Here is a 72,089-nt window from a genome sequence, read left to right on the forward strand (position 1 = left end):
TAAAGGGTGTTCGTGTAAACACTTCCAGTGCTTTGACTTTGACAACTTCGTTGAAATAAATTGTAAGAGGCCATCCTGGCGCTGCCCACATTGTAATCAGTATGTCTGTTATACAGACATTCGTCTTGACAGAAACATGATTGAGATACTCGAAAAAGTTGGTGACAACATTAAGGAAGTCATTGTCCATGCTGATGGATCATTGAAGGAGGAAGTCTTGATGGAAAGTGGTCATAAAGCCCACAATTATGAAAAGGAACAAGATGAATATTCTACTTACTCCCCTGATAATGTCGTAGACACTTGTGAAACTGAAGATAGAAAGCCTTTTCAGGTTTCTTTTCCTACCAAAGCCGATTTCAGGGCTGGTGTCAACATTCCTGTTCTAGCTGATCCTGCATTTTTAAATCTTAAAGCTGAGGGGCATAACCAGTTTCTGGCACCGAAACATATTCATAGGACTCCGGCAGTTATTCAGGCTCTCCCGGACAACTCAGTAACTAATTTTGATTCCTTGATAACCACTTCTGCAGCCTCTGTATATCCTCACAATGCCATACTGAGTGATGCAGAAAGACAACAACTATTTTCTCGATTACCACTGAATATTCCTCGGGTCTCAGCAGTAGCAACACAGGTTCTCTTTATTAATTAGTAATGTTCTATTGTTACTCCTTGTATTTTTGGTGATGAATGCATAATCTGCTGTTCAAATTTGCATCTAAAGTGGCAACTTTATATCTTTTTTTCATTAAAAGAAAACATGAAAACCACTCGTATAATAAAAAAATTGATGATATTATTTATGGTTTCAATTGCATTTGCTTTAGAATTTAAAATTGAATACCACTTAAATATGTTCTGCTGTTTCTATTTTGGCAGGTGGACACTAAATCCTAATATGCTATGTTTGGAACTGGAAGCAAAATCTTATGCTAAGCTTAGAAGTACTAACTGTTAAAAGTCAGTGTGTTTTTACTATTTCTTAACTTTACATCATCCTAGGTTATTTGTTAGTACTTCTAGACCTAGTCATTAGAACTTCCTAGACATTTAATGTAATTATTGCAGCATCACTATAAATAGATGGTGTGTGATCTTCTAGACACACAGAGTTTTACATATTTTAAATTAACAAGAATCTATATTAGAAATATGATATGCTTGAAGGGAATGCTTGTCAAGGGGAGAATTTGTGAATTTTAAAGAGATATGTTCTGTTATCAGCTTTTCAAAGTGAACTTGAAAGAAAACTTGTATTCTTTCTGTCATGAATAATAATGTTTTGTAGTTTTTATCAGTGTGTATATTATTGATTGTCTTTTCTGGGACTTATTGAAGTGATGTTCTAAGGCATAAAAATACATTTTATGACAAAATGAAAAGAATTCACTATGTGGAATCGAACTCGAATCTTACAATTTAGTATAAGACCATTTCATTACAACTCAATAGAGACTTTATATATACTGCAATTGAGAGGTCATGTTACACTTATGTTTCTCCAGTTTGGGAAGATTCTAAAAAATGGTTACAATTTTTATATATGCGTTTCAGTCTTTCAGATTCTAAGATGAATATGAAGATGATAGAACAAATAAGTCTAAAGTATTTGCCACTTCATATTCTTCCAAACTTAAGAGATTTTAATGATTGATAGTTGCAATAACTTGAAATTGTCGATGGACAATGACAACCATATCCCCGAATTAAGGTTACTGTCACTATTTTTTGAAAGTTTACCACAATTGGTGACTTTTCCTTGATGGTTGCAAGGATGTGCGACCACATTAAAGTCCTCGATCACATTTGTAGATTGTGAAAATCTTGACGAGCTTCCTAAGTGGCTATCAACTCTAATTTGTCTCAAAACAATTCAAATAGAAAATTGTCCGAAGTTGCTTTCACTCCCCGATGACATGCATCGCCTCAAAAACCATGAATATTGTGGGCAGAAATTTTTATGAGTAAATATCATGTGTAGATCACATTAACTTCTTTTCTGATGTAATTATATATATGTTGCTGATGTTATTACAAAGACAAAAATAAAGGTTGTAACTTGTCATTGCTGATGTAATTATATATACTGTATGTTGCTTAGATAATAGATTCACATTAACATCTTTGATAATTTTGATGATACTTTTAGTTAACAAAATACTGATAAGATTCTTAAGTAATTTTACTTATTAAAGGTAATCTATGAATTCCATACCATATGTAAGATATGTCTCATTCTTACACAAAGTAATCTAACAAATTTATATTTGTCAAAAATAGAAAATCTAACTAATTTCCACCTCACACCTAATTTTGAATTCATTTTTCAAAAGTGCTTTTCCATCTTCATTAGTATTCCACATTCTTCATAGTGATTTGCAACCTAAGTATAGAACCTTATTGCTTTTTCTTTAGGTTATTCCTTTTTCTAGTTCACAAGTATTCAACAATTTCAACATTGATTATCCAATTTCTATTTGATTTCACCCCTATGGTGTAGGATAGTGTATACTACAGCGTTGAAGGTTGAGTTTATTCTCTTAATGAATCTATAGCTCATGAATGAGTGGCGTGTTTGACTATGGTGTACACTTGATAGATTCACCTATATGAGTGTTGAGATGGGGCCGCCTTTATGAAAGCTTGGGCAGACTTTCTAGAGGCACTCATGAAATTCAGGTATAGGTGCAAGGCCAAAATGCACCAAACCGTGTTGAACAACTTTGGACGAAAGATCAATGTGAGTGATGAAGTCACTGTTTCACATACGGAATGAGGTTCATAGAGGTTATAATCTCACCGACATTCTAGTGGATCAAATTTCATTTGCTCTATGTGCTAGTTCATAGTCCAAAAGACACTAGTGCTTATGCGTTGATTTTTCACGCTCTTGGGAACACCTAAAACTTAAAATCTAAAACTTTAAAATAAATTGTGGGGGATTGTAGGATATTTTATATGTAATTTATTTTTAAGTTTAAGAATCATTATTTTTTAATTATTAATAATAATGCACGTTTCATAATTGGTTATTCAAGTTAGCCGTTTCTATTTAATTGGTTGTATTACTCATTAATCCATATTAATAAGATTTATTGGTTGGCAAGTGAATGCAAGAGGTATCCTAGAAATTCTTATTATATAAGGGACACGATGGTTGAAATGATATAGGAGTAGAAAGAATAAGGTAGACAACAAGAGTTATATTAGAAAAATATAATAATAATACTACAAGTTCCCTTGAGTATCCAAAAAGTAGTTCTATGAGATCTTGCTAATTCAGGTGCAGTGCTAGCAAGATGTGACTGTTGTATTCTAGAGGGTATTAGCTATGAGACCAACTGCACCGGGTAATTTACCTGTGGTGGCGAAATACTCTTAAGCCCAGTGCATTGCACACCTCAGTCAATAATGCGATAAGTTCTTCTTGTTTTATAATTTTTATTTTATTATGTATCTTTCCAGTCCCATTGGAAAACCATTTCATGGCCGAATCACTCCTGTTCAGTCTCGCTGAGTCATTTATCGGTAAAGTTGCTTCTCATGCTGTTGAAGAAACATCTCTTGCCCTTGGCGTCTACGACCATCTGCGAGATATCAAAAACACTGCATCACTCATCAAAGTTGTGCTCTTGGATGCCGAACAAAAGCAGCGGCAGAATCATCAGCTCTGTACTAATGTTACTGTGTTATGGGATGCACTTGGTTATCTTCCATCACCAAAAGAGGGTAAAACAACAGAGATGACGTTGGTTATCAACTTTTGCATGATTTACTGTCAAGATTTTTTCTTCAAGATTTTATTGACTTTGGTAATGCTTGCTTCTTTACATTGCATGATTTGGTGCATGATCTTGCACTATATGTCGCAAGAGATGAGTTTCAATTGGTGAAATTTCATAATGAAAAAAATATTTGAGAATGTTCTTCATTTGTCATTTATTAAAAATGATCTTGTTGGCCAAACACCAGTTCCTACTGGATTGAGAACCGTGTTTTTTCCTATAGGAGCCAACAACGAAGCTTTCTTGTATACTTTGGTGACAAGGTGTAAGTTATTGAGGATTTTGCAAATAAATAAGTCTACATATGAGAGTTTGCCCCACTCCATTGGTAAATTAAAACATTTGAGATGTCTCAATCTTCAAGATAATGAAGAATTGAAGAGCCCTCCCTGATTCAGTATGCAAACTTCAAAATCTCCGCACTTTGAATCTCAATGGATGTACAAATCTTCAAACATTGCCTAATGGAATAGGAAACTTGATCAGCCTCTGACAATTAGCAATAACCACAAAGCAACGTGTTTTACTAGACAAAGAGATTGCGAAATTAACTTCTTTAGAAATTTTATCTATCTTTTATTGTGACAATTTAGAAGTATTGTTTGGAGAAATACAACTTCCTAATCTCAAATGGTTGGATATTGGTTGCTGTAGGAATCTAAAGTCTTTGCCATTTCATGTTTATTCCCTACTTAGAGACTTTGATTATTACTAATTGCCATATGTTGAAATTGTCATTGGATCAAGACAATGACATCTCAAATTTAAAACTGAAGGTGCTGTCTCTTGCATTTTTGCCTCAACTTGTGAGTTTTCCTCCATGGTTGCAAGGATGTGCGACCACATTACAAACATTGGCACTTAGACGATGTGATAATCTTGATGCGCTTCCTGAGTGGCTGTCAACTCTAACCAAACACTTTTAATTCGTGATTGTCCAAAATTGCTTTCACTCCCTGAAGACCTGCATCGACTCAAAAATCTCAAATATTTGCACATTGACCGTTGTGCTGAATTATGCAAAAGATATCATCCAAAAGTTGGAAAAGATTGGCCCAAGATTTCACATATCAAAGAAGTCATTGTTTACTCACCAGAACTAGATGATTAAGAGGGATTCATAGATATCACAGTCAAAATAGGAAGGTATATCTCTCTTATTTGTTTATAAAGCTCTCTTTTCTATCGGAGGAAGGTATATTTTCTTCATTACATTGTTGACTTGTATTGGATGTAATAATGTGTTTTTGTGTTATGGTGTGTGCTTTAAGTGAGGGTGTTCTCCATGATAATCAAATTGAGATTAAAATGGGGTAAATTTATCAAGTATATGATTCTTTCTACTGTAAAAAAATAAACTATATGATTCTAGACTTGTACAGATGATGTATAGCATTTGAGATAAAGGACAATGTATCTGATTAATTGACATTAAGAAACCCTTGTTCATAATTTAATTTAAGAAAATCTTCCTTTAACTAATCAATTGCCCTCTTATTTAAATCGTTGTTTTGCAATGAATTAAGTTATGGTTCAGAGCACTTTATGAACAAGGGTGTGTACAGAAGAAGATAAACTGATAAAGGTTGTGGACATATAGACATAACTCAGAGCACTTTAAATTCCATAGAGAGGCACAATATATCTAGTGCAGCTCTAAGGATACATTGAAAAATCTAAACAAAACATATCAACAAATTTTTTGAAGGGTATATTTAGTTTCCTAAACAATCAAATAAAAAGTTATGATAATTCAATGTTAATTGATCCTCAACGGATCATATTAACTAAATGAAAATATAAATTACAAAGAGAGATTATGTAAGCCTTTAAGTTTCAATCGGTTTCATGAGTGGTTTGTTGGTCTAAAGTATATACGTGAACCTTACTCACTCTAGGTTCGAAACCAGCGTACAAAGCAGCGACAACAAAACCTTGAAGTTTCAAGCTTTTTTTCATTAGCAGAAAAAAGAAGTACAATTATAATTCATTATACATGAAGCACAAAGGGTAAAGTACTAGAAACATTGAAACAATACAACTGAAATCTAAATTTAAAACAACCTAAAGCATCTTCTTAGATTAGCAAAATATTTGACATGAATCATTTTTATCCAAACCAGTTTGCTCAACATAGCAGTGTTTGCTTCTCTAGCAAGTCTCACTCCAAGATCTCCATCCATCCTTCTTCTTAGATTGAGTAAATACTCAGTGTTCCAACCAACTAAGTGAATCCATGATTCGCCAAATAAATTTCTTAGTCATCTGATCAATTTCAGAACACAACATGAGCAAATTTTCCAGGTTTGTTTTTCCAAGAGGCCAATCTTGAATTCAGCAATACCTAGTAAGATATGCGGAAAAAGATGTTATCAAAGACAGCGACAGTACTACCTTATTCGTTGAATGCTGGTTGGACCATAAAATCTATTAACTTATGAAAGTTCATTATTGTAATGGGGATATGGAATTATGCTATCTAATATAAGAAGATCAACAAATTTAATTTACATGTTACTTCCCTTACTGTAAAGATTTCCTAATAAAAACAATAAATTTTGTTATCATCCATTTATCAGAACTAGAAGATACTGATCAATTTAATACACTATCAGTCACCAATGAAAGCAAAAGAATACATTGGCTATTATACAGTTTTACTTTTTCTGCTATTTTATCCAAATACTATCATACTGTGAGAAACATCATAAGTTGATAACTCACCATAATTGACACCTTCTATGTGAGTGCATCTGATGAGTTTGTGTATGAATTATGGAATCAAACAGTGAAACATATAGTAATGAAATAGGAAAATAGAGTTTGTATTAATGGTAATCTGCAATTACAAAGAGAAAATAGCATAACAAACTATCAGCAAGATGCTAATAGCCCCAAAAGCAACAAAGTGCTCCCTAAGTCACAAAGTGACCCCACAAAATAACCAATTCTGAATCCATATTATTCCCTCACTGACACCACCTTTATAGCACCCACTCTCATGCACATCATCACTTGTCCACCTCATCATTCCTAATTCCCTTTCCTTTCTTTGGTTTGGGCCCATCTTTTGATCCATGTTTCTATCAATACCACCCCCTTAAAAACAACCTTGTCCTCAAGGTTGGGAGAGGTTTCTATTACTCTTCTTGCTGCTAGGTGATCCGCCAATTCGCTTGAGAAATACATAGAGATTGAGCCATTGAAGATACTAAGGTTGAACCTGATTTGTACCCAAATGCTTGAAGACCAAAACTTTCCTCTATCATATACCAACATAATCAGCACCCAAATGCTTTTGAGCCAAACCTTTCCTCTGTCATATACTAAATTAAGCAAATCATAGATTGGAAGTGGAAGAGCACTTCTCAAGCAACATTGATAAGCATTTTTGGTCATAAGAGTATTGAACTTCCCTGGATCCCAAGATATTACCATTGTTGATGACTTTATTGTAGTTGCAATAAGAATCATGAGTTCTCCTGGATCCCATTGTATGAATGCATGGCTACCCATAACTCCCAAGGCAAACCCAACCTTCATTCCTTCCAAATTCCAAGATTGCATAAGCATTTCAATCAAAGTAGTTGGTAACAAATCATTTCTATCAACCAAAGTACTCCATAAACACACATTTATCTCATTCCCATTATTATATCTATCCACACTTGGCTGCATCATGTGATGAATTATAATAACTAACCTTGTATATTCCTCCACTTCCAAGACTGACATATACTCCCTCAATTTTTCCAAGGGATTCATGAAAAGAAATATTGCAAATTTGCTCCAACAGAGACATGAGAATCTATCTGATGCAGCTACTATCCTTATAATCAATGGTAGAACTCCGCCACTTCTAAAAGCATATGTGTGGATTCCGTAAACAAGATGATTCACTTCATGAATACCTATACCCATAAAGTACATACAATGATATCCATATAAATCAACAATTCTCTCCTTATTTGGACTAATGATATGCACCCCCTTTGCATCTGAAAGCCAGTAAGGATTCAACTCAAACATTAAACTGAACTGATAGCTTAATGGGACAGGTGAATCAAAAACTCCAGGATATTGAGGGGAAATATCAATGAAGGATGCAAGGATTGAGATATCAGTTAATGTGAAGAAGTTATTATGACATACACCATTTTCACTCGCTCGTACCTGAACATCAACGAATGAATTTGCTAACACAAATTCTTCCTTTAAGAAATTTGTTTTTGAAAGTATATCCCACTCAAAATTTACCCAAACTGCACTCTCTTTACAGTATTGGGCCTGGCCCATTAGGATAAAAGAGATAACCAACCCACCAATTAAAGGAAACACGTGGATTGCAATTATGTTAACATGATGTAGATCAAGTGGTAAATGGTGTTTATTGGGTGACATGTGGGAGAGGAGAGAGGATGTGTGCTGACCTGATGAAGACACTTGTACCACTCTATTGTTGTGCAAAATGAACGGTACAGATTTATGCATATTGCCCATTAAGTTTAAGGAAATATCCACTGCATATATTACCCATTTTACCCATAATGTTTCTAGATCCTTCCCAACCAACGGAGACATGAAACGCATCCACTCACCTGAGATCGAATTTGCCGCCGTCACAAGTATAATGGCCGTCATCATCTCCGGTTGTGGACGGGCCACCACACACTGAGTGTTGTCCAACTTTTCCAGCGGCTTGAATGGTGAAACTTGTTGTTGTAGTAACGTCGCAGGTTTACCGGCGTCCGGCGGTTTCGACGGAGGTCGCGGCATCCCATGGTGATGGTTGTTCAACTTTGGTAGTCTCGACGGTGGTTGTACACGCTGTGAAATCGCAATCAAAGGATTAATGGAGTTCGGCGGAGGTGGTGGAACCATCGTCGCGTCACAAGCCATTTGTTTCTCGTTCAACAGAGTTCGATCTTCCAACGTGAAGGTGGATCGTGACTCATTCATCTTTTGCTCCTTCTCAGTTGTTTCTAACCTTTCTGGGATCATAGTCACCATCGTTTCAGATTCACGATCAGTTTCTTTGATGCGAATTTCTTCTAGGTCATCAGTGAATGCCTCAATCATCTTCAACTTTGGCTCATCGTGTGTTTCTTCTGTCAAGTACTCTGCTCCAAATTGTCTAATCATAGCCATGGAAAATGTTTTCCAATCTGCATCTGGGTTCTCTTCACACCAATTATAAAACCACATCATCGCTTGTTTATCCTCCATGCTCATAAAAGCCCATTGAAGCTTATCACGAGAAGGAACTTCATTCTTTTCAAAGAACCTTTCGGCCGCAGCGATCCAGCCAACAGGATCGGTTCCCATAAAATCGGGTAATTGTTTCTTCATAATCCAAACGTCCTCCATCGGCTCTCCCTCTCCGTCGGATCCGGCAGGTCGGACCAATTGATGAGTTTGTGTATGAATTATGGAATCAAACAGTGAAACATATAGTAATGAAATAGGAAAATAGAGTTTGTATTAATGGTAATCTGCAATTACAAAGAGAAAATAGCATAACAAACTATCAGCAAGATGCTAATAGCCCCAAAAGCAACAAAGTGCTCCCTAAGTCACAAAGTGACCCCACAAAATAACCAATTCTGAATCCATATTATTCCCTCACTGACACCACCTTTATAGCACCCACTCTCATGCACATCATCACTTGTCCACCTCATCATTCCTAATTCCCTTTCCTTTCTTTGGTTTGGGCTCAGCTTCAAGGCCCATCTTTTGATCCATGTTTCTATCAGCATCGAACTTCATAAAGCATTCAAGAGACAATTCATATAGTTTCTTCTATCAAATATATTAAAAGACAAGAACATCAACAGACACATAAAGCTTAGACTTAAAAGTAAAAGAATGCACATGAAATTAACAATAACAATAAGTGAAACTAAAAGATAGATAATCATATAGATTGTAACACAAAAACATAATACAAATTGAACTATATTTTCATTGTCAAATCACAACAACTGGTCATTGAAAGTTCCAAACAATAACCGGTGATAACTGATCTTGAGGATTCTTCTTGTTCTGTTCCAATTTTAACAACGATCATGATGATGATGCAGTAGTAGTACCCCTTCTTGTAACCCTTTACATTGTGCCATCTCATGTGTCCGTTCAAACCTTTGTTTCATGAGAAAATCTTGTCGCATATATGACATGAAAAATCAGGTTTCTTCTTCTGCACCACAATCATCAAATTCAACATTGTTATTATTGTTGTCGTTACGAACAGAAGACATGAACAGGTGACCTTCAAGATACGGCGGCCCCGAAGAACAACATTGTTGTTTTTCTCATTTTTGCAGCATTGATCATGATTGTTTTTGTTGATAATGTTGTTTGGTTGATCATAGTTATTTTTAGGGTTTTTGTTCTCATTTTCAAGAACAGAGCGTTGTTGTTGATGATGAAAATGTGGTGAAGAAGAATTAATGGTACAGGGTTCGAACTTGATCGCTACAATAATTTGCAATGTCTGCCAATTGAGTTATCCTATCGGTTTTTTTTATTTTTTTATTTGAGTAAATAATTAAATTAGTACCTGACTTTTTATTTGGATGCTGTAAAACAGGTGACTTGACTTTATGAATATTTTAAAAAAATATCTAATTTTGATACAATTTATTCATGTTAGTCCTTCTTATGTTAGGCACTAAGTTAATACTAGTAAGTGGATAAAGTTATGACGTAATAGTTCATTAAAAAAAATTAATAGTAATATTAGATTATTAAAATATAATGACTTAAATAATTAGTAAAATCAAAGATATTTTTTGAGATATTCATAAAATCAACGACTTTTTTTGAAAGTGTCTTGCAAAGTCATGAACCAAATTGATGGTGGTTTACTACTTTCTACTTCTTTCATCAAATTTCACCTTTTTTTCCTCATAAAAATATAGATTTAATTACAGTTGCAGTTCCTTGAGTGAATTAATCCCTCATTTCAAAACTCCCTTATTCCTACCCATTTGAAAAAAAACTTATTTTTCTGAATAAATTATTTTGAAACAAAAGATTAAATGTGATAAAAGTTATTTGTTTGATAAATGTGATAAGAATTAGAATTTACAAAATAATAAAATGTTACAAGATTTTATTCAATTATTTGAAAAAAAAAACTCAGTTGTTTGATGGATAAATGTGATAAGAGTTAGAATTTATAATTTATTTTCTATTTGACTCTAAGAATTATTTAGTACATGAAGAATTAGGCGGAACAAATTTGTTTAAAATATACTCCCTCCGGTCCTTATTATAAGGAACACTTTGAAAAAATCACACAGACCAATGAAGCACATTTAACATAGTTATTTTCATTTAATACTCTTATAAATTTTAATTTATTCCATGTATACCCTTATTTAATTACTCTTTATTCAACTAACTTACTTATTTTTAAATTCTCTCTCATAATAAATAAGGGCATAAGTGAAATTGAACATTTAAAATATTTGAAAATTGGTCAAAGTTTCTTATAAAAAGGACCAAATTTTTTGCCCTAAGTGTTCCTTATAAAAAGGACCGGAGGGAGTATTAGTGGTAATATGCTTATAGTTGCTTGGTGGTGTTTTTGGTGATAGATATACATGACTCTTCCCAAAGTCATATTTAACATATATATAAAATGAGCAGATTGTGTATGATTTATTAATATTTAAAATTATAATTTTTTTATTCATTTTAAACTTCATATTATATTGGTGGTGTGATACATGTAGTTGGTTGATAGTGTTCATGATGATTAATATGCATGAATCCAAGAGTCATATTTAGTACATGAGAATGATTAACATTATTTGTGTATTATTTAATTAATATTCAAAATTTATTTATTTTTTAATTTAAAATTAATGATATATTATTTGTATTTTAATCATTTGTTTAATTTAAAATTGTTACACTTATATTTCTGAATTATAAGTAAAATTTTCAATCAAGAGTATTCAAGCTTGATCTATAACTTGTACAATATTTTAAGGAAAATGCTAACTAGTGCTCCAGGGGCACTAGTTAAGGAGCTAAATAAGGTATGAATGTTTTGAAAATTGTGTAATATACTTTTTATAAGTATAAAAAATGTTTTTTTCAATGAAAAAATTACTCCTTTTGGTATCCTTAACTAGTGCCCCAGGGGCACTGGTTAGCTTGACTCATATTTTAATACTTAACAAGAGTCACAAAAATGCACTACCAGCGTGTTTACCCAAATAATGACAATCAATGTTAGGTTTTCTAGGCCACACAATGTTTGGCCAATATGATACCTGTGTTGAGATCAAAACCGTCTAAAGTTTGTTTTAATGACAACAAACTTTATGGAATAAATGTTTTTTAAAGAAGCTAAGTTAGTCCACCCAAATTGGCACAAGGAGAATCGAACCTCAGACCTCAAAAGGAGCACAATCAGAGGTCCCAAGCCAATATCATTTATGGAATAAATGTTAAGTTTTATAAATGGTGATCTAATGATGTTTGCATTTTGTTTTAGTTGAAAGATAAAGAATGACATAAGTGGACAATCTAGAGGTCACTCATATCGGCAAATGCAATTTATATACTCAAAAGAATTGGAGTAACATCAGTTGATTGCAATTGTTATATTGGTCTTTTGCGTTAGTTTTTCTCAAAAAACGTTAAATTTATTTAGTTAACGGAAAAAATCAATATGACAAACATAATTAAAGTTAAGATATTAATTTGTAATGTTATAATTAAAGTCGAGGGTCCAATTTATAGAGCCGGGTATACGGACCAAGGTCCGCGGGCCGACCCGTTTAACCCGCAGCCCGCACGGACTTAAGACCAATTTTTTTTGGCCCGTTTACATTTTTGCCCGTGTGGGTTGGACCGTTAAAACCGCGGGTTATGCGGGTTAAATCCGCGGGTTCGCGGGTTAGCCCGTGGCCCGCCTTCTTTTTTATATATAATTAATTACAAAATTTATTAAATATAAATAACTTGATCCATGTCCAAATTCAACTTTTTTAACCACAAAAAAAAAAAACTTAGTCTAAACCCTAATTATAAAAAGCAACAACACACTCCAATTTTAATCAAGTAGACAACAACACAAAACATCATGATTCAGACATGTTCTTCTACTTATAATCTTTTGTTCTTTTTCACTATCTTTTACTTTGTCTTAGCTTTATATACATTTGCTAGTATTTAAAAAATGCATGTCCAAATGGGTAGTTATTTTTCTTGGGGGTATTTTCCGCTATTATGTTTTGAATAATTTGGTTACCTTGATGTGATTTAGTTAAGTTGAATCTGTTAATCTTTTTATGTTTTTTTGGGTACATGTAGAAAGTTTTTCTTACTAAAATGGACGGTACAAATATGACGATAAGAATCGGTTGAATTTGATTTTAGTTGCATTACTTACAAAGAGAAGATAGATAAACTCAACGATATCACAAACTTTATTTATTTTTATTTGTTAGTTACAATTTATATGTTATAACATATAAATATTTTACTAATATATTTATTAATAATATATTTTTAATATATTTTTTTAAGCTTTCATTATATCAATATTTTACTAATTTAGTTTATTTTTTGAAAAAAATGATTTTTTATTTTTTTTTGGTAATAGTCCGCGGGTTAACCGTTTAACCCGCGGGCTTATGCGGACCGGACTCGGACTTAATATTACTAGTATCCGGACCCGTGCCAAGCACGGGTTAAAAAGTGACTATAAAAATTAAGATTTTAATATTTTAAATTTCATAATTATCTAACACAAAAAATGATAAAATACCAAATTTTTTTGTCTTTAAAAATCTGTGTAATAAATTTTGCTACTTTAAAAATTAAAATGCCAATAATTAAATAATGACTAAAATTTTGGAAAAAAAAAAGCCCAAAAAATCTTTTTTTTAATAAGGGATCTAAATTTTACTTTTATGAAAATATGAAGACCAATATACATTTAAATTTATTTTTATTACAAAAACAATTTTACACAATTCAAATTTGTTGCGCACATAAAATAAAGTAGAATAGTTACATTCGAAGATCATTTTTTTATTTCTAAACTTTTGACTTTCTGCATTTTATTTAAAGTAAAATAGTTACACGCGAATATCATTTTTTTCTTACGGTTAGCCTGTCATAATTCGGTTCCTGCTTTATCCTTACTCAATCATCGAAAGTTGGACACTTCCTCTATTTTTACTCGATGTGACCTCCAAGAAACGACTTTCCTTCATTGTGTTTAGGACTATACATTCTCTAGAAACTTTTAGCACCACATTGAATTCAATGACTGAACTTTCTTCTTTTTAATTGACCCACATGATTGGCTCAAGGTTGGCTCCATGTGTCCCCAAACTAATTCCTTCTCGGCTGGTGTTTGGTGTATATGGAGATATCATAATTTAATTTATTTAAACAATGAATCTTGTCCTTAAATCAGCTATCCTTCAACATCCGGAGCTTGGTCGAGATTTTCACATCTTTTTTCTCCTCTAATCACGTTAGTACAGGTTCATCAAATGGAACAATGAAAACTTCTCATGTGTGGTCCTCAACGTTGACGGTAGTTGTTTAGGTTCCCCGATTAGAGCTAGTTATGAGGGTCTTATTAGATACAATTTATATTTTTACTTACCAGACTTTTCTGGATTCATTTGTGAGTTGTCTGACATGATGCTTGTGAAACTTTATGTTGTTTATAGAGGTCTTACATTGGCCAAAAACCTGGCTATTGAAGAACTTGTTTGCTACTCTTACTTATTACTCTACAACAAATATTGAATGTTACAAACAAAAGAGTGATTTATTCTAAGTTAATCATCTTATAGAAGAATAAAAACAAATTTTTATTTTCTAACAAAAGATTTATCTGCATTAATTTATCTATATTTTCTTCTAACATGTCTCAAAAGTCTTTCATCCATTTTAATCTCCTTGTTGTGATCATTCTTCACACGAGTCCGGATAATCACATTTGCCAATAGTATGACCCCCCTGTAAAAATATTAGGAATAAAAAGTGTTAGAAAAATATTATTAAATATAAGAGTATAACAATATACATATAAAAAAGTACGATAAAAATGTATAACAACAATGGGATGGTAAAAATGGTGGTTGTTGTAGAAAATTAATTGATTGATATACCTTTATATAGATAGATATATGAAATATGGTTTTAGAGATGCATCATAATATTAAATAAAATTTTGTGTAGTACAACCATGTGATCTGACATATTTAATTTTATTTATGAATGAGATGAGATGAGATTAAAATTGATTAGTAATTGATGCTAATTTTAAGGAATAAATATTTTAAATATTTTCATTTCATAAGTTTTCATTTAATTTCGTTTCTTCAACAATAGTGCATAAATTTTTTTTTTTCTTCTTGTAGTTGGATGTTAATTTGATGATATTTCATATTATTCTATATATTACACAATTTTTATTTGTTTTGTTCTCAGGTCATATTTTTTTTTTTGTTTTCTATAAAATAGATCCTAATATGTATAATAATAAAAATTAATTATTATATTTTTCATTATATATTTCTCTTCATATTTATGATTTTTTCACCATTTTTATTTATTGCCATGTATTTCTTATTATATTTAATTATTAATTTATTTATCTACGTATTTATTAAATTAAATAATTTTTATTTAGACAAAATATAAAAATAAATATAGAAGGGACCACTTATTATTAATGTATGAAACTCAAAAAGTGGTATTACCATTGGGGCAAAATATGTATGAGTTGCATAAATATGATACCCAAAGTGGTAACACGTTTTCTTTTAAATCTAAAAATTGGATTTGCTTTATTGTTTTAGGTAAGTAGTAATATGTTTTCTTTTAAATCTAAACAATATGTATGATGCTCTAAATAAAATAGAAGTCTCCGTGAAAAGGCAACTAATTGCAACAGGTAAATAGTAACACGTTTTCTTTTAAATCTAAAAATGAGATTTGCTTTATTTTTTTGGTTAATACTACCTTTATTGCTAAAAAATTATTGAAGGAATTATTTGGATTCTTTTCCTTAATATATTTTAATTTATTGTTTAAAATAGTATTAAAGGAAATAATTTTGGTTTCATTTCCCTTAATGTATTAAATTTAATCCTTAAATTAAGAATGAATGGATTACCTTATGAATTTTTAAATTAAATTAAAACCATACATAAATATAATTGAATTGAAATGTTTATATAATAAAAGAATATTCTATATTCAGAAATTTTTGATATATTACCGAAAAAAAATCAAACAATTTTAAAATAGCATTTACCAGCTAATATGCTATAATAAAGATTATCCTTTATTTTTTAAAAGTTTTTCATATAGTTCGATGAATATTTTGGGTACAAAACTACAAATGTCAAATAATCTTATGACACATTGTTTTGTATATTTTTACGGTACATTGTTTTATATTTGATTGTTGTCAAATATATAAACATTTTTTTTTACAAAATATATAAATATAATTTAAATATGCAACTTTTTTTTTATATATATGTTACTATTAAGAACCATGTAAAATAAAAACTTACTAAGAGCGTGTATTTAACTTTGGGCACATTGAGTAAAAAAAAAAAAACTTTGGGCACATGTGTAATTTAAATATTGTTTTATATTTGTCATTACTATTGAAATAATTCAAATCCTCCCAACAAAATTAAATTGTGAACTTATTTATTAAAAAAAAAAAAAAGAGTATTATAGTATAGTCATATAAAAAAGTATTATAGTATAGACATTTTCAATCTTTACATTACACAAAATATTGGATGTAGTTCATTCAAGACTCATAGAATGACGGATGTAAACAAAACTTTTGCACATTTTCGTTAATCCATTACTTCAAATAATCATACATGTTTCCTTTATAGGTGTGAGTGTGATGTCAACGAATTCACATGTCAAATTGATAGGTTGTCAATTTGTTCATTACACCTAAAATCAAGAAATTTATTCAAAAGGTTAAATAAGATTCGGACCACCACTTTTCTGAAAGCATGGTTCTTGCCTTGCTCTTTCCTTTCAAATTTCGTACGTAGGAGATCAAGACACACCTGTATATTACCTATAAACACATATGTATGTAAAAAAAACATAGGTATCCGAAAAGAAAAAAAAGAGAGAAGAAGTATAGGTAGAGAGAAAACAATCAAGAATAAAGATGATCAGAAAAGACTACAAACCTTTAAAGAAAGATTCTAATATATGATCAAATATTTCTTTCCAAAAGCTAATGAATCTGCATAAAAATTTGAATAAAAGAATGGTGAAACAAAAGAAAGGATAATTGAAAAAAAGAAATATTTGAAATTTAAAAAATGCAAATTCATGCCAATATATAAATTAAAATGAGAAACAATAAAAAAGCAAGAAGAAGAACTTGAGGCGGTGAGCATCAGAGCATGATTTAATTTGTTGAATAAAACTTTATAGGAGACTCACTATTTATAGCTGTAAAATAATAACATAAAAGGTAATAATAATAATAATAATAATAATAATAATAATAATAATAATAATAATAATAATAATAATAATAATAATAATAGAACATAATAGTAGAACATAAATATAGAATGTTGCTTAATTTATATTTGGTATAATCCAATTCTTTAATATTGTTTAATTTTCTTTAATGCTGTTTTGACAGAATTGTAAATCAGTAATCATATTTGATCAACAATCATACTTGATCAACAATTTCCAAATATATGCGTGTGTTATTTTTCAAATCATAATTGTGAAAATAATTTAGTTAACACATCTACTATTTGGGAGAAATAAAAAATAAATACAAAATAAAACGCCTTTTACATTTTTTTTATCACAAATACAAAATGAAACGCATTTTTTTAAGTAAAAAAAAAAAAAAAAACGCCTTTTTTTTTATAACCATATAAAAAAAATTATTTGAGTAAAAATAAATTTATATGTGATAAATATATAATATTTAATATTTATAAAATCAAATATGAATGTACATCATTATTTGAATAAAAATTTATAAAATCGAATATGAATGTTTAATATTTAAATGGATAAAAATAAATTAACTTATAAAATCGAATATGAATGTTTAATATTTAAATGGATAAAAACAAATTATATTTTCACTAATCAAATATGAATTGTTTATAAAATATATTAATTTAGTTAATTTAATTATTAATTATTGTAATAATAGCATTTAATATCAAATGCATGAGAAGAGGAGAGAGAAAGGCAAATAAGTTTGGCTTTTTACATATTATAGATAACTCGTTTATATTTGCCGACGGGCTTGTTCGCCCCGTTTAATATGCGGGTTTATGCGGGGCGGGTTAAACAGGGCGGGCTAGCCCGCATACCCAACTCTACCAATTTATAATGTTAATTAGTTAAGGGATCAATGTCAAATTAATGAATAAGTTAAGAGATGAATTTTCCGACTTAGCCTTAAAAAATATAAGTCCTAATAATAGTCTCCTGAATCAACAGCGAACATGGAAAGCAACAACGAAGAAGATGACGATTACATGGCTGACCTTTCTCGCTTTCTTCCTACCGATTCTATTATTGATCCTCCAAATCCAAAGTCTTCTTCAAAAAGGGTAATTTATTTTCTTCATTTCCCGTTTTCAAAATTCACCTTAGGTTTTCAATTTCAGTAGAAATCTATGATGCATATATCATGACTCTGTTTTGTGTATCAATCCCTTTCCGAATTATAATCCTGATTTCAACTGATTCAACAATACCAGCAACCTATGCAGCACATACACTGTAATAATTTGAGAAAATACTAGTAATTGAATTTAACCTAGGTGTTGTGTCAGTATCCAGCACCGGCACATGTTCGAACACTGTACATGCCTTCGATATGATGTGTTGCCGCTTATGAAGTACGGACACTCCTTGGGATTAGGCGTCTCCTGGTCTCAGACACTCATTGGTGTCCGTCACCAACAGATATGATTTACATTGGTTGACGTGTCAGTGTCGTGTCTAGTGTTTGTTGGTTAGTGCTACGTAGCAATTTTGTTTCAAATTCAAAATTAAGTCGGTTTTTCATATTGATTGATTGATGTCCAAAGATATATAGGGGGACAAAACTGATGTTTTGTTTTAAACAGTTTTGATCAAATTAATGTCTGAAAGCTTCAAGGGCTATATGTATTTTTCGAAGACTAAATTTGAGTATATATTTAGAACATGAGCATGGTTGCTAGAAAAAGAAGAGGGAATTTGAATAGTATGAGAAGCTTGAATTGCATTAGCCTTTCACTTAGGACTATACAAAATGTTATGTTGATAACTTCCTTTTAACTATGTAGATTTCTGAAAAGAAAGATCCTTCAATAAACTCTTCCAAGAGCCATTTGAAAGCTCTTAACTGGCAAGAACGGCGAAAAATTGAAAGAGAAAGAAAGCAAATACAAGAGGATGAACAAACATTAGCAAAAATTGAAGCTCCAATACCACAATCCAACATTGGGTTTAAGCTTCTCAAACAAATGGGTTATACACCAGGTTCTGCTCTTGGCAAGCAGGGCTCAGGCAGGGCTGAACCGGTGGGGATTGAAATTCGACGGTCACGAGCAGGTATAGGCTTAGAGGATCCCCACAAGGAGAAGATGAAAAGGGAGGAAATCACGATCAAACAGAAAAGGAAGAATGAGCAGGCTCTGATGGAAGAATTTGGGTCTAGGCAGAAATCACGGTGGCAAAGTAGGAGGATTATTGTTAATTTCAACAAGGCTAAGGCTGCCCTTGACCAATTGGAGAATCGGGATATTGTGGAGCCCCCGAAGAATGAGGATGATGCAGAGGGTGAAGATGGAGAAGAGGAGGAAGAAATAACAGAAGAGGTGTGTAACTTAACCATACATACTAACTTCAAATTATTTTTTTAATCTAGTTTGCATTCAGAAATCATTGCAACTTGGTAATCCATGTTATTATTGAACTTGGTAATCCATGTTTCAATTGATTGCAAATTTGACAATGAAAATGAAATGGATGCAGGGCTTGCTCGATGTTTTGATGAAACTAAGGGATGAGTTCAATTACTGTCTCTTCTGTGGATGCAAAGTGAGTAAACACGTGATTTATCTATATTTCTTAATTGAAACTCAAAAATGTTTTCATTTATTTTTAAACAACGAAAATGCAATTGCAAGTTAAATACAATTGACATTTGGTTTTTTCTTTTCCCACCTTATTTCTCTAGTATGAATCAAGTTCTACCCTTTTGGACAACTGCCCTGGAATCAATGAAGACGACCACTAAATTGGAGGTCTCTTATGTGGACAGCAGAAATTATCTTGTTTGTCCTTTTTGTCAAGCAAGTACTGCTATGAAGACAGATAAGCTTCAAGTCATCTCCACCGTTGTGCAACAATGTTTCGATACAAGGGCTTTGTATGCGTGGACTGTGGTGCCTGAAGTTGTCTCTAATTATGATTCTGCTCGGGGGATTGTCAGATCTTCAAGCATAGGTACAAGACTAAACTACCCTATTGCAGGATATAGATGACTGGGTTAATATATTGTTTGTGAAACCCTCAATATGTTTTGGAATTTTTCGTAGCAATAATAGTCGTAAATTTTAGCATTTCAGACCAACTAGTTCCAGGGAGGAGATGGAATATCCATTCCTTCCTACAGAAAACCAGACAGAGTCGCAGATAGTGTAGAGAAGGTGGATATGGATGAATGTGTTAATATATTGTTTGTGAAACCCTCAAATGTTTGGAATTTTTCATAGCAATAATAGTCGTAATTTTTAGCATTTTAGACCAACTAGTTCCAGGGAGGAGATGGAATACCCATTCCTCCCGACAGAAAACGAGATAGAGTCGCATATAGTGTAGAGAAGGTGGATATGGATGAACGTGTTAATACATTGTTTGTGAAACTCTCAATATGTTTTGGAATTTTTCATAGCAATAATAGTCGTAATATTTTAGAATTTTAGACAACGTTTCCCGACTAGTTATGGGGAGGAGATGGAGTATCCCATTCCCCCCACACCACCCCACAGAAAACGAGATGCAGTCACAGATAGTGTAGAGAGGTAGGGGGTGTTGAGGCCAAAATTTGCCCCCCCCCCCCCCCATTGCATCAATTATGTCCTAAGGAAAAGAAATGTATAAGGTAGAAAATCAAAAGGAGACAATCTTTACATCCAATCCAATCTTTCATCTTTACATCCAACAAATACAAAAAACAATGTTCTAGTAGATACCATATGCTACACTAGGAATATTTGCTACCATTTTACTTAATATTGTTGTTATTTTCGAACAATAAGTCCTTATAAAAATCATTGGAAAGCATCGAAACATCTTCTTCGATCAAGCATCCTTTGTTATTCTTTAACAGTTCCTGTGCAAAAAGCTCAGGCCAAGACATAGTGACACCACCCTCTTCTTCGTTGCTCATAATAAGATCACTCATAATAAGATCATCATCACCATTGATTATAATGATATCACCATCATCTTCTTTGTTCATAGCGCAATGTTCTTCTTTGTTAAATTTGCGCTCTGTTTCATTAGTAATTTTAACAGCCTCGGTCTTGTTATTTACACTGTCAAGTTGATTTCTTGGATTTTGGTCAATATTTTCCCCCAACCAAGTACTATTGTTCTCCTACAAAATGAGAATGCAAGAGTACAACAATAAGAAATTGAATGATCAATGCAATTAAAATGCGAAAATATTTGATCTCATTTACTATATTTACTATATTAAATTGCCGTACTATATAGCATAGCTCTTTTTATAATTAACTAGAATCATTGTCATATTTAAACTACTTTCACCTCACAAAAAGTATTACTACTAAAAACTCAAATTAAAAAGTATTACTACTAAAACCTCAAATATAATGTGAAGTGAAGCTCGACTATATTTGATTTTTGTTTTTACCTCTTGAACATGAGAAAACAAGGCATTACTACTAGAAACTCTAAAACCCTTACATATGCTTACCAATGAAAAAAAAAAAAAAAAAAACCTTGCATACAATTTAGCGGGATTGGTTATTATACATAAGCTATCCTTATGCACCATGCATAAGTTACTTAGTGCACCCCCCAAATTACTAGCACACCCCCAAATTTCTCATGCACCCCCCAAATTACTTGTGCACCCCCAAATTTCTCATGCACCCCCAAAATTTCTCGCACACCCCCAATATGACTTTTGCCCCCCAATTTTATTTTTTTGGTCCCCTCCACATTTCTAGCCTAAACCATTTTGTTGTGGGAATGGTTTCAGAGATATGCACTCCAAAACCATTAAGTGTATAAGATGGTTTTAGAGTACAACCCTATAATTAGAATACAAACAATAATTGTGATTTGAAACCATTTAACCAACATAATGGTTTACAGAATTTTTAAAACCATATAAACACACATAAAACCATTTTACAATACAAATGGTTTCAGTGTATAACTATCTGAAACCATTTAACCAACATAATGGTTTCCAGAATTTTTAAAACCATAAAAACACACATAAAACCATTTTACAATACAAATGGTTTCAGTGTATAACTATCTGAAACCATTTAACCAGCATAATGGTTTCCAGAATTTTTGAAACCATAAAAACACACATAAAACCATTTTACAATACAAATGGTTTTAGTGTATAACTATCTGAAACCATTTAACTGGTTTTAAATAATGATTATAATTGTACAAAAAAAAAACAATTATGATTCTAATTATAGGTTGTACTTCAAAACCATCTTATGCACTTAATGGTTTTGGAGTGTATATTTTTGAAACCATTCCCACAGCAAAATGGTTTAGGCTTGAAATATGGGGGGTTAAAAAAAAATTGGGCGCACAAGTCATCTGGGGGTGCGTGAAAAATTTTGGGGGGTGCGCTAGAAATTTGGGGGGTGCGCGAGAAATTGGGGGGTGCATGAGAAATTTGGGGGGGTGCACGAGAAATTTGGGGGTGCGTGAGTAATTTGGGGGGTACGTGAGAAATTTGGGGGGTGTGAGATTAGGTGTGAGTGTGTGAGTTGAGATTGGCTAGGATTATTACATGTGGATGCTCAATCTAATGGATGTTATTGACTTATGTACCATGCATAAGGATTACACTTATGTATAATAACTTCTCCCCAATTTAGCAATTCACATTATAAAAAATATGCTTCCACAAAAATGTAAACATGTTTCTCATAAAAAAAAAGGCTTAACTATACATTTGGTCCCTTACGTTTATTTTAGGTTTCAATTTGGTCCCTTACGTTTAAAAAGTATCAATTTGGTCCCTTACGTTTATTTTATGTTTCAAGTTAGTCCTTTTCGTCAATTTTGTCACATGTGGCAGTCAATTTGCATACGTGGACTGACACGTGGCACTTTGACACGCTGACACGTGTACTGTTCAAACGGTGTTAGTGACAAAACTAACGGAAATGACTAACTTGAAACCTAAAATAAACGTAAGGGACCAAATTGATACTTTTTAAACGTAAGTGACCAAATTGAAACCTAAAATAAACGTAAGGGACCAAATGTGTAGTTAAGCCAAAAAAAAAATGTAAATAGGTAGCACTTACAGAATTGGCGATAGCCTGGAGTCCAATAATGAAGGGTTCTTGCCAAATATTTTCCACACCTTTTTCTTCCTTAGATTGAGAATTTGTATTTGTATTAACCACATTTGTCGTGTTTGATTCTTTTCTTGGTTCTTCATAAATTATATATTTTCTCAACAAAGTTATATTATTGCCCTACAAATCAAGAATGCAAAAGAATAAGTTTTTTTTTTGACAGAATTGTATATTTAAGTTATAAAATCATACAAGGAAACAATTCGAATATAATTAAAATGGAATCAAATTAACATAAATGTAACGAAATTCAAGGAAACAGTGTTATAATAAAAAATCAATCAAATTTTCTCAAAAAAAAAATATCAATCAAATCTCTTGTGAAAAATCTCCAAAAATAACTCGTTAATAATTGATTATGTGACCTTAAAGCAATATTTCAAGAAATTAGAGGACATAATCGGTTAATATCACGTGATGTTCTAAACAGTTTCTTAGTTACAACAGAATATAGGAGTATCTCTGGGGGCACCATCCCCTCACTCTAAATTTCACTTGATAAAAAAAGAATATAGGAGTATCTTGAAAGATGACAATATCATAAATAAACCATCACAATATAGGAATAAATTCAGAAATTTAGAATTGTCGACGGAAAAATTGAATAATCAAAATCACTTGCTAATTTGTACAGAAAAAAAAGGAAATTACTTGGTAATCAAGCAACATATATAATATTAATTTAATAATATTTAAGAAAATTACTTGGTAATTACTTACGGGTATGGTGGTTGCTGCCGCACGTGGAGGAACGGCAACTGGCGCACGTGGAGGAACGGCAACGGTCTTTCTTTGTGATTGTCCAACATTGTTCATTTTTGGATTTTTTCTTGGTACGACACTGCAATTTGGTATGTGTGAATTCGGTTGGTGATGAATTCTTGTTCCTGTATTTTGTAGACCCAGTTTCGAATTCTTTCTAAATCTGCATAGAACATAATTGATGGCCTGAAAGAAAAATATAGATACAAAATCAAACTACAAATATGCACCATATACCAAGAAATAATTGTGACATTAACCAGTAATATAAATATATCGCAATGCTTACCGAAGGATTGCTTATTAAAGATTTGTCAAGGCTATATTCGTGCACGATCCATCCACCGTCTTGATAAGTGTCACTCTTCTCAAACCGATAACGTTTTTTCATACCAAGGAGTTGATTTGTATCTTTGGCGAATATACTTTTTCCGGTGTCTTCACCTTCCCATGTACCCATTCCAATAGTGCGAACTACGCGTGTGCTGGTAGCAGATTTCTTCCTTAAGATGGAGAAAACATACAAGTCTTTTCCAGAATATGAATGAGAAGCTTCAAACTCTTCCCAAATTTGCCAAGGATTTTTTACAGTACCGAACAAATCTTGTTCAAGAATGTTGATATAATTGGGCAAAGGTAGATTATGAATTTTGTTGTAGAGGAATGGTTTTAAAAGTTCATCGTCAGTGAAGTCTTTACGTGCAGAAGAGTTGAGAGCCATCGAATCAAAATTATGATCATATGGAATGGGGTTGAGGAACAATATATATGTTTCCAAATTTAGTATATAATGATATCTTTGTCATTAAAAAAAAACAAATCTTGATATCTTTTGGTGAAAAACAAATTTTTCATACCTTTACAAATCTCGATATCTTTTGGTGAAAAACAATTTTTTCATACCTTTACAAATCTTTATATCTTTTGGTGAAAAACAAATTTTTCACACCTTTTAATATATCTAGTTATCTACAATATTTTTAGTTGTAAATATTTTTTTTTGATAATTTTTTTTTGTAATCATTAAAATATCTCTAGAAGATTAGATTTAGAATTATTTGAAATTCCAATTTTGATGTACTTTTGACTTGTTACTAATTTCTCTATCTTACTAATCTTATTCAAAAAAATAATAATTATCTTACTAATAATATATACTTTGAATTAAATAATCTTATTACTAATATTTAAAAATAAAGAAACTTATTTTTCAGTTTTTATTTTACCCAAGCTTATCAGGTTTTCTTTCTTTTTTTACGGAAAAGGTTTATCAATTGTTTATAAATTATAGTTCCTTTTTCTTTGTCGTTTTAGAAAAAAAACAATAAATTAAGAAAGTGTATTTTTGCACCTTATCTTTCTATTATACCCTTATTTTAATTCATCAATAAATTCTTTTATTTTTTTTGCACACACTTTATCTTTCCAATAAATTTAATATTATGTACCAAAAAAATTAATATGTTATGTACAAAAAAAACTTTAGTTTTTCAAATATATATTAAATCTTTTACAGTTTGAACGACTACTCCTAAATATTTAGAATTTATATGAGGGTATAATAGATAAAATATAACCTTAAATTATCAAAAAGACAAACAATTGAAAAAGTTTTTTTTTTCTAAAATGACAAAGAAAAAGGAACGGAGGGAGTAATATTAATATTAAAACATGTAAATTTACATGATTAGTTAAATGATTGGTGAGAGATATGTTAGGGCATGTTTGTTTGAAATTTAAAAAAAAAATGATTTTTTTTGAAAAAGATCATTTTTAAGAAAATCATTTTGTTGTAGAGATTTTGAAAAAAATCTAAAGTCATTTGTCGTTTGTTTACGATCATTAAAATCTATTTTTTTTAAGATAATGAAGGATGATGAATGATAAAAAAAATTGATTTTGATAAAAGCTATTGAAAATAGATTCTCATTTTGATGAAAAAAATAATTTTTTTACTAAAATGATTTTTGAAAAAATCTGAAACAAACACAAGTAAGATAAAAAAATAATTTTTTTTTTGAGAAAAATAGATTTTTTTGATGAAAAATCTGAAACAAACATGCCCTTACTCTCTGAAAAATTATGTGTAGTTTATTTATTCAACGAGTTTAATTGTTGTGCAACGTCGGTGTAATTTTGTTTTACACATACATCCAATGACGCGTTGCCACATCATTTAATGAATGTGACATATCATGTGTTTTTAATTATCATACATGATGTGTCGATATATTATTGGATGCATGTGCAAAATAACTTTAGACTGACGGTGCATATAAATTAAATTCTTATTCAACAACGATTTACACACATAGTAAATTTGTTGGTGGTACTTAGTACTTACAAACTAAGTATATATATATATATATATATATATATTATATATATATATATATATATATTAATTGTTGGTTAATTTTTATTAATTGTTGGATAAATCACTCAAAATTCTTTAAGAATAATCTAGGAAAAACCTAATATATATATATATATATATATATATATATATATATATATATATATATATATATATATATATATATATTGATATATAAAAACCTAAATTTTTTTATCTTTGTAAAACAAAAGTTAAATGTTTTTATAATCAACTCGTCTGTTAAGTGATTAATTTACAAGGGGAAGATGCTTAATTTGTTTTTTTCCTAATTTTCTTTTTTTTTTTTTATAATATAACCAAAATTTGTTTTTATCTTTATAACCATTTTTTTTTTCCTAATTTGTTAGTAGCACATAACCTTTGGTATTTTTTTTGGATAATTAACCTTTGGTATTCAAACTCATTGATTCTCCTTCGATGACATTTGTTCTTTTATTTTTCTTCTTTTTTGGTTTGTAGACGGTAGGAATGAAAATGAGGGTCCGTTTATATTGACTTATTTTTTAGCTTATGTAAAATAATTTATGTAAATAAATAAGTTTTATGTATTGTTGTAAGTTTTTCAAAGTAGTTTATGAGAAAACAACTTATAAAGATACAATTTTTTTATAATAATGATACCATTTTTGTTAATGAAAACTTATTAATTAACATAAAATTTTATTTATTTACATAAGTTATTTTCATCAGTTCAAAAATAAGCCAAAATCAAACAGTCCTTGAGTATGACTAGGGGTGGTGCTCTTCATATGTGAGGGGGTGAAATTTAAAATTTTCACTAATACTCCTATATTTTTTACATTTTGCACCCGTCACTTTTTTGTTTTGCACCACTTATCCAAAAATCCAAAACATAAAAAACACCAAACATGTGAAAACACTTTCTCTCTTCCTCTACGATCTACACAGCCACCTTCCACACCACTGTCTACCACCGTCATCGCTGGAGCCAGCTCACGTCGGCGCCACTCTCTCCTTCCTTCTTCTCTCTTGTAACCCCGCTGTCTTCTTCTCTCTAGTTTGTTATATGTGTAGTGTTGAATTTGCATCTTTGAACAAAATAACTTATTTTTTAGAAAAATTGGTTGAAACGACAAGACATTTTGTTTATCTATTTGCCTTTCGGCTTTTAAAGTTAGCAATGATTTTGCCTGTTGCCACAATAACCATTGAGCGATCATTTTCTGCGCTGAAGATTGGGAAGAGTAATCGATTGCGTAATCGAATGAGGGATGATTTTTTTTGAACGATTGTCTTGTGATTTATGTTGAAAGAGATGTGTTCAACAATGTAGATAATGAGTTGATTATTCAACGATTTCGGACAATTGTAAAATATGTGTAATTTTTTTAGTATAATGTAAATTTTGAATATATTATTATTATAATTATTAAAATATTGATTAAAATGTTGCCCCGCCTGGGCCAGGGTCTGAGCACCGCCACTGAGTATGGCATGGATAAGGTAATAAGGTATCCATTTTTATATTCGCAGTTTAAAAAATGACCAGTACTTAGATCCGTATCAGCATGGGTAACGACTTTAATGCCTATATCCAAGTCCTCATATCCCATTCCCATTACATGCACTTCAACGGTAGAAAAAATCCACTTGTGGTCTTATTCTAATTTTTGGTAGCAATTTAGTCATTTTGTTTCTGTTTAGATCATTTATTTATCTTATAAAAAGTGCATAATGTTTTTGTTTTCCAATTTCTGTTAAAAAAATTGATGTGTCAGTTAGAAACAAAAATATCATACTGACTCAAATAATTAATATTAAACGATGTTTTATTTTATGCGTGTGGGTCATCTGTGTTATGGATACATTAGTTGGTATAATTTGATAAGTTTCTTTATGTTGCATTCTAAATTTTCACCGTGACAAAAATGGAGTGTAGTGTAGGTCTGTAATGCAGAAAGAAGCGACAAATTGGGAAGAAAAAATTCACTATGACGCCATTAGAAACATTCAAACATTAGAAGCTAGAGAATTAAATATTATTTTTATGTTTCTATTTGACCACATGCTAAGATATTATTAGATGATAGTATGAAGATATTAATTAATCTATTTGTTTCAAAAAAAAATATTAATTAATCTATTAGAAATAAAGTTAGCTTAATATAATATTAAAAACTTATATATATAATATGCGGATACGGGACATGGTGGGTACTACAATACCCGTATCAGCACACATAATTAAGCTTAAATTTTTAGGTGGACAAAAATATATTTTTTTCAATAAGCAATTGGCAAAAACAAACATAAAACTCATACACACAACCGCGAGATGAGATCGGTGGTTTGTACTCGGGTGAAAGTGATGAGCTTAACGAAACATATTTAAACTTAAAAAAATAAATACAAAATAAAACTAATTTATTTTGCATCACTCTTTATTTTATTGCACGCCACATAACAACATAAGAACACTATCAATTATCACTGTCTTTACCCTTTTTGAAGGACTTATTAATCATCCTCATAGTTGATACAGTCCTTAATTTTTTCCTAGTATTCTGAATAAAATGAGAAAATTGGTCCTTTTCATTTTCCTTCTTGTTGTTACTGTCAACAACATCTTGTGCTGCTGCAGGGTTGTTCCTATTCTCCACATGATGTCCAATGTTTGTCATGCTTCGAATCTTGTACTTTGCTTTTTGAATGAATTTGGTGAATGTTTCATCATTAATAACTTGTGATTGTTTCTTACCATGTTGTTGTTCTTCATCATCTGTGTAGACTCCAACAATCTTCTCTGGTTTTGTTGAATGCTTCCTCTGTATTGGAACCTTCTCTGCTTTCGGCGCATAATCATCATATCGTTGTTCAGTTGATGAATCATATGATGATGAGTTTTGATTTCCCATTAATGTTGTAGGTTGTTGAAAAATGTTTTTTTGTTTGTTTTCTAAGAAGAAGATTGGTTTTATAGTATGAAAAATGAAGATGTGAAAGAAAAAAGAGTATAAATAAACTAAGAAAAATGGAAACGTGATTTGAATTGTAAGATGAGATTCTTGTGGTCTGGAAACCAATTCAGAAGACATCTTTTAATTACTAGTCTTGGTAAGATTCTTAACCGTGATAAATGTGTGTGTGAGCTTTTTTTTTTCTTAGTAATTAATTAATTGTGGTGGAAATGTGATGTGATTAATGAGAATAAGATTCTTGATTGATTAAAAGTAAGTAGTCCCTTTAAATAATGGTGACGTGAGAATAATTTTCATAAGACTTTATTTGGATTTGGATCCCCTCCTTCACTTTCCTCTCCATCCTCTCTATCTCTCTCTTAATCTCACTCTCTCTCATTATTATTTTAAAATTTGTTATTGAAGAGAGAGATTGAAATTAAGAGAGAGATAGAGAAGAAGGAGAGAGATGAAGAGGAGAGTGAAGGAGAGGATCATTAAGTATTTACCTCTCGGTTAAATTGTGGAATACTGTAACACCCTTCCCCTAAGAGTCGAGGTTTAAAACTAACAAAAATAAAATGGTCAGGAGTTTGATTTCTACTCCTGCATATATAACTCTTGTGTATCTTTCAATGAATAAGAACTCATTTCTTTATTAACCATAAGTACCTTTAAATGAATAACTCCCTTTGTCATTAAGTATAAGTACTCATGTTAATCCGTCAAAAAAAAAAATACTCACGTTAATATACCAAAAATGAATAAATACTCAAAAGTAGATCCCTTCATCATTAAGTATAAATACCTTTTAAGGAGAGTAATTATTGATTAATGACAATGTCGTCTACAGTGTACAAGTGAGACAAGTATTTTTTTTTACAACAAGAAACTCATATCATTTCATTAGCTAATAAAGTGTCAATACAAGTAGGTGACAAATCAAAGATATAACGACGAGGCCATGAAACAGCCGCTCTAGCAAGCTTGTGAGCAATCGAGTTTGCTTGTCGCTTAATAAACTTCACCTAGAAGTTTGAATATAAAGACAACACATTCTTAATCATTACAATTAAAGAACTAAATTTAGAGATGTCATTGATTCGACGATGGATTGCATCCACAATACTTTTGGAGTCGGTTTAAAAAATGACATTTGTTAGGCCTATGCGTTCCACTTCCTTCATAGCATCAAGTAAAGCCATAGCCTCTCCTTCAATGATAGAGCAATTACCATCCTTCCAAGAGGTTCCTGCCACTACAAACCGACCATAATGATCACGAACACACCACCCCAAACTTGTCTTTCCTTCCACGTTATGAAATCCCGCGTCGACGTTACACTTAAACCAACCAAAACTTGGTTTATGCCACTGTGTTTGCTGCTGTATCATGACAGTTTGTGTAGCCCGATTTCTCATATTTTGAGCAGCTCTCCATTCTTCCCATAAGTGTAGTGCCTTGCTCTCCATCTTCCTTTCTAAGCCAAGGATCATTCATAACTTTGATCCTAGTACCATCTCCTATTTTCCACCTACAACCATGTATTAGTACTTGATGTGATTTCCATATACTACGCCAAGCATAGCTCGGATTATTACCAAGATGAGAGTCAAATAATGTGGAATTAGGAAAATACCTCGCCTTGAAGAGCCTTGCCACTAGAGTATCCGTATTTTTCATGAGTTTCCAACCTTGCTTAGCTACCATTGCCATATTGAACAACTGTAAATCACGAAAACCCAATCCACCAAGTTCTTTTGGATAAGTCATACGGTCCCAAGCTAACCAACGGATACCTCTATCATTTGATCCTCCACCCCACCAAAAAGCATCCATCATGCTCTCTATCTCTTTAATGGTAGTTTCGGGTATGAGATAGATGCTCATGACATATGATGGTATAGCTTGAAGCACGGATTTAATCATCACCTCTTTGCCCGCTTTAGACATAGCTCTTCCTCTCCAAGAATTAATTCTTTCCCACATGCGGTCCTTTATATAAGCAAAAGTGGCTTTCTTGCTTCTTCCCACCATTGACGGTAGGCCAAGATATGTGCCGTTACCGAGCACATAACAAACACCCATAATTCTAGATAAATCTGCTTGGGCAGCTTGGCTCAAATTTCGACCGAAAAAGACTTCTGACTTTGGCCATATTTATCTCTTGACCAGTTGCTTTGCCATAAATTTTTAGAATATTCATCAAATGATTTGTCTCCTCCAAATTTGACCTGCAAAATAAGAAGCCTTCATCAGCAAAAAGTAGATGGGACACCATAGGTGCCCCTCTACAAATCTTCACCCCATGAATGTCACCACTAGCCACTGACTTTTTTATGAGAGTGGAGAGTCCTTCAGCCGCCAATATAATGAGATAAGTGAGACAAGTATTTTAACATATATAATTTTGTTTTCACCATTGAATCAATAAGAGTCACCATTGAATCAAATGAGAAATGATGTGACATATTGATAAACAGCGAGATTTATTGATCTAATGGTAACATTTCTCACTCGTGCTTAGTAGTTGAGACAAATCCTCCGATTTATAAAACAATGTGAGTAGTTCTACTATTAGTAGAAGCCATCTTTTAACTATTGAATGAAATTCTTAGCGTGCTTAGTAGTGTGAGAAGTGTTTCTTTTGGTGATTAATTTGTATGTGGAACTGTAATTATTGGAAATATGAGAATAGATTCCATATCTCCCTTGTCAGCATATTAGACGGTTAAACCAACAAACACAAAGTTTCTAGAATGTTTGTTTGTGTGCAAGACTTCCCAAAACCTAAAAGAATATATATATTTTTTTATCAAGTAGTTTTTGAGTTAGACTCACTACAATTAAGTGTTGAAAGATAGAGAATTCTGAGATTAAACTCAAATTTCTATAAATCAATGTCCCTACAGCTACCAACCTAACTATATTTACCAGACAAGATTTTAAAGGAGAAAATTGAAGTACTAATGGTACTATTAGTGTTATGTTTGGATACACCGCCCTGCACGACTGGATGACTTCTCACCCCGAAAACCGTACAAAAAGCTACAATTTGTAGCTTCAACGTGATATTTTACCGTGATTTTAGAAACTTTCACCAGATTGATATCCAAACACAAACACTCGCTAAACTTCATAACATGAAAGTTTAAGATACTATGCCTTGAAAAAATGTTTTAAGATAGTAAATCCAACATCATTTATAAACCACCGATACAAACGGACATGGAACACAACACTAACAAAACAAGTTGATACTGGTAGTAATTTAAGAAAATGAATTAATTAAATGTAGATCCGACACATTTCGAAGGTGAGGTTAAACTAGCTTCATTAAAAGTGACCAATTCAGCTATTAGTCCAACAAAACAACCATACCTTATGCCCCAATTCACACTCTCACAGACAGTATAAACCCACAATTTTTTTTTATCAAAAGCACATTCAATAAATGATCCATGTCTTAAAGTTTTACAAATTAAAACACGGCAACCAACATTGTTTACGAGTGCAGATTAACCAAAACAATAATGCATAGAAGTTCCACAAAATGAAACAAGACCTTGCTCGTAAGTTCAAACAAACATAAAGAAGAATGCAATTAGTTCTACAACCCAAGAAGGATATTAAAATCAACCATAAGTAGTTTTAAAGTGACTAGTTATATTGCCTCTTGCCTTGTGACACATCAAGCACACCACGAAGATCGCTATGAATAGCCTGTATAGCCTGTGAATTTTGACCGAGACCGAGATCAGGAACATCCTCAGACGACATACAGTTACGAGAATCAACGCCTTTTAGAAACCAAGAGGAATTTGCAAGTTGATAATTGGCTGCACCTTGAGGAGATTGTGTAATGATCGAACCGTTGAAATTCAACAAGTTGTTCATCTCAACACTTGCCGTTGTTGTGTTTCGAGAATACCATGTTTGGTTTGACAGAAGAGAGAGAGCACAGCTTGAATCTGTGACTTCATTGTAGTTTTCCATTGGAGGAGGATGTCTAGTAGGACCATGAAAGTTTGTTCCTTGCAGGAAAAAATCGGATGGTGTCGTTGAGTTGTTCTGCTGCCAGGTAATTTGTGTTGTTTGATTACCGGGAATTGGCTCAGATGTTCTCGGAGAAAACTTTGGGTATGAAGCATCCATCAGAAAGTTATCACCTTTGCCATTATTATCTGTTGAAATAATCGCCAAAACATTTTATTGTTCTACATATATAGAATATCACTAGCTGAAAACAGAGATACTTTAAGAGAGTAATTTCTAACCAAGAGTATATGGAGAGAGTTTGGGAAAACGTGAGGTTAAGAAGGACTTTGGCTGGGGCTTTCTTCGCCTTTCATTATGGCCAGCTAGTCGCCTGCGGCAACTTCGTTTTCCTTGATCGAATTCAGTCAGCTGATGAAACCTGAGCAAACACTATCAAACAGGATGTTAGTTTTTCTGAAATAAAAATGCCATTGCGCGCTAGCTCAATTATGCAATAGAGTGGTTACAAAAGAGAACACAATACAACACAATATTTGACAAAATTGCTTCTTATCATTTGAAGTATGTCAACTTTCGCCATTGTAAGATTATTTCAACTTTTTTTTACTATAAGTGATTATTGAAAACTTCATCTAAATGCACACTTGGTCCCTAGTGATAACATCACTGACCAAATTTAACATGCATAAATATAATCAAAGATGTAACTCACATAGTTTAGTAATGTTTATGCATCGGGCGAGGGATATGGTATCGCCACGCCAACATTACCTATACCTCAAAAGGTTTCAAATTCAGGGTTGGAATAACATCAGCTAGAAAACCTCCTATGCTTCATGACACCTTGAACTCAAATATATATAATAGAATAGGCGCAAAGGAATCCGTTGAGCCTTATATAAAGCGGAAACACATTAACATTTACCTATACATATATTCATCTCAGAAGCTACAATTGATTTGGGGAAAGGGATTTGAGATTTTGTAATACCATGATGATAATCCAATTTATAGTCACAACATAACCACTATTGAATATTATCAAATCAGACTAATCCAATTTATGGTTAATTTTTTTTTTTAAACAATGACATTCATTGTTCAAAACAAAAGGGCATTGTTGGTTTGATACACATAATTTGAAGTACAACATATGTGAAAGTGAAACAAGAGGGCATTCAGTAATTAGTTGTTAGATTAATATTTTTTCTTTGTTAGGGTTCAGGGTTCAAACCCTGAACCTCCAACTTATTTAACACTTAGTTCAAACCAATTGAACTACCCAACCCACCCAAAGTACATACTCCGTATAATCTAATGGTAAGTTTGGACGGAGGATTTTTCAATGGAGTGAAAAACTTATTTTTCCTTTACAAATGAAGAACAAAGTGTGATTGAAATGTTATATATATATATATCATAATAGCTTTAAAGTTTGCTAGTTTTGTATGAAGATTGAAGAGTACCATCATTCATTTGCATAATCACAAGATAAACAAAACAATCACATAAAAGCATGTAGCAACAGATTCATGCATCAAATCCAGATATATAGAATGAACAAGTCTCCATAACATAAGAAAATTAAAATCACAAAACCATGTCAAAGAATACCAAATGAAATCCAATAGAAAAAAATTAACAACATGCCTAAAAGCCCCAAATGAAAAAACAAGCAAAAATAATGCCATTTTCAAATTGAAATGTAATGCTCCTAATATAAACAAACAAAAAAAAAACTTTTTGGGTTCATCGAATAAAACATGTATCCGGATAAAATGGTCCAGAAACTTTATTCAATGACAATGAACCTAGAAAATCATGTTTTGCTTATATTCAAAAGCAGAGTAGTATACAATTTTAAAAAAAAATAGTAGTAAAACAAAAAACAAAAAAACATAGGAAAAAAAAAATGAATAAAACATAGGAAAAAAAAAATAAAACACAAAATGAGCAAGGCAAAATGAGGCATAAAAAAGTAAACCAGAACATACCCATTATAGAAAGTTAAAAAACACTAAAAAAAGAAGAATAATTTGAAGCATTTAATAATAAATAAACAAAAGTAGAATGGTCAAAAGAATAAGAAGTTTAAAGAACATTTGACCTGCTACACTGTTGGCAAAATCTCTGCTCCAAACCAGAGACAACAACAGTTGGAGATTTTGAATGCATGCAACAAACTTTATGTCTACAATAATAAGCCTTAGAACCACTCAGATCTACTTTACAACCTTCAACTTGACACTTAGGTGGAAAATGAGTACCCTTTTTCATAACCATTGATGATTTTGTATTATTATAATTACTTTGAGTTGCTACAACAACACTACTTGTTGCATCTTCAAAGTAGATTTTTTTACCAAACTTTAAGCCATCAAGGAGAGTCTCATTGGTTGATGAGTTAGGTGGTGATGGTGAAGAAGAAAAAGGTACAAAACAAGAACTCATTGGTGTAACCAAAAGTTTTAAGAATGATAATACTATTTTTTTTTAGTACTAGTTACTATAGGAGCTAACTAAAGAATATAAAATTCATTGATTTTATTATTCAGAAATGAGAATTGTACACATATGGTGATGATAAAAGGAAGGAAGTGTGACAATGTAAGATACGTACACTTGTCTGTCTAAAAACTAGTTGATGGTTGGAAAGTAGACAAAAGAGAGAGATAATTGAGTTTGTACTTTTTTTTGTTACTTTTTCTATTTTGTAGTATTGAGTGATGGAGAGAGATTTGGAGAGCAATTTTGTTAAGTGTGTGTGTACAGTGTACTTCTTCTCTAGAAATTCATTTTAAATTAGTTGAGTAACTTTTAATATTCAACAGATTTTTAGGTGTTCTTTGGGATGCAATTGAACTGGTTTGTATCAGGTTTTGGTTAAAAAGTGTCTAAATCGACCGGTTTGTTTCGGTTTTTAGTATTTGTAAAAAATAGAATCGAACCAAATTAATCAATTGGTTTGATTTGGTTCGGTTGATAGGTTTAGAATGTCTTTAGTTCGAAATTTTATATTTATCTATGTAATTTTTTTTATGTTTTCCTTGCCATTATTTTTTCAAACCATTTTTTTTTTGTTTTTTGACCACATTTGAATCTGGTTCGGGGTCAGTTCTGGCATCAAGTGGTTTCAGCTCTCTCCCGATCGCAGTTGTGGGGGATCGAACCGCGATCCTCCCTACTAAGTTCAACGTCAATCACCACTGAACCAACAAATGAAGATTTAAGAAGACCAAACAAATGAAGTTTTTAATAATAAAATGAAGTTTTTAACATAACAGTTAAACTTGAATTTGAGACAAAATTCACTATTAACTAATACTTAAAAAGAGTATACAAATTTATTTTTTGACAAAAAATTCACATCAATATTTAAGATGTCATAATTTTTTGAAAAGATATAAATGAAATAATTTTAACTAAATAATCTCCCCAGCACAAAATTTGCCGAAAAAATCACAAAAGACGTCATCAGTTTGGTTAAAAAAAATGAAAAATAAATATGTAACTTATAACCTACATCAATCTAGTCACTGGTTTAGTTAAAAAGACGAGGATGTTCATGAATTTTTACAATTAAAAATTAAAATAGATTGCCAACGTTAGAATTTTAAGCAGTAGTTTATGGTTGGTCCACTTCAGGAGTGATATCACAAGTTTAGTTATAACATTTGAAATAAAGATTAATTAATATATGTTTTGTTAGCAAAAATTTTATCTTTAAAATGAATAAATGAAAACTATTATAACTTTAAAAGCCGATATCTTTATATTTCAATGTTTATCGTCTGAGCTATGTTAACGGGTACGAAGCAAAGATTAATTTTATCAACAGTTTGTTAATTCTATAGAGTATTTATGTATATATAGATTCATCAAGTGGTTTGCTAACTTAGACCCACCTAAAAATATAAGGGTCCGTTTGGAGCGCAGGATAGGATAATGATATGATAGAATATAAAACAGGATAAGGATATGATAGGATATCGGCAGGATAACAGCTATCCTCAGTTATCCTATCTTGTGTTTGGTGCACACAGGATAACAAACATGATAACTATTATATCATATTTTTAATACACACTTGCTCATAATAATATGATAAGATATATAAAATATTTAAATGACAAAATTATCCTTGTAAATCAATTCTTATTTTTTAAAAATTATTTTGTAATACTTTGAATTTTTAAATAAAAAATATAAATAAGTATTCAAAAAACTTTATATAGTTTTAAATAAAAAACATGAGAAAATAATAAAGTTTAATTTTTTATATGAATCATGATCAAATAAATAACCCAATGATATATATATGTTACATAAGCTAAATAAATATATGATATATCTCATACGTAAATAATAAAAATACCATTGCAAAATAATTATATTTAATTTATTATAAAATTTAAATTAATATCCATATTTTACGATTTTTTAATAATTAGTTTACTTTAAAATATTGTAATTTTAGTATAATTTTGATTTTGTTAGATTATGTAAATTGCAAAATTACCCTTGTGAGAAAATCACATGTATATTTAAAAATTAATAATTTTATTATTAATTTACTATCAAATTATTTTATTATTTATATTTTATTAATTTTCATTTTTTTTTATTTTAAAATATATTTTATAGAATAAATCAGTAAAAAAAAAAGGGCAAATGATCATTTACCCCCCTGCAAAATAAGGAAATTTTCGTTTACCCCCCTGCACAAATTTTTTTTCTGTTTACCCCCCTGCAAAAAATAGATTCTCTCATTTCGCCCCCTGGGTGTACAGCAGGACAAGTGAATGTGCAAATTTGCTGACGTGGCTTGTACACATGGAAAAAAATCATTTATATTTATTTTTAAATTCCACGTCAGATATTATTTTTTTCAAAAAATAAAAATAAAATATTTTTTTTTCCTACAAAATTTAAAAAACGAATTTTGTTTTTTTTTTTAAAAAATTTTAAAAAACATTTCCTAGAAATAACTTTTTTTTTTCGTACAAAATTATTGAGTATTTTTTTCCTAAAATAAAATAAAAAACGAATTTTCTTATTTTACTCCAAAAATAAAGATTTATTTTCAAATCTTTTTGAATTAAAAAAAACAAAATCTTCGCCGTAATCGTTTGCTTCCACCGTCATGATTGTATTTGTCGTCGTCTTCTTCAATCGCCGAAATCATCTTCTACTTCATTATTGTCTTCTGCTTCTTTATATTTTTCTAGTTTTAGGGCAAATGGTTTTGAGAGAAGAGGAAAACACCAATAAAACTTGTTTTTCTATTTTATATTTTTTTTGAAAATCTTTTTCTATTTTTTTTAATTCAAAGAGAATAACAAAAAATAAAGTTTTATTTTTAAAAAATAAAGATTATGTTTTTTTTAATTCAAAAAGTTTAAAAATAAATCTTTAAAATTTGTATTTCGGAAATAAACTTTATTTCGGAGTAAATCTTTATTTTGGGAGCAAAATAAGAAAATTCTTTTTTTTATTTTTTATTTTGGGAGGAATTTTTTTTTATTGGAAATTTTTTTAAAATCATTTATATGAAAAAAAATTAATTTTTTTTTGCAGGAATTTTTTTAAAAAATTTTGGGGAAAATAAACAGAATTTTTTTTTTATTTTGTAGGAAAAAAATTATTTTTTATTTTTTTAAAAAAATATTATCTGACGTGGAATTTAAAAAATAAATATAAATGATTTTTTCCACATGTACAAGCCACGTCAACAGGTTTGCATAGTCACTTGTCCTGTTGTACACCCAGGGGGCGAAATGAGGGAATCTATTTTTTGCAAGGGGGTAAACAGAAAAAAAATCTGTGCAGGGGGGTAAACGAAAATTTGCTTATTTTGCAGGGGGGTAAATGATCATTTACCCAAAAAAAAATCATATCCTGCTGGTAACCCAGCTCAAATTCAGGATAAAATTTTTAACTAGAGAGACATGATAGGATAAGCTACATGATTAACTTATCATATCCTACCGTGTCACCAAACACTGGACTGAAATAGGATATGATACAGTTATCATATCATGTCTCTTATCCTGTGCACCAAACGGGCCCTAAAGGTCTAAATTAGCAAGGTGCACATTTTCAGTTTGGACAAAAAAAACCTTGACATTTAGTTATTTTACACTAGAAAACTGAGGGTTAGTTAGGTAAATTTTATTAAATGTTGGTGCACTCATTTGCTAATTTACACCCACTTAATTAAAAATATATGCAATCTAAATAAACAACATAGGAAATCAAAAAATGACAACTTAAGAAAACATGTTACTCAACTTTGAAAAGGTACATCTTGCTAACTTAGACCTTCATGTTAAAACATCAAATCAGGTTTTACTAAACTACCATTGGCTTGAAATAGTAAAAAAATGGTATTTTGGTCTAAAGCGAAAATGTGCACCTTACTAACTTAGATCTTCATATTTTTAGGTGGGTCTAAGTTAGCAAACCTCATTCATTAATTATTCAAAAAGTTTTTTAAATAATAAATATAAGGTTACAAATTGATTTGTGAGGCCCAACACATAAATGGCACCGAGAGGATTCTAATTAACGACGATTGACAATACATTTTAGAAGTAAAAATTTATATCCGTTTTTATGATGGTTGACATGCGTTCAACATGAATTATATTCGTTTTTATGATGGTTGACATGCGTTCAATATGAATTATATCTTTATGTTTCATTGTTTTTTCAAACAGGTATCAATTAGATACTATCTCAATGTAACAATAAATAAGCCGAGCTTCATGCCATTTACAACGGTCTTTGCTACTAGCTTACAAGCCGAGCTTCATGCCATTTACAACGGTCTTTGCTTAGCAATGGACCGAGGTTTCAACAATGTGATTATTGAATCAGATTCTACAATTGCAATTGGTTTGGTGGAACATGATATCTCTCCTCTTCATCCTTATGCTCCTCTCATCAAGAAAATTAGACAATTCCAAAACATGGATTGAACTATTGCTTTCCATCATACTCTTAGAGAAGGCAACGAGTGTGCAAATTGGCTTGCCAAGAAGGGTGCTACCTCATATGTCTCCCTAAAGATTTGGCATAGTTGTCCCCCTCAGCTTAGTAATGTTTTGATAGTTGATGTTTCAGGTGTTACTTGCCCGCGAGCCTAGTTTGCTTTCTGTTTTTGCTTCTTTTATTTTCTGATGTATAAAAAAAAATGTAACAATAAATAAATATGATCATTAACTTATATTTTTAAACAATGATATATGTCCTGGGGGAAATTTTAATATTTTTTAAAGTTCATAATAACCCATTTGTAAAAACGTTCAATTAATATTTTGAGAAAAATACTTGACAAAAAAAATTAAAAAAATAGAGATAAATACATACACCTCACCTCCCTTGAGATCTGATCTCACATGCACTGTTTTTAACTAAGATTAGAAATAGAATTAAAATTGGAAAAGGATTGTATAGTGTGTGTGTGTATGTCTTTTTGAGGAAAAATGAAAGTGATATATCAAACAAGACAAAGAAGTAAGCATCAATTCTATTTTAGAGTCGACACTGTTTGGTAACACAAATAAGCTAGCTTATAGCTTATTATATGAGCTTATAAGCTTGTTTCAAAAAATTAGAGGTGTTTGGTAACAAGCTTTTTGTACTAGCTTCACTAGTAGAAAAATGATTTTTGGCTAAGAGATTCCACTACTGGTATGTGAATACCAGTAGTTAAAACCATTTGACCAAATGATTCCACTACTGATATTTGAATACCAGTAGTGAAAAGTTCATAGACAAGAGATTTCACTACTGGTTTTCTTAAATCCGTAGTGAAAAGTAGACACGGTGGCAATGTTGTAATTATGTTGAAATTTGTTTTAATTGGATTTCACTACTGATTTGGTCTTCAACAGTAGTTAAATCCCTTAACTTAGAATGTATACCCTTTCCTTCTCATTCTCTCGTACGCGAAATCTTTCTCACTCAAAACCCTAAAACGATTTCCCTTCCTCTTTCTCACTCAAAAATCCTTCAAATCCGCTGCACTCATCTTCGTTCGTTCAGATTCAGGTTCGTTTTCACTTTCGTTCGTTTCAACTCATCTTCGTTCTCTAATTTCACCTTCAAATTCACTCTCTGATTTCACTTCCAAGCTTCAGATCCGTTCTCTGATTTCACCTTCATTCAACCTTCTCTAATTTTTGTACTAGCTTATAGCTTTTTTTCAGATGCTATTTCAAGTAGCATTTGAGCTTATAGCTTATAGCTTTTTACACTTTATTCCATTTTTACCCTTTAATTTAATAACTACCCACTCTAAAAAATAAACTACCCACTATCAATTATGTAATTTTATATTTAATAACCACTTTAAAAGTTAATTTTACCAAACACTTTAATTTCAATAAGCTAGCTTTTCAGCTATCAGCTATAAGCTAGCTTTTCAGCTATCAGCTAGCTTATCAGCTATCAGCTAGCTTATAGCTTATTTTTACCAAACAGACCCAAGGGAAACATTTGTGTCTCTGCGTATTACTTAATCGGGCAATTCCTCCCTACTTTCATGTAGGAAATGGTACTTGGACACATATCCAACATAATCACAAAAAATATTCATGGTGGATATGGTAAAATCCAAATAATACCTTTAAAATTGAGTGTATATATGTGTGAGTATTCTAGTATCTATGCATCTCACCTCACACCGGCATATGTTGTTATTGTTATCATGGGTGTTTAATCTACTTCTAATGTATTAAAATCGATTACTAGTAAATTTATTAATTTATCCTTAGTAGAATTAACCACATTTTAAATTGTGTATTCTTCATTATAATTTTACAAACAAAAAATTATAAAAAAATAAAATAGAAAGAATAGGAACAAAAAAAAACAATAAAAAGCTTATAAAAAGTTTAGTCAAACAAAAATTTATAGAAAAAATAAGATAAATATACATAAAAATAGAATTATAAACAATATTCTTCGTAAAAAAAAATTTTTTTTTTTTGAAAACTTGGTATCCGGCCTTAGGACCGACTAATCCAAGGGGACCAATCCCACCGCCCACTTGCGGGGGCCCTATTTAAAGCCAGAGTTTTTTTGCTCTGTATGGACAGCCTACCGAAATTGGCACCAGTGGGAATCGAACCTGAGACCTTGAGAGGAGCATACTCCAAGGACCCAAGCCAACACCACTCGACCAACCCCAAGTGGATTTCGTAAAAAAAAATATTACTACCAAGTTTAGTATTAATTATTCCGTCAACGGACCCGTGCGAATATTAGTTAAGTACTATAGTTTTAGTTTTGTGACTAAGATTTGCTCGTGAAGAATGAACCCAAATCACACAAATTACGTGAAATTAAGTACTATAGTTTTAGTCTTGTGACTATAGTTTTCGTTGTTAAAATTAAAAATAGTGAGAAACTACGTGAAATTATCACGACAATGAATCCAAGTCCGTACTAAGGTACTAATACCTGCACTTATATTATATCCGTTCATTTTTGTGGATAACTACCTATATATTTATGTCGGTACCAATAACGAGGGTTTTTACCCTACCATTATAGGTTTGTTTTACAAGTACCATTGAATATGAGTCTAATTGTCATTTCTACGCACAACATATTGAAAGAAACGGTTAACATGGATAATCACAATAACGAGATTTATAATAATATGACTTCTTGACTTTGTTGGTGACTTCTCCCAATGTATAATGTTGTGAATTCGGATTGAATCACACCAATAAAATAATTGATGTGTGGAGCAAATAACGATTAAGCAATCAAATAATGAGATCGGCAATAAAAATCACAAATCAAAAGATAAAGCGATAAAAGAAAAGAACACAAGAGAATTGTTTACCCAGTTCAGTCAATGTGACCTACTCTGGGGGAGAGAGCAGCTCTCCGATCCACTATCAAACTTGTTCCTTGATTACAATGAAATTCACCACAAGAGTTACAAGATTTAGAGTTTTTCCTAAATCTACCCTAAGCCCGAATTTCTTCCCGTGACCAAGAAATTCAATATGAAAGTGTTTCCCAAGGTGATAGAATGTTTCCCTAACCCTAGAGTCTTCCCAAGATGAAATCTCTCAACCCTAGCCTTTTTGTTAGCCTTTGAAACCCTAAAATCCCCTTAAAAAAGTCAGAAAACGCATAACATATATATAGGCCCGCAGACACTACGCCTGGGCGCAGCCTCCCACGCCTGGGCGTGAGCAACCTGAGTTCAGCCCAGTTTTTCACGCCTGGGCGCCAACTCCCACGCCTGGGCGTGAGCAGGCAGAGACTACCAAAACATGATTTTCTGATTTTTACATTATTTCAAGGCAATATTCAACAATTCTCCACCTTGCCTTTAAATCAATGGTGATGCCGACTTCTCATCAACCATCGTGCTGCTCTCTCCAACCTCCGTCTACTCTTCAACGAAGTTAATCAAGTCCAAGCAATGCTTGAACTTAGCTCTAGGTAACGATTTGGTGAACATGTCAGCTGGATTCTCCTCCGATGCAATTTTCTCCACCATGATCTCTTTTGTCTCAATCATGTCTCTTACAAAATGCAACCGAATGTCAATGTGCTTTGTCCTTTCATGATACACCTGGTGATTTGCCAAATGAATGGCACTCTGATTGTCACAATGTATCTTCACACATCCTTGACTAATCCCCATTTCTCCAATCATACCCTTCAACCATATGGCTTCCTTGACCCCTTCAACAAGGGCTATGTATTCTGCTTGAGTTGTTGACAAAGCTACAACAGATTGTTGATTGGCCTTCCACGTTACCGCTGTACCGAACAATGTAAACACAAAACCCGATAAGGATTTTCTAGTGTCTATGTTACCTGCATAGTCCGCATCCACATATCCCTCCAAAGCATCTCTTCCTGGATCAGTTCTTGTGTACTTCAGACCACCCTTCAAAGAACCATTCAAATACCTCAAAACCCACTTCAAAGCTTGCCAATGAACTTGGCCCGGATTTGCCATAAACCGACTTACCACGCTAATTGCATATGATAAATCAGGCCTACTACAAACCATGCCATACATGATGCTTCCAACCCCACTTGCATAGGGAGTACTCTCCATCTTCTTTCTCTCATCCTCGGATTGAGGACACTGTTTTATCGACAACTTTGAATGGTGACCAAGTGGCGTGTTCACTACCTTAGAATCTGTCATTCTAAACCGCTCCACCACTTTCTTCAAATAATCATGCTGAGATAAGAACAACTCACCTTTACTCCGGTCTCTCAAGATATCCATACCAAGTATCCTCTTCGCATTGCCAAGATCCTTCATCTCAAATTCACCATTTAGTTTCTCCTTGAGCTGTTGAATCTCTTGCTTGTCAGAACTTGCCATAAGAATATCATCTACATAAAGAAGAAGGTAGAGAATGACTTTCTCATTCCTCTTCATCATGTACACACAACTATCATAGTTGCTTCTCACAAATCCAGCCTTCAATAAGAAATCATCAAACCGACGATACCACTGCCTTGGACTCTGCTTCAACCCATACAAAGATTTCTTTAACAAACACACTTTTGAATTGTCTTTCACAAAACCTTCAGGTTGTTGCATGTAGATAGTTTCTTCTAACTCTCCATGTAAGAATGCGGTCTTCACATCCATTTGTTCTAACTCAAGATCATACATGTTAACAATCGCCATAAGTACCCTTATAGAACAATGTTTCACCACAGGTGAGAAGATTTCGTTGTAATCAATCCCCTCAACCTGAGTAAAACCCTTTGCTACAAGTCTTGCCTTATACCTTGGTGCTTCGACCCCTGGTATACCTTCTTTTCTTTTGAACACCCACTTGCTACCAACTACCCTTTTATTTTTAGGTAATGGCACAAGCTTCCAAGTCTGGTTCTTCTCCAATGAAAGCATTTCCTCATTCATTGCCTTCAACCAGTCTTGACTATCTATGCTTTCTGATGCTTCCCTGAAGTTCTTTGGTTCCGAGTCTTGCACTTCTTCAGCTGCATTCAAAGCATAACAAATAAGGTCAGCATAACCGAGTCTATTAGGTGGACGAATAACTCTCCTCTCCCTATCTCTTGCTAGCTGATAGTCAGGAACAGTTGTTTCATCACTTCCACTTTCATCAGGTACTTGAGTCTCATCCTCCTTTTCCCTCTCATCTGTGGAAGGCTCCACCTCAAACTGAATTCTCTCCACCCCCGTTTCTGGTCTTTTCTCAAGGTCTTTGCACTTCATCCCCATTCGGGTCTCATCAAAAGTGACATCCCTGCTTATGATAAACTTTGATCCTCCAGGCTCCATCTTCCACAGCTTGTAACCTTTCACACCTTCAGGGTAACCAATGAAAACACACTTCACAGCTCTAGCATCAAGCTTATCTTGCTTGACATGTGCAAATGCTAAAGCTCCAAAGATTTTCAAGTTAGAGTAGTCTGCCGGCTTGCCACTCCAAACCTCCATAGGTGTCTTTAGATCAATTCCTGTTGATGGACATCTGTTGATCAAATATGCAGCAGTGTTAACTGCCTCTCCCCAGAAACTCTTGGGTAATCCAGCTCCCAACAGCATACATCTCACGCGCTCCAGCAAGGTCCTGTTCATCCTTTCAGCTAGTCCATTCTGCTGCGGTGTGTATGCAACGGTCTTATGCCTCTTTATACCTAGTTTCCTGCAAAACTCATTAAACTGCTCTGAAACAAACTCCAGGCCATTGTCAGTCCTTAAAAGTTTTAGTTTACTTCCTGTTTGATTTTCTATTAAGGTATGCCATTCTTTGAATTTTTCAAAAGTGTCACTTTTATTCTTTATTATGTAAACCCATACCCTCCTAGAGTAATCATCAATTATTGAAAGAAAATATGAACCTCCCCCATGAGTAGACACAGATGCTGGACCCCAAAGATCCGAGTGAACATACTCGAATGGCCTAGTAGACTTATGCACTCCCACCCCAAACTTAACCTTATGTTGTTTTCCTAGAGTACAATTATCACAAAAGTCTAGTTTGTTCAATTTTTCTTTCCCTAGTAAACCTTGTTTAGCTAGTTCAACTAAACCCCTTTCACTAACATGACCTAACCTCAAATGCCATAGTTTAGTTATGTCTGCATTTTCAACACTAGTTACTAATGCATTAGAAATAACAGTTGAACCTTCTAAAATGTAAAGACCATTCATTTTAGACCCCTTAGCAATTACTAATGCACCATTAGAAATTCTCATTACCCCACGTTCAATCCTAGTACAATACCCTAGATTATCAAACATGCTTATGGAAATTAAATTTCTTTTAAGTTCAGGAATATACCTCACATTCTTCAAAAGGAAATCACGATCGTCATACATTTTAAGACGAATAGTACCCATACCTTGAACCTTGCACGCTTTATTGTTACCTAGACGGACGACTCCACCTTCTTTAAGCTCCAAAGTTTCAAAGTACTCCTTTCTTGGACAAATGTGATATGAGCACCCCGAGTCCATGACCCAGCTCTTCTCAGGTTCCCAACTTGTAACTGTCAATGCTCCTGCACTCTCATAACCTTCCTCTTCACTAACGACAATTTGAGTTGACGAACTACCACCACCCCTTCTCTCAGGGCAGTCCTTCTTGAAGTGACCTGGTTCATGACAATGATAACACTTTAACTTGCCACCACCATCACCCTTTGACCTAGACTTGGACCTATGCTTCTTTCCCTTCCCCTTACTTTTGTTCTCGCTTCTTCCTCTCGCCACATTCAGCCCTTCTCCGCTGTCATCAATCCTCAAGTCTCTCATCTTAGTCATCTCCTTGGTTCTCAAAGCCGATTGGACTTCATCCAAGGTGATAGTACCTTCTTTTCCATAGAGCAATGCATCCTTGAGGTTTTCAAATGACTTAGGTAAAGCACACAATAGGTGGAAAGCTTTGTCCTCGTCCTCTAAGTTCACATCAATGTTCGCCAAATCGTCAATAATCTTATTGAACTCCGAAAGCTGCTCAACCACGGACTTGTTCTCCGACATACGATAGAAGAACAACCGTTCTTTCAGACACTGCTTATGTGCCAAGGACTTGGTCATATACAATGCATCAAGCTTCGACCACATCCCTGCAGCAGTCCTCTCCTTTGCTACTTCTCTCAACACATTATCCGCGAGGCACAAGATAATGGCACTCAATGCCTTATCATTCATCTCGTTCTTCTCTGCTGCTGAGAAAGTATTAGGCATGTTCGCAATTCCTAACAATGCTTCTGAACACTTCTGTTGTGTTAATATTGCCCTCACCTTCACCTTCCACAACCCAAAGTCGTTACTCCCGGTGAACTTCTCAATGTCCCACTTAGAACCCATGATACTTAAATCGTTTGATCCTTTGCCCCACGGTGGGCGCCAATTGTTGTGAATTCGGATTGAATCACACCAATAAAATAATTGATGTGTGGAGCAAATAACGATTAAGCAATCAAATAATGAGATCGGCAATAAAAATCACAAATCAAAAGATAAAGCGATAAAAGAAAAGAACACAAGAGAATTGTTTACCCAGTTCAGTCAATGTGACCTACTCTGGGGGAGAGAGCAGCTCTCCGATCCACTATCAAACTTGTTCCTTGATTACAATGAAATTCACCACAAGAGTTACAAGATTTAGAGTTTTTCCTAAATCTACCCTAAGCCCGAATTTCTTCCCGTGACCAAGAAATTCAATATGAAAGTGTTTCCCAAGGTGATAGAATGTTTCCCTAACCCTAGAGTCTTCCCAAGATGAAATCTCTCAACCCTAGCCTTTTTGTTAGCCTTTGAAACCCTAAAATCCCCTTAAAAAAGTCAGAAAACGCATAACATATATATAGGCCCGCAGACACTACGCCTGGGCGCAGCCTCCCACGCCTGGGCGTGAGCAACCTGAGTTCAGCCCAGTTTTTCACGCCTGGGCGCCAACTCCCACGCCTGGGCGTGAGCAGGCAGAGACTACCAAAACATGATTTTCTGATTTTTACATTATTTCAAGGCAATATTCAACATATAATAATATAAGAGGCATGATATTTAAACACAAAATCTCCAGACAATTTTTTGACAACGTATGGGTATTAGAGTGTGCACGGAAACCAATAAAGTAGATTATATTATTTAAAAATTGAAAAAAGTGTTTGGATGGTATATTTGTCCGGTTTGTGTTCATAAACTGTGTCAACATGACATTTCTCATAATATAATAACTTCTTGTTGTATGAAAGAAACAATAACGAGATTTATAGGATAATGAAAATTTCCGAATGGAATAGATCATGTCTTTGAAAATTAGAATTAGACAAAAATAGTGGAAATATTCTTACATGATCACATGATAAAAAAATTTATATTTGGTCACACTAATAAAAAGAGAAACAAGCATTTGAAAAAAAAATTAAATAATATTTACTTTTCAAATTATTAAAATTATTAAATGATATAACATTTTTGTAAGTGTGGCTAAATGTAAAATTTCTTTGTCACGTGAGTATTTAAGAATATTTTAGAAAAGTGGGTGCCAATAAAGAAAAAGAATGAAAGAATCACAAAAGAGTTTGGTCAAATGAATATTAAGACTAGTGAATCTATTAGAATTATTCATTTCAAGGGTATATCGATACATATTCAAATAAGATGTGTAATAAAGAACTCGCCTTTTTATTTTGTACATGTCTCATTGAACTTATTCCCATATTGGCAGCTCAAGTATCCAGCACCAGGTGCTCCAAAGTTAGCAAAGAGGGTGAAGGAGCTAGTCGAAGCATCCGGGTTGAGTCGAGTGGACGAAGATAATAAACGCGGACTTGATCATCGAACATGGGTGCCTCTCATGTTGATGTATCCAGAGGCTGATATTCCAGTGTGTCAACTTTCTGTTTCATCAAATAAAGATGGCACTTACCATTATAACTTGGGAAAGGCATTAGCTTCTCTTAAAGATGAAGGTGTTCTAATAATCGGATCAGGAAATACCACTCTTAAAGATGAAGGAAAGTGGAACTCGCGAAAGCCCTCCTCCTTCTTGGGCACTGGCATTTGATTCCTGGTTAAAACAATCTCTCGTCGAAGGAAGGTATGTATTGTGTTGGTGTTGCCTTTATTATTTCATGTCACATTAAGAATGACTATAACGTTAGTATATTGGAATTTGAACAAACTGCTATTTAGCTGTGATACACGAATTAGTACAAAGTGTTGTCAAATTGCAGCTATAGCACTGCAGCGTGCACATTCTAATGCAAGTGTGTTCGATCTCCGACTAATGCATATATCACTACAACAAAAAGGGTCTTTAATAGTGCTTATTTTGGCTTTTAATAGTGCTTTAAAACGCTATTACTGATACCGCTATTATAAGTCTGGATGCCTATAATAATGTTTTTAAAACGCTATCATATGTACACTTTTAATGGCGGTTTTTCTAAAAAGCGTTGTAGTATGTAACTGCGCGGACCAAAGAGAAGGCTCCATATGCAAAAGTGGCTCATCCAGGGCCTGATCACTTCTTTCCTTTGCATGTGGCTGTGGGGGCTGCTGGTGAGAATTCAAAGGCCAAAGTTATCCATGAGAGTTGGGATGATGGTGCTTTTTCTTATATGCCTCCTTTGGTTTCACAGCAGCTAATTAACTAGTTGATACATCACATTTCTTCATTGTTCTGTCTTTTATGTAATAATCAAATAAAATGTAGTGGTGTGATGTTTATGAAATAATCTAAAACGATATTATGTGCTAGATTTTTTTTTATGGCCAATGTTAATATGTGCATATAGTGCACATGTTAAGATGTCCATATAGTGCACATGTTAAGGAGTAATAAATGATGGTTGATCTCATTTATTTTATTTTGGAGAAAGAGAAAATTAATTTCAGTCAAATAAATATAAAAATAATATATAATTCAATTCTTGGATAAATTTTTTGTTGTATAAACCAAAATCATAGAACAAATAATATACAATTCATTTAATAAAGAATATTTTACAATGTCAAACAAATCTCACATAAAAAAAAATTTCTCGATTTGTGAGCAAGAGCCATGCTAATTTTCTCCGTATCGTTCCAATTAATAATGAAAGAAATTTTAATTTAGCAAATAATATGTATAAATAATTTGATATTTTCATGATATATAATATATACCTTTATGTTATATAGTGTGTATTATTAATAAGAATGATTTTTTTTTTGGAGTGGGCCATGGGAAACCTAGGCCCTAACATAGGTCCGCCACTCGATAGTTGGAAAATCACAAACCCTAACCACAAAATCTCAAATCAAACACATATAAATTCATCATCACAAACCGTGAAGAACCAAACAAGTACGACGACAATGAAAACACAACCATTCAATCACTTCTCCCCTTTGCACCTCTTCCCTCTCGTGCACCCATTTCAACACCTCTTTAGATTGTACATCAACCCTAAATTTCTTGGACCAATCCTCATAGTATCACAATTTCATTTGCAAGCTTGCTCAATGGCTTATGTTGCATGCAGTCTCTATGTCGACCATGTTAGTGAATCACAAACTCTAAAGTTTTTTCATTCTGGGGTTTTTATTTGATGCAATCTCTGATATATTTCTTGGATCTATTGTGATTTCTTATATATTAGGGTTTTTTTTAATTAAAAAATATTATTTTTATTTGATTGATCAATTAGATTTGTATGTCAATTTTATATTCATTGTAATTAGATTTAGCGTCGTTTGTTGTATAGTATATCTCTTGCAAAATCATATAAACAAGTCAAAAGAGTTTTCCAATTCATTTGTCAAAGATGTGTTTTGTAATATACTCCACGTTAAAGTCTTTTGCAATTATAATATACTTCATGTTGAATTGATATTATATAATTTAGTTTCTTTAAAACATCAATTTTTTTTTATTTAAACTGATGTCCTTTGTGCTAGAAATCATTATTGGTGAAGAAAAGTGGTTTGTCATATATATTTTTTTTTATATTTTTTTTGACAGATATATATTTTTTTATAATAGTACTTTGTCTTCTTGTGTAATTTATCTTTCTTTGTGCCTTTCCATTACAGTCTTTTTTATAATACAACTTGATTACTATTTTTTTTCTTTGATTTTTTTCCTTAGAAAATGAATAAGAAAGCAAGGTTAAAAGCAAAAGAAAAAACTTCAAGACTGGGATGAAAATAGAACTTCCAAGTTTGAGCTACTTCAAGCCGGATTAAGCAATGAATTGGTTAGTATATAATTACAAAAATCTATTTTTCCTAATTAATCTAATGTTATGACTACTTTACCTTCTTATTTGTGTATTTTGTCTTTCTTTAATGTACTTCGTGTTTGTGTACTCTTTTTCATTTTACCTCCATTGGACACATAATAACACCTTATTCAATTACTACTATTTACTATAGTTCCTTTTAAAAGGGTTATACCATTTGCATTTCATTTTAGACCCTCCTTTGTTGTTGTTATCTTACACTTACGGTTTGGAATTTGTTCTTGTAACTTTTACAATAATTTTTTCCCTATAAACAAAAATATATTTTTGCATTGTTTTACAAAAACAATTATCTAAACAACGGTTAAAATTAATTAATTGGATAAATAATTAGAATTAGAATTTTTTGTATTACATGGGATATTTATCACTATTAGGTGTTTTTTAATAAGTTAACAACATCTAAGTTTTAAAGATTGAGTAGACCTCCCAACTGAGTTGGAACATCTAAACACTCTCATCCTATACTTATAGCTCATAATAATATAAATAAAAATAGAAGAAAAAATATGTACATCGGACTAGACCTTACCCCAAAAGTAACCAAAATAAAAGTGGTGCGAAATAATTATCCCTACAAAGGGAATTTGCAAAGAGCTCTAGCTTCCAGTTTGCCAAACCCCCTCCCATTTCATAGGGACATGTGAGATGTGACACCCCGTGAACGAGTATCATATGACTACCTGATGACTGTTAGTTATATGATGTTTTTAGTAGCAATTTAGGGTAGTTCTAATAGCAATTGAAGCCAAAAGCAAGCAAATGTCTGGAAAAGTGAAGTTACTTGGCCCAGAAGCAAGAAAAGTGGAAAAAGCAGCAAAAAAGGGCAAAATCGTAATAAACAGCGCAATCCATCGTACCTACGATGAGATCCAGCGTGGCGTTATGAGAAGACAGTTTAAATTGAAGAAAATCTGCAACAAATCTTTATCATCGTACCACGATGACTTGTCACGATGAAAGACCCTTGAAGAAAACAGATAATCTGGAGAAGATCTTCCGTCGTACCACGATATGATCCATCGTTGCCACGATGAGGCAAAATTACACGCCATCGTGGCCACGATGGGTGCGATGGACGCGTAGAAAAAGCCCAAATCCAACTGAAAAACTATAAATAGAGCATTCCTCCTTCATTATTATTCATTCCAAAAATATCCAGAGACATTGAATATTCACTCTAGAGTTAGGAGAACTCTAAGGAGGAGGCAAGGAGGGTCAATGAACTCGACGACCAATAAGGTTTTTTTCTTTATTGTCTTTGTAATTTATTTCTCATAGGTTAGGTGGAGTCGATGAACTCCCTTACGAATGCTTGGTTTTGTATAATTTGGGTAAATTCTGTTTTTCCTATTGAAACTCTTTTATTGTCTGGTTTTTTTATTTATTTTAATACTGATCACATTAGAATAAAATATAAGGAAATTAGTGGATATCGGATAAGAAACGAAGCTAATTATCCCAAACGAAGGACAGTGTGTTAAGGTCCAATATGAGACCATTAAATTCAGTATCTAAGGTCTTAGTATAGGATTAAAAGCTTAGTCTAGAGCGATAAATTCAGCCTGAAGTCAGAGTTAGGACTAGCTTGAGGAACACACGACAGCTTGCGACACATTGAGCCTTAAGGGTAATGATACCAAAGTTTAAACGAGTAAGTGGAACCAACTGGGGCGAGGATATTTAAGCAGAGTAAAGGCAACCCTAACTAGGCTCTGACCAGTTTGTAATAGAAATAAGGAATGAGTGCTTCCGAACCTATTTTAGAAGACTAATCCTGATAGAGGAGAACAAGGGAATTAACCACCAACCAGGAGTAAGGGAGGGATTCGAAAACACTTAACCACCCCGCGTGGACACACACGCACCTTTATTTATTTTTCAGTCATTTACTTTCCTGCAATTTACTTTTACCCGCACAAGTATCTCTAAACAACAAAGTGAATGCAAAACCATTCCTAAGAAAAACTAGTAATTTTGGCACAATCTCTGTGGAGAACAATAACTTATCACTTTATTACTTGGTTGTGATTCTATGCACTTGCAGAGCCACCATCAAGTTTTTGGCGCCGTTGTCGGGGATTCTGTTTACAGAGACATTAGCGTAGTTTAGGAATTGTAAATTTTTCAAAAAAATAAAATAAAATTAAAATCAGTTCTTGCAAAAATTAAACTATCATACGATTCTGCTAGGCAAGATTTGGTACTTATGCGATCCTAGTGATCCACCTCTCTTACCTGGAAATCCCTGTGGTTAAGTTATTGCACATAAGAACACCCAAAAATAATACTTTAAACTGTGCTGCTAAAGGTACCTTAGTGCATGCATGAAACAGATTCAGGAGTCACCATAGAGTACTACCCGGAACCAAAAAGGACTTTATGGAAGAATCTAAGAGCTAAGAAGAAGAGAGAAGCTATGGTCGCCGAACCTAGGCGCACGATGGGAGACTACTGCAAGAGATCCGATAAGGAGCAAATATCTCTTGGTTTCCAATCAGCCGACCCGGTCAACTTTGACATCAAGGGTAAAATCCTAGCAGTGTTAAGAGAGAACCAGTTTGATGTGAGAGCTAACAGAGACCCATGGGACCATCTCACCCAGTTCTCCGAGACCTGCCAGATACAAAAAGTGCCTGAAATGATCACTGAAGATCAGAAGAAGCTACAACTTTTCGCTTTTCCTTGACATGTACAGCAAAAGAATGACTACAGTGCTTACCCAGTGGAATCATCCAGACGTGGAAGGAGTTGGAAGACAAGTTTCAGGAATGTTTTTTCACCCACAACCAATTCCAGAAAAGAAAGGCAGACATCATGAACTTCAAGCAGCATGAAATTGAAACTCTAGGAGAATCCTATGAGCGCTTCAACCTACTTAAAAGGAAGTGTCCTAACCATAGTCTTGATCTAATGGAGTTGATGCAAATCTTCACTGGAGGAATGCGCATACAACACAGGATGCACCTTGACGCCTCAGCTGGAGGCTCGATTAACGCAAAAACTGCAGAAGAAGTAAAAGAGCTCATTGAACAGATGTGCCAGAACGAATATAACATGAGCAACGAACGAACTTCTAAACCTGTTGAAATGCTGAACTAGACAAAGAAACTGCCTATCCAAATGAGATAGACTTACAAAAAAGAAAGTTGGAAAAGGCCACTCTAGCTGCCGAGGTGAAGAAAGTCCATGAAATCTGTGACTTCTGTCACGAGAATCACCCTAATGGTTACTGCGTTCCTGAAGGAATCTCTGACGAAGAGCACACCAAATTCATGGGACGACCAAGTTCATACTCAAGCTGGAGAGATCAGAATCCTAGGTGGAACCAAAGCTATGCTCAAGGAACACAACAGGCCCAACAACCACGAAAACCACCACCTTTGGAAGAGACATTCAACCAATTTGTCAAGATAAGCCAGACAAATTTCGAGAACATGCAATCTACTGCAGTCAATCAAGGAGCCTCAATAAAAAATCTGGAGACTTAGATAGGGCAGTTGACTAAGCTAATCACGAACTTCTCGGAAAACTACGCTGGAAACACAGTTGATAATCCCACAAAGGAGGTATGTAAGGCTGTCGGAGAAAGAGCTGAAATGACTGAAGACAAATGAAAGAAGGATGAAAAGGAGCTAAGACAGCTTCAGAAGTGGTTCAAACAGATAGGGATGACCCTGGAGGAAGCATATGACGAGTTTATGGAGGAATTAGAGGAATACTATCAGGAAACTCTAGCTGAAAAACTGAGTATAGAAAGCAAACTCCCCCCTAAGCAACGGGACCATGGAACATTTACCACACCCTTCTCACTACAAAAAAAAGTGGAAATTGCAACAAATGGATAGCAACAGTTTTGTAGAACTGCCGGTAATTTTAAAACAAAATTAAAATAGCAACGGTTTTGAGGAACCGCTGGTAAGTTTTTAATGAACCGGCGGTTTAATTTGGTTTACCAGCGGTTTAGTTGATAAATAGAAAAAAAAAACCGCGAACCATTTTTTTTATTTTTTTAAGTTTCTTCTTCAGCGCCTTCTCCTTCTCCTTCATTCCAGAGAAAACAAACCCTAACGAACCCTTCGCCGTCGTTCAGCCGTGTTCTCCTTCGCCGTCGTTCAGCCGTGTTCTCCTTCGCCGTCCTTCTCCATCGCGAAAACGAACCCTAACGTCGTTCAGCCGTCGTCCTCCATAAGGTATGTTCAGCCGTTTTGGAATTGGATTATACTTAATGTCACGAAGATAATCATCATGAAGCATAATTTATTTAATTTTATTTTTCTTTCTCCTGTGTTCCTTTATTCTACTTCTACTTGTCTTTTGGAAAATTAGAGTTATTCGTTTTGTTCTGTTCTTGTTCTGTTCTTGTTTTCCTCATCTTCATCGCCGCAACTCTCTTGTTCTGTTTTAATTTTCGTTTGTTCTGTTCTTGTTTTTGGGATTTTTTTATTTTGATTTTCGATTGTTTGTTATGTTCTATTATGTTCATGCTATCTTTCTCTCTTGTTTAGATTTTTTATTTTGATTTTTTGGGACTGTTTCTTATTATTGATAATGATTAAGTGATTATTACGGGATTTTGATTTATGTTCTGTTCTTATTATGGGATTTTGATTTCTGGACTGTTGTCATTGCTATTCCAATTCTGGTTAAGTAGTTTGTAAATGTCACGGTAATCGTCGTTGCGCTCTGGAGATATATTGTAGGTGTAGTTTATGGTCGCTAAATACAATTTTTTAGACACCGATGTTGGCTAATTGCGTTGAATGAGGCATGTTGCTTTGTTTGGTGTACAATAGTTTTAGAGCGAGTAGAGTGTTGCTTCTTGGCTTTCCAGTTGAGTTAATGGATTTTATAGCTGATTCTAGTGATTGTGGTTGTTTGCTTCGGTTCTCGGTAGGTTGTTCTGATAGTTTCTAGGCGGATTAGACTTTGATAAAGTGCTTATAGGGCTGTTCTTACTTTTTTTCTTACAAAAGAACCTTTATTTTTTTGAAGAGGTAGTTTTTCACACTTGCAAGAGATAGTTATATTCTCTTTTAATTGAGAAAGTTCTGTCCTTTTAGTTCTCAAGTATACAGCCACACAAGTTGTACTTAGTCACTTCAAATTAAAGCATTAATTGCCACACAACTTGTCTCCTTCACTGTCAAAACCTTGTCTCAGAAAGTAAAGAGAATTCTCACTTTGAGCACACATTCCATTATGACCTTTTACATCAATCTTTGGACAATTTAAAGTGATGTTACTATTTTTTTTGTGCTTGTTGTGTAGCTTTCAAGCCTTTGGTGGCTCTATGTTTTTGTACCGTGATCTCACTAAGTACTTCTTTTGCTTATGAGTCTTTCATATATTTATTTATTTGCCTTAAAAAAAATACTCAATTTTGTGACCACATATTCAAGATAGCTTAGTAATATTTTCCTTTGGTGACTCAGTTTTATTGTGCATTCATTATATGAAACATAGCTTGGTTCAGTTCAGACACTGTTTTTAGCACTTAAGCGCAGCTTAGTTCATTCAGATTTTCCTTTTTAACTATTTTGAACATCATAAGCTGTGCTGAGTTGCTCATGAAGAATACAACTTATCAGTTCACTATTGCTAATATGCTATCTATCAGTTCCAATATGTTACTGTTACTAACAACATTGATCATTCTCGATAAAAACTGCACTTATTAGAAACTTATCATTCATATTTTCATAAGAAATGAATCAGTCCTTAGATTCTGGTTCCATGCCGTTATTTTCCATGATGAAAAAAATAAATAAATGCCTTTTAGGTTTTTGGTTGGATGTAGTTTCCAATATTGTGAAAGGAAAATGATCTATGGACAAAGTGAAAATAGCATGGTTCCTACTCTTGTCATCACCATTCACAAATACGTAATTTTATGCTTGCCAAATATATAAACCTAGATTTTATGCAGCATCATAGACAAGGTTGATAGCCAAACACACCAAACTGGATAAGACAAGAGCTTTTGGCCACTAAGGAAGTTCAAATTATCATAATGCGACAATAATGTGTTTGCTTTATTTTGTTTCTGCTGCTGTTGGGTTTGTTCCTCTTGCTGTTTGCGTGTTGGGCATAATATAGGGGATGGGTGGTTCGTTGTTTTTGCGTGTAGTGCTTTTCATTTCTTAGGTTCCTTGCTTTGTTGCGGCTGAAGGGTGTTTTTATCCCCTGGTGCTGCTGTTATTTGTATCTTTTGGCCTAAGTGTACAACTTGTACTTATTAGTGCCTCTTAATAAATTTTTTGATGCGATCCGCTATTAATTAATAACACTAAGTGTTATTAAATATTCGGTATAGCGCCGGTAAATATTCTAATTATGTTAATTCTGAATTGATAATAATAGTTCTGAAGCAATGGATACGACTTGGATTACACAACCACGAAATACGCCAGAGTATGCTAAAGGACTTAATGGATTCCTTGATTTTGCCTTTAAAAATCGTCCAAATGGAATGGCAAAATGTCCCTGTAAAAAATGCGGTTTCAAAACACCGCAAAGTAGAAGTGTGATGTATGATCACTTAAGAGCGACACCATTTCCAGTGGGATACACTGATTGGTGCTATCACGGTGAGGTCGCGATAGGAGAAAATAGTAATGGTTCATCTAGTAATCCTACAAATGCAGTTCATGACATTACAAATGGAGAAGATCCTATCCAGAACATGCTTAACGATGCTTTTGGAGTTGATAGGAATCATGCAAATGAAGTGCCTATTGCATCGAATGTCGATATTGAAATAGATGAAGATGTGACACCGGACGCGACTCAGGAGGGGAATGAAGCAAAAGAGTTTTATGAATTAGCAAAAGAGGGGGAACAACCTTTGTATGAAGGGTGTAAAAAATATTCAAAGTTGGCTTTTTTGGTGAAGTTGTATCATATCAAATGCTTGTGTGGAATGAGTGACAAGTCCATGACAATGATTTTAGAACTCTTGCAAGATGCATTTGAACATGCAAAGATTCCAAGCTCATTTTATGAGGCGAAGAAAACAATCACGAAACTTGGTTTGAACTATGTAAAGATTCCTGCTTGTCCGAAGGATTGTATGCTTTACTGGGGAAATAAAGAAGATGAGGAGAGGGAAACTTGTAAAGTTTGTCACACTTCCAGATGGAAATCAAGTATAAAATCTAAGGAGCGTGAGACAGGAAACGCTGACAACAGTTTGAAGAAAATCCCTGCAAAAGTTCTTCGTTATTTTCCATTAAAACCTCGATTACAAAGACTATTTTTGTCTTCAAAGACATCGGAGGATATGAGATGGCATGCTTTAAGTAATAACAATGATGAAATGATGAGGCATCCTAGAGATTCTGAAGCATGGAAACGATTTGACTCGACACACCCTTGGTTTGCATCGGATGCACGAAATGTCCGTCTTGCATTAGCTATTGATGGGTTTAATCCCTTTGGCATTATGAGTTCAAACTACAGTGTCTGGCCCGTAATTCTCATTCCATACAATACTCCTCCATGGGTGTGCATGAAGCAGACATCTTTTATAATGTCGATGATAATTCCTGGAAAAAATGCTCCAGGAAATAACATAGATGTCTACTTACAACCTTTAATGAAAGAGCTGCAAGATTTATGGACAACCGGTGTAGATGCTTATGATTCTTTCAAGCATGAGATGTTCAAATTACATGCAGCTTTGATGTGGACAATAAGCAATTTTCCTGGTCTAGGTAATCTCTCTGGGTGGAACACGTACACTGGATATGCTTGTCCAATTATGATTGGGCTCTTACTGTTGAACAAAACATAGAGCAATTTCCACCTGAAGTTACAAAAGATCATTGGGCCATGTATTTGAATTATAGATTGTCTCCGGATACTATGGTAATAACAATAATTTGAATTATTTTACACTTGTTCCTAATATATTGTATATTGATTGTTAAAATTGTTTTCTAATATAGGCGAAAGCAGACAAAAATGCTCTAAATCGCCAAAAGCAACGTATTCCCCATACGTTAGGCACAAGGTCACTAGCAAGAACACGAGATATTATGGTACAATTAAATTATTTCATATAAGAATTATTACATAATTATTACAATGTATAATTATATAACTATTTTACTTCATTTTAGGAACAAAGAGATGGACGGTCTTACAGTAGAGGAGACATGTATGAAATCTCTCACACGAAGAGGAACGGATCATATGTTAATGATGAGGCTCGACAAAAAAATGTAAGAAATTGTATTATATATGTTTACTGATTTTTGCTCTATATAAGTGTTCAACCATAGGTTAGAAGATTTATATTATATATGTCTGGGTGCCTGCTGCTTAGTGTTGGTTACTTTAAAATGTTGTTTCGGTGGCTGACTTGTTTTTTCCCAATTTTAAATAAATAAAGGGATAGAAACATATTATGTGACTTTTCTATCCTATATATAATTTCAAGTCAAATTGAGTTTTAGGCATTTCTTATGCATGACTTTTGGTAAGTCCAATAAACTATAAGTTTGTTTGGACTAGTTTATAAGTTTGTTTGAAAAAAAGTGTAGAAGTTAGATTCTATGTATTTTGTATTCTATCCAGATTCTTGTGGTTGGACTCCAATTTTGATAAATAACACTGTATTTGTAGGAAGAGTTACAAAAAGAAAGGCAGACATCATCTGATAATGAGGCTTTTGTGACCGTGTTTGGAAAAGAGCATCATGGTTATGTTCGAGGAATGGGACTTGGTCCAACACCATCTCAAAATAATGGTTCTAGTTCTCGTCCTTCAGTATCAACTTCTTCATCGACTGCTGATGCCAAAATAGCTAAGATGCAAAGCGAAATTGATGTGCTAACTAAAGAAGTTGCTGAAGTTAATGAGCTTAAAGCTAAAGTTGCTGAATTTGATGCAATGAAGGAACAATTTGCTCTTATTATGGCTAATATGCAAAACCAGGTAAGACAATATTTGTGTGCCTTACATATATATATATATAATGTGAATATATTGACATTGACTTGTTGTTATTGTTATATTATACCTTTTTTAATAAGTTTTTTTTTTTTTTAATTTATTTCATGTTCAAAGTCACATGATATTAATTTGAAGTGCGTTTTTTTATGTATAATATATATAATATATATGTTGATACTACAATACTTTTGTTTTTAACTATACTTTAAATTTTGTTTTCAGGGGTATAACATAGGATCGCCGTTTGAAGTACGACGCTCTTTTGAGTCTAGTCATAATGTTGAGGGTAATCAAGCAACTCCAGACGATTCAACTTAGATATATAATTTTTGTTTAGGCGTGTTGAACTTGATGTCACGCTTTTCTATTTGTTTTAATTTTGATGTACTAGGCGCATGTGTTGTGACCTTCGTTTTTGTTTTTTGTTATGTACTATTTAGGTTGCATGTGTCAATGCAAACTTTAGATGTATTGCGCATGTATTGTGACCTTTAGTTCCATGTGTCGTTGTGAACACCTTATTTTTGAATCAAATGAATGTTATTTTGTTTATGAATTTGTTTACATTGCAAGAATTATTATAGTAGTTCAATATTTAAAAATACTACGTTTGAAAAATAGTCGATGATTAAAAAAACAGGGTAAAAAATTGTCCTACAAAAAAAAATATATAAAAAAATTGTCCTCAAAGAAATCATAAAATATTTTAAAAGAAATATATTATAGCGGCGGTTTCAAATTGCTGAAAAAACAAAAAAATAAAAAAACAAATAGCAACGGTTTCAAAACTGCTGCAAAAACAAAAAAAATAAAAAATCAAATAGCAACGGTTTCAAACCGTTGCAAAACTGGCTAAAATTTGTGTTTTGCGTTTCGCTTATTGCAACGGTTTTAGAACCGTTGCAACACATACTGTGGCCGTTTGTGTAACGGTTTTTCAAACCGTTGCTATTTGATCTACCAACGCTCAAATCTGCAACAGTTTGGCAACTGTTGCTAAAAATGCTGCAACATTTAAAAAATGTTGCTAAATCGTCCCAAAACTGTTGCTAAACACATTTTTTCTTGTAGTGTCTGTTTGGGAAAGGTGCAAGGAAAAGCCCTCTGTGACTTAGGCTCTAGCATCAATCTGATGCCGCTAAAGTTCGCAAAGAGATAGGAGATTGTGTAGCTCGATACTAACTATGAAAAAGAGCTCGTGCTAGCGGATCAATCAGTTCTACGCCCAAATTTTATATTTATCTCTGCTGTAAAAAAAAATTGGATGCATATATAGCCATAGCAAAGCGCGTGTTGGTTCATAAGTTTCAATATAAACTTAGATCAAAGGTTTCAACATTTATCTTTGGTCAGAGCTAAGGTGAGAAGAGTGTTTCCACATTGTTTCCAATGTTGTGAAATTACACTATTTCTCACGAATTCCATGCTCGGAAGCAGAAAAATAATAGAAGTTAGAAGTCCATCAAGAAGATTGCAGGTCAAATTTGCATTTCCTTTGCATACCTCATTTTTCTCTATTTTCCTTCTCTCATTCTATTTCTTTCTATTTTTTTTTTTAATTTCATTTGATGAACATAATCTACTATTGGGTGTTACCCTCTGTCTATAACTTTAGGAACCCCTGCCAAAACCACAAGTATTAAGAAAAGTTGTTGGAATAATAATTTTGTTTGAATTGTGTAAGACCATTACTAATTTTTCCTTTATATTTAATGTATTCAATGTTATTTTTTCATATTCCAATATAAATTAGTGATATTAACGAGGGAAATATTTGGAAAATGAGTAATAATTGCATCTAGAAATTTGTAGAAAGACTTATATTTAGTGACAAATTTTTTTTTTTACAAAAGATTCCTATAATTAGAGACGAAGGGAGAATAAATTAAGATTATAACACTTACTAACCTTTATAAAAAATGATAAACGAATAATGATCGATCGAGGATCATGAATTTTGAATTAACACTTAATTACAACGTAAGTGTTACAAACTTAAGATATAGCACCCCTATGCTGGCTATGTTCATTGAAAGAAATCACACGTTATGAACAAACAAGCAAGAAATAAGAATGAGATAAGGAAAACAAAGAAAAGTGGGGTTTATTGAGCAAAATCAAAATTCATTAGCAATCTTTGTGATGTACTTTTAGCTTCTATCACTTCTCTACTTCATGTCATGGAAGGTGGGAGAATCTGTGTGCTTTCTCGACATTGAAAAGCAATGTGGAAACTCACTTCTCACCTTAGCTTTGACCAAAGCCTAAATTTTAAGCCAATATCTAAGTTTATACTGAAACTTTTAAACCAAACATGCACTTTGCAACAAATATGCATCATAACGGTGACATAATGTAGAAGTTTTTAGGTGGTTTTGCTTATAATTTTTAGGTTGTCTGCTTGTTGGTTCATATAAGTTGTCTCTTTCAATAAATAATGTCATGATTTCCATTTTGTTGGGAGTAGATCCTATCTAGCCCATCCTCAATTAACTTTGTTTAATATTTTAAGAAAATTAAGTTTTTAAAAGTTTCATATTTTGTAGGTGAAAATTTATAGTTTTATCATTTAAAGAGTCAAATATCATAAATTTTATGGCCTTTTTTTGTCAAGAATTTTATGGCCATACTAATTATTAATTGTTATGAATAAATATCTTTTTACAAAAAATTAATTGAAAATAGATTATTTATTAACAAAAAGTTAAACATATTTTTTCTTATTAAATGAAAAAGAATAAAAAAGATTTAAAAAAATGAATAAGATAAGCGAATGATAAAGAAAAAAAAAACTAAAAGATTTGACGTTGAAATTGAAGGTAAAGGAAATTTAAAACCCTATTAATAAGTTTAGCGTCAATTTTCCATTCACTTCACCACTCTTCTGCGGGGATACACAATTTCTTGTTCTTTTCCTTCAAACTCTTTTACAACATCGATCATGACGAATTTTTCATTAACTCATTTTGATACTTCTTTTCCAAACCCACCCAATAAAATGATGTTAATCATGATTATGATCATGATAATGAGGAGACACTTGAAAATGAGATCATTACTAGAGGTTCTTGAACCTTGTTATTTTTGTTTCACATTTTCAAGTGTCTGGTAATTATAATGATCATGATCAGCATCATTGTATTGGGGCGATTTAGGAAAAGAATGATGAAAAGGATGTGAAGAAGAATTCTTCATGGTCATTGTTATGGAAGGGTTTGAAGGAAAAGAAACAACAAATTGTGTATCGTCGATAAAGTGTGAAGAGATGAATGGAAAATAGGACACAAGACTTTATTAATAGGGTGTTCAATTTCCTTTACTTGCAATTTTAACGTCAATCTCTTAGGGTTTTTTCCTTAATCATTCTCCTATCTTATCCATTTATTTTATCTTTTTTATTCTTTTTCATTTAATAAGAAAGAATATTTTCAATTTTTTGTCAATAAATATCTATTTTGGTTAATTTTTGTAAAAAGACATTTATTCATAACAGTGAATAATTAAAATGCCCATAAAATTCTTGAGAAAAAAAATAGTCATAAAATTTATGAGATTTGACTCTTTAAATGGTAAAACTATAAATTTTCACTTAAAAAATATGAAACTTTTAAAAACTTATTTTTCTTAAAATCTTAATAATTTTTTTAAAAAAATTGATAATTATTTTTTAAAAAAAGACAATATAGACCGAAGGTTACAAATGATGGGCTAGATAGGATCTACTCCCAATAAAATTAAAATCATGATTCATTAATTAGAAAAAGCAAGGCAACTTGTCGTATGAACCAACTATCAGACAGTCAAAAAATTATGAGTAAAAATACATAAATACTTCTAATTTTTTGACAAAAACAGTAGAAGTATTTACCTTATCTCTAAAAATTGACCTTATGATGCATAGCCATTGCAAAGCACATGTTTGGTTTAGAGGTTTCAATATAAGCTTAGATTTTGGTTTTGAAATTTGGATTTGGTCAAAGTTAAGGTGAGAAGAGTGTCACGTTGCTTTTTAGTGCCGAGAAAACACACTGATTCCCGCACTTTCGATGACATGTAGGAGTAAGGTGATGAAAGCTGACCAAGTTTTATTTTCCTCGATAGACTCCACTTTTCTTTTCTTTTCTTTTCCCATATCTCATTCTTATTTATTGCTTGTTTATTTGTAATTTATTGCTGTATTTTGTTGAATTAACATAGCCTGCAAATAGAGGTGCAATAAGTGTGTAACACTTAGAGCACCCACATCCATTGAATTCACTTAAGTTTTTTAAATGGGTTCCACTTAATTTTATATATTATTTTACACTTTTCAATTATTTAAACAACTCAACTACATTTTCTAAATATCCATACAACTCATAAAACACTCTAAAATGGGTCTCACATGGCCCACAATATTTCTCATATAGTTTGTCAATTGTTGGAAAGAAAAAAAATAAAACAAATACATGCCTCCTATGTGGCACTTAAGATACGTTCATGTGCAGAAGGATGTGCTTTACTTTATGAACGACAATGAAAGGTAATTATCGGTGTTATTCTGACATGGTCTGATTTATATCAGTGTAGAAACGCAAAAAGGTAACCGATATTTATGCTCTTATGTTGTAATAAAGTGTTAAGCAAAATTCATGAACCCCAACCTGTTTCCCAAGAAGCCATTTGGTTAATGAATTACTCTGCAATCAAGAGGTATTTGATTCGAGACTTGGCACATGAGAAAAGGAAAAATTCATGATCCTCAATTGATCATTGTTCACTTATCAATTTTTATAAAGGTTAATGAGCGTTATGATTTAAATATACTCTTCCTCCATTCCTAATTATAGGAATTTTTTATAAAAAAGTTTGTTCCTAAATATAAGACCCTCTACAAATTTATAGATGTAATTATTACTCTTTTTTCAAATATATTCCTAATTAATACCACTAATTTGTATTGGAATATGAAAAAATAACATTAAATACAATATAATGGAAAAATTAGTAATGATCTCACATGAGTCAAACAAAATTATTACTCCAAAAACTTTTCTTAATACTTTTATTTTTTGGTGAGGTTCCTAAATTTACGGGGCGGAGGGAGTACCACACTATTGTAGGCTATGTTGTGAGAAATAATAATGAAATAATATAAAAAAATAAACTAGAAAGAAATAAGAATGAGAGAAGAGAAAAACATAGAAAAGTGAGGTATGGGGAGGAAAATGCAAATTTGACTAGCAATCTTCTTGATGTACTTTTAGCTTATACTCCCTCCGGTCCTTTTTATAAGGAACATTTAGGACAAAAAATTTGGTCTTTTTTATAAGAAATTTTGACCAATTTTCAAATGTTTTAAATGTTCAATTTCACTTATGCCCTTATTTATTATGAGAGAGAATTTAAAAATAAGTAAGTTAGTTGAATAAAGAGTAATTAAATAAGGGTATACATGGAATAAATTTAAATTTATAAGAGTATTAAATGAAAATAACTATGTTAAATATGTTTTATTGGTCTGTGTGATTTTTTCAAAGTGTTCCTTAGGGCATCTCCAATGGGGGGAACTTAGATGGGTGGCTTAAGTTACTTTTTGTGGACCCAAATTGCCATGTATGATTTAAGAATTTGATAAGCAACTTTCACCAATTTTACTCCAATGGCATTAAAATAAGCAACTCATATTTGACCCCACCAATTTATATATATTTTTTATTTTCATATTAATATATATGGTTAAATCCAATAAATGTTTAAAAAACATTAAAAATATATAATAAATACATAAAAATATAATAAATTTATTTTAAACGATGAGAAATACATAGCGACAATAACTAGCAAGTGACGAAAAATACGCAACAATAAGAAATACATAATAAAATAAAATACATAACAATAAATTTTATAAATTAATTTTCGTTGTTCTCATGCCTGAAGTGTTCCCAAATATGCTCCACCAAATCTGCTTGAAGTTGATGATGAATTTGTTTTTCACGCATATGTGCTCGCCTTTGCATGTATGTTTCTAAAAAGAGTGGATGAGGACCATGAGATACTTTAGCCGATGGAGTGTCATTATCGACATGATCGTAATCAAAATTACCATCATGTATGTCACTAATACCTATTAAAAATAATAACTATGGGACCCACTAATACCTATTAAAATAATAATTTTTATTGTTAAGCCACCCAAGTTAAGAGTTGCAATATGAAGTTCCATCCCCTATTTTTAAGCAACTTCCAATGCCATGTCATCCAACTCCAATGGTAAAAAAAAATAAGACATGGTTGCTTAGCCTTAAGAACTCAATAAGATACTTGCATTGGAGATGCCCTTATAAAAAGGACCGGAGGGAGTATTATTTTTCTGCTTCCGAGCATGGAAGTTGTGAGAAATATTGCAATTTCACAACATTGGAAATAATGTGGAAACTCTCTTCTCACCTTAACTTTGACCAAAGATAAATGTTCAAACTTTTGATCTAAGTTTATATTGAAACTAATGAACAAAACATGCGCTATGGCTATGCGTCGTAAGGTAAAGTTTTACATATATTATATAGAAGTATTTGTGTTGCTGCTTTTACATTTTAGGTTATATGATTGTTGGTTCATATGACAATTTATCTGTAATATTTCAGACTGCTTTTAAAAATTGTCAACTAATCCTCCACAAATTAACACAAGTCAAAAGTATGCATCTACTTGTTGTGTTGGTAGGATGGGGTTTGGTGTTACTATTGCTATTATATAGGTGTTTTTCGTTTCTCTGTATTGTGGTTGTGGTTGTGTTGCTTTTTTGGCTCCCTTGTTGAGCTTTTCTTGTTGTTTCTGTTGCTAGCTCCTATATGCCTCTTTTTGTATTCTGACTTTTTCTCACCAAACACTACTTGTGTTTAGGTGGAGTTTTTTCAATAAATTTATTGCAGTTTCAAAAAAAAAAAAATGCATCGAGCTGGCCCACTGACTGGGCAATGTTAGAATATTTTGTTGGGGGACTGCTGCAAATACTCGAACAAGAAGAAGATGAAGACGGACATGATGATGGTGCACATAAATTTCAAAGCGTGTGTGAACACACTAAGCTTTAGGTTCGATTCGCCCCCACCAATTTATGCAAACCGGATGCAATAGGGTTAACCGGTGAATCCCCTTCAAGATACTTTGGAAACCTTGACATGGATTGCACATACATATCAAGCATATCGATCAATGATATTTTACAGAATAAAGTTTCTTACAATTCCTCTCGTGCACTAGAGAAATGAAGAAATATTTAGAAATATTTTTTAGACAGAATTGACGCATGAAATTCATGATTTCTCTTATGTATTTTCTATCTTCTAAGTGTCTCTATTTATAGAGAAACTTATGTCAAATGATGAAGGGACACAACCTTTGAAAGGATTTCAAAAATGTAAATTTGAATTTCAAATTAACCATTGAAACCTTTCAAATATATTTTCGAAAATATCCAACAGGCACCACTCCCACGCTTGAGCATAAACAGGCAGAGTTGAGCCTAGCTCTAAGCGCCTGGGCACTAGTCTCTTGCGCCTGAGCACCAATCTCCCATATTTGGGCGTGAATAGACATAACCTAGCTAGTCCCATGCCTAGACGCCAGTATCCCACACCTGGGGGTAAACTGGCAGTAACCTCCAAAAACACGACTTTTTGTTTTTCACGTCAATTTTTTACAAATTTAATCCACGATTAGTATGTCTATATTTTTATGTTATATATAATGATAATTATTTTTATGTGTTTCTTATGTTATTTACAATTTGAATTGAAATGATATTTTTTGAATTTTTTTTATATTCTTTTATTAGAGGCTCATTTTTAATATACAAGTAGCAGGGCCGTCTCCGACTCTTTAGAGACCCTGCTTGAATATTAAAAATGGGTCTCTAATAAAAATAACAAAAAAAAATTAAAAATAATTATCCTCTATTTAAATTACAAATTCCATAAAAAATTAATTATCGTTATATATAACATTAAAAATAATTATCTCTATTTTAATCTGTAACAAACAAACCCTAAAAGGAGGCATCCTAATCCAGCATTAAATTCGATTCAAAGATAATGGCCTGATGATTGAGTTTGTGAATGAGTTCTATGTGTAATAGTTTCAATTTTAAGTTTTTTCAAAAACTCTCTCGGTTTTAATTTAATTTAAAATAACTAGAATGAAAATTATGCAGAAAAAATGTCTTTATAACGAACATTAAAAATATATAACTATTATTATAGTGCCTCAAAATTTTGAAATCTGATACCGACACATATGTGTGAACGGTCCTGTCAACCTGAGCTTCCAAATAATCAAGGTCGGCCCTCTCGAGCGATGTGATTTCTTAGGAGATGGGGTTATTATGCTTATTTGTGCGATGGTAATTTCTAGCGAAGAAAGGCAAGAAAGATTTCTGGCCATTGATTTGCACAATAACCATCCCATGTTTTCCATTAGATGTACATGTAACCGTTTCAACATTTTATTTTACAATGAATTATGTAGATTTCTTACTTTTCATATGCATCGTCTTCGCAATATTAGCCATATTCGTTTTTTAATCATGGAAAGTTGGTTTTTGGTACCAAAACTTCGAGTTCTTTGGGTTTGAAGCAAGATTGTCAGAATCAGACCGGTCATTGAACCGGCGAGCTCACTGAGTCAAGGTTCAATTAGTCGGACCGGGTTCAATCGAGGTCAAACCGTTTTTAATTAAATATATTTTAATTAATATATAAATAAAAATATATGAATAATTGCTCAATATTTCACACATTAAAAAGATAAAATATCGCAAGTCAAAATAAAATAAAATATAATTCAAACCAAATGAAAAACAGATGAAAAACAAAAACCTTTTCTATTCATACGACGTCGTTGTTTTGTTTCAGATTTTTTTTTTTAAAAAAACTTAAAACGACGTCGTCTTGCCCTGTTTTTTTTTTTTTAAAAAAAAAAAATTGTGAATATATGCCTTGACAGGAACAATGTTGTTTTGATGATTGACAAAAGAAGTCAAAGAATGACAATGATGCAAAAAGCGGAAAAGATTATCAAACTTTCAAGACTTGAATTATATACTTATTGAGTTGTATAATTCATATATTATTAAAATCATTATGTGAGTAGTAGAAATAGCTCTCTTGAAAATATATCACACACTCACAATAATTTTTATTTAAATGTGATTTTGGATAAAAATATTTTTGCATAATTGTTTTGAAAATTGCATAATTATTTTTTGACATTTAAATTTTAAAATCATTTTATTTAGCATGCATTAATGTTGACTTGATTTAATTTGTGAAATATTATTGCATGTCTACGTGTTTTTCATAATTGCATAATATATGATCATAGCCAAATTGATTTCATGAGACAATGGCATAATTGCTATGATTCTACGTATTAAAGAGGAAATATCATACAACGGCTAATTCTGCATTAAGCTTTCAAACGGCTATTTTATTTTAATGTTCGTCAATCACATTTGTCCTATAAATAAGTGCATTGTAATAGCTCTTTTAAGAACTGAATTTTTACATCAAAATCATATAGAAAATAATACTCATCACTCTCACTATTTCTACACTTGCTAATATATTTACTTGAGAGCTCTTTTATACTACATAGTTTACTTTGTAGTACTTGTGCTTCAATTTGTTATATCTACACACTTGGTGTAAGATCATTGTAATTTCTTTTGTATTGGGTGTGATCCCAAGGTTTTCAAGAGAGGTGATATCTCTTGGTTTAGACGCTCTTGCACAAGGGAGGTGATATCCCATTGTTTGTGTTGAGAGTTCTCGGTTGTAAAGGTTATTAGCTTATCCTGTTATAAAAGCTTGGTTTAGTGAAATCTCAAGGTGCTTTCCTTGGGGACTGGAGTAGGCCCTTTGTTTTTGGCCGAACCAGGATAATTTCTTTGTGTTCTTTCTCCTTTCCCTTTCATCTCTTTTATATTCCTTGCAAGTTATTTCAATTTATTTACTTGTTTTCGGCAACTTTATTTATAATTTCTTATTCTATTTAAACTTATTTACAAGCACTTAATTTTATTTGATTAAATTTTTTAAGTGCTTATTTTTAATCGGTTTTTCGAGTACACAATTCACCCCCCCTCTTGTGTCGTTTGGAGTCACTTGTGTAACAAGTGGCATCAGAGCTTGGACTCTTGTTTAAAGACTAATCGTCTCAAGAGCCAAGATGACTTCAAACAAATTTTATGGGGAAACTTCCATAAATAGACCACCACCTTTCAATGGTGAATGGTATGGTTATTGGAAGGAAAGAATGAAAATTTTTATTCAAGGTATAGACCTTGATATATGGGACGCTGTGGAAAATGGTCCATTTATTCCCACCCATTTAGTTAATAATGTAGTGGTGAATAAACCAAGAAATCTTTGGACCAAAATTGAAAAAGAAAAGGTACAATACAATTTGAAAGCAAAGTATATCATCACAAGTGCTTTAAGCGTTGATGAATTCTATCGAGTATCAAATTGTATGACCGCCAAAGAAATGTGGGACACCCTTCAATTGACCCATGAAGGAACTACCGAGGTCAAGAGGGCTAGGATGAACACATTGACTCATGAGTATGAATTATTTAGGATGCAATAAGGAGAAAGCATACAACATATGCAAAAACGATTCATTCGTATAATAAATCATCTTAGAGAGCTTGGAAAATATTTCAAAAATGAAGATTTAATTAACAAAGTACTTGGATGCTTAAATCGATGTTGGCAACCCAAAGTGACCGCTATTTTGGAATCTAATAATTTATCGTCTATGAATTTGGCTATTTTATTTGGTAAATTGCAGGAACACGAGCTCGAATTAAATCGACTCTTTGAGAGTGAAGAAGGTGAAAACCAAAATAAAAGACTTGCCTTCAAAGCAAATATAGAAGAAAATAGAGAAGACATGGAGCCAATAGTTATTATGCCCAAAGAGTCAATGAAGCATAAATGCAAAGAAAAAGAAACCTCAAGCTCTCGTACGAAAAGAAGGAAATCATACATTGCTTGGGATGATTATGATATGACCTCATCCGATGAATCTGAAATTGAGGAAGCAAACCTATGTCTCATGGCTCATCAAGAAGAAGAGGTAAATTCTTTTGAATCTGAGCCTAACTTTACTTATGATGAGTTGCTCTTTATTTGTGAAGAATTAAATAAGGAGTCTAGTAAGTTTAAAAAAATTGTTTCTACTTCTAAGAAAACTATTTCCACTCTTGAATCAAAAATTAATGTTTTAACTAAGGAAATAGAGGATCTTAAGGAGAAACAAGTTTCTCTAAGTGAGGTATCTACTTACA

At 32.5% G+C, this 72,089-nt stretch overlaps 6 protein-coding genes and 2 pseudogenes across 7 annotated transcripts in view; 6 read left to right on the top strand and 2 right to left on the bottom strand.

Annotated features, from left to right (window-relative positions):
• Positions 1-1,399, top strand: part of LOC123896800 (E4 SUMO-protein ligase PIAL2-like) — a 2,958-nt gene extending 1,559 nt beyond the window's left edge. The window contains exons 1-2 of one of the 2 annotated variants that reach the window (XM_045947178.1): positions 1-637; positions 883-1,399. The exon at positions 1-637 is cut by the window's left edge and continues 1,559 nt beyond it. In XM_045947178.1, the coding sequence (XP_045803134.1) occupies positions 1-637; positions 883-900 (655 nt within the window). In that variant the 3' untranslated portion in view covers positions 901-1,399. The remainder of the gene's footprint in view (positions 638-882) is intronic. The other variant, XM_045947179.1, reaches the window with a different exon arrangement.
• A 2,089-nt stretch (positions 1,400-3,488) lies between these two features.
• Positions 3,489-5,057, top strand: LOC123896065 (annotated as a pseudogene).
• A 13,161-nt stretch (positions 5,058-18,218) lies between these two features.
• LOC123896801 (G patch domain-containing protein 11) lies at positions 18,219-20,601 on the top strand. Its single transcript, XM_045947180.1, has 4 exons — positions 18,219-18,415; positions 19,139-19,672; positions 19,830-19,895; positions 20,035-20,601. The coding sequence occupies exons 1-4, from the start codon at positions 18,308-18,310 to the stop codon at positions 20,092-20,094; spliced, it is 768 nt and encodes a 255-aa protein (XP_045803136.1). The 5' UTR covers positions 18,219-18,307; the 3' UTR covers positions 20,095-20,601.
• Positions 20,602-21,084: 483 nt separating this feature from the next.
• LOC123896066 lies at positions 21,085-24,932 on the bottom strand. The gene is made up of 3 exons (XM_045946511.1): positions 24,501-24,932; positions 24,170-24,397; positions 21,085-21,459 (listed from the first exon to the last, which is right to left on the bottom strand). The coding sequence occupies exons 1-3, from the start codon at positions 24,930-24,932 to the stop codon at positions 21,085-21,087; spliced, it is 1,035 nt and encodes a 344-aa protein (XP_045802467.1).
• An 8,020-nt stretch (positions 24,933-32,952) lies between these two features.
• Positions 32,953-36,122, bottom strand: LOC123898017 (squamosa promoter-binding-like protein 17). Its single transcript, XM_045948860.1, has 3 exons — positions 35,634-36,122; positions 33,805-33,944; positions 32,953-33,711 (listed from the first exon to the last, which is right to left on the bottom strand). The coding sequence occupies exons 1-3, from the start codon at positions 35,975-35,977 to the stop codon at positions 33,188-33,190; spliced, it is 1,008 nt and encodes a 335-aa protein (XP_045804816.1). The 5' UTR covers positions 35,978-36,122; the 3' UTR covers positions 32,953-33,187.
• A 12,976-nt stretch (positions 36,123-49,098) lies between these two features.
• LOC123896067 lies at positions 49,099-50,163 on the top strand (annotated as a pseudogene).
• An 8,006-nt stretch (positions 50,164-58,169) lies between these two features.
• LOC123896068 lies at positions 58,170-59,591 on the top strand. The gene has a single exon (XM_045946512.1). The coding sequence runs from the start codon at positions 58,170-58,172 to the stop codon at positions 59,589-59,591; it is 1,422 nt and encodes a 473-aa protein (XP_045802468.1).
• On the top strand, positions 59,562-61,283 carry LOC123898822. The gene is made up of 5 exons (XM_045949835.1): positions 59,562-59,665; positions 59,746-59,838; positions 59,920-60,021; positions 60,425-60,736; positions 60,977-61,283. The coding sequence occupies exons 1-5, from the start codon at positions 59,630-59,632 to the stop codon at positions 61,070-61,072; spliced, it is 639 nt and encodes a 212-aa protein (XP_045805791.1). The 5' UTR covers positions 59,562-59,629; the 3' UTR covers positions 61,073-61,283.
• The last annotated feature ends 10,806 nt before the right edge of the window (positions 61,284-72,089 follow it).

Source organism: Trifolium pratense, linkage group LG7 (genome assembly GCF_020283565.1).
Source record: "Trifolium pratense cultivar HEN17-A07 linkage group LG7, ARS_RC_1.1, whole genome shotgun sequence".
In the NCBI taxonomy this organism is placed as follows: Eukaryota; Viridiplantae; Streptophyta; class Magnoliopsida; order Fabales; family Fabaceae; genus Trifolium; species Trifolium pratense.

What these genes read in the sequence shown, in the direction of transcription:
- LOC123896801 (XM_045947180.1), top strand. Translation starts at nt 18,308, where the DNA reads ATGGAAAGCAACAACGAAGAAGATGACGATTACATGGCTGACCTTTCT. An exon ending in CAAAGTCTTCTTCAAAAAGG is followed by an intron (nt 18,416 to 19,138) that starts GTAATTTATTTT and finishes TTAACTATGTAG; the next exon opens with ATTTCTGAAAAGAAAGATCC. An exon ending in AGGAAGAAATAACAGAAGAG is followed by an intron (nt 19,673 to 19,829) that starts GTGTGTAACTTA and finishes AAATGGATGCAG; the next exon opens with GGCTTGCTCGATGTTTTGAT.
- LOC123896066 (XM_045946511.1), bottom strand. Translation starts at nt 24,932, where the DNA reads ATGGCTCTCAACTCTTCTGCACGTAAAGACTTCACTGACGATGAACTT. An exon ending in CTTTAATAAGCAATCCTTCG is followed by an intron (nt 24,398 to 24,500) that starts GTAAGCATTGCG and finishes TTTTTCTTTCAG; the next exon opens with GCCATCAATTATGTTCTATG. An exon ending in CGGCAGCAACCACCATACCC is followed by an intron (nt 21,460 to 24,169) that starts GTAAGTAATTAC and finishes CTCATTTTGTAG; the next exon opens with GAGAACAATAGTACTTGGTT.
- LOC123898017 (XM_045948860.1), bottom strand. Translation starts at nt 35,977, where the DNA reads ATGAGTTCTTGTTTTGTACCTTTTTCTTCTTCACCATCACCACCTAAC. An exon ending in TTTTGCCAACAGTGTAGCAG is followed by an intron (nt 33,945 to 35,633) that starts GTCAAATGTTCT and finishes GTGTTTGCTCAG; the next exon opens with GTTTCATCAGCTGACTGAAT. An exon ending in ACTCTCTCCATATACTCTTG is followed by an intron (nt 33,712 to 33,804) that starts GTTAGAAATTAC and finishes TTATTTCAACAG; the next exon opens with ATAATAATGGCAAAGGTGAT.
- LOC123896068 (XM_045946512.1), top strand. Translation starts at nt 58,170, where the DNA reads ATGGATACGACTTGGATTACACAACCACGAAATACGCCAGAGTATGCT.
- LOC123898822 (XM_045949835.1), top strand. Translation starts at nt 59,630, where the DNA reads ATGTATTTGAATTATAGATTGTCTCCGGATACTATG. An exon ending in CAAGAACACGAGATATTATG is followed by an intron (nt 59,839 to 59,919) that starts GTACAATTAAAT and finishes ACTTCATTTTAG; the next exon opens with GAACAAAGAGATGGACGGTC. An exon ending in ATGAGGCTCGACAAAAAAAT is followed by an intron (nt 60,022 to 60,424) that starts GTAAGAAATTGT and finishes CTGTATTTGTAG; the next exon opens with GAAGAGTTACAAAAAGAAAG.